The sequence below is a fragment of the Pavona decussata genome, unplaced genomic scaffold (genome assembly GCF_977016875.1).
Source record: "Pavona decussata unplaced genomic scaffold, jaPavDecu1.1 SCAFFOLD_302, whole genome shotgun sequence".
NCBI lineage: Eukaryota > Metazoa > Cnidaria > Anthozoa > Scleractinia > Agariciidae > Pavona > Pavona decussata.
In genome coordinates, this window is record NW_028145698.1 from 1,178,796 (window position 1) to 1,234,985 (window position 56,190).

General features: G+C 38.8%; 5 protein-coding genes across 6 annotated transcripts in view; 3 read left to right on the forward strand and 2 right to left on the reverse strand.

The window, feature by feature from the left end:
- Window positions 1–7,551, forward strand: part of LOC146454397 (uncharacterized) — a 25,740-nt gene extending 18,189 nt beyond the window's left edge. Inside the window, exons 12-14 of the mRNA XM_085095536.1 lie at window positions 759–3,262; window positions 3,915–3,975; window positions 5,016–7,551. Of these exons, the coding sequence (XP_084951662.1) occupies window positions 759–3,262; window positions 3,915–3,975; window positions 5,016–5,114 (2,664 nt within the window). The 3' untranslated portion in view covers window positions 5,115–7,551. The remainder of the gene's footprint in view (window positions 1–758; window positions 3,263–3,914; window positions 3,976–5,015) is intronic.
- Window positions 7,552–17,419: 9,868 nt separating this feature from the next.
- On the forward strand, window positions 17,420–19,045 carry LOC146454398 (octopamine receptor beta-2R-like). The gene has a single exon (XM_085095535.1). The coding sequence runs from the start codon at window positions 17,934–17,936 to the stop codon at window positions 18,957–18,959; it is 1,026 nt and encodes a 341-aa protein (XP_084951661.1). The 5' UTR covers window positions 17,420–17,933; the 3' UTR covers window positions 18,960–19,045.
- A 1,818-nt stretch (window positions 19,046–20,863) lies between these two features.
- Window positions 20,864–23,007, forward strand: LOC146454399 (octopamine receptor beta-1R-like). Its single transcript, XM_085095486.1, has one exon. It carries the CDS (start codon window positions 21,880–21,882, stop codon window positions 22,930–22,932), a length of 1,053 nt encoding a protein of 350 aa, XP_084951612.1. The 5' UTR covers window positions 20,864–21,879; the 3' UTR covers window positions 22,933–23,007.
- Window positions 23,008–24,620: 1,613 nt separating this feature from the next.
- Window positions 24,621–46,355, reverse strand: LOC146454400 (doublecortin domain-containing protein 2-like). 2 transcript variants are annotated; one of them, XM_085095457.1, is made up of 14 exons: window positions 45,951–46,355; window positions 45,761–45,815; window positions 45,109–45,206; window positions 38,192–38,261; window positions 37,645–37,703; window positions 35,073–35,162; window positions 34,787–34,846; window positions 33,609–33,657; window positions 31,840–31,899; window positions 31,428–31,725; window positions 29,425–29,493; window positions 28,620–28,801; window positions 26,948–27,017; window positions 24,621–25,895 (listed from the first exon to the last, which is right to left on the reverse strand). In XM_085095457.1, the coding sequence occupies exons 1-14, from the start codon at window positions 46,217–46,219 to the stop codon at window positions 25,867–25,869; spliced, it is 1,458 nt and encodes a 485-aa protein (XP_084951583.1). In that variant the 5' UTR covers window positions 46,220–46,355; the 3' UTR covers window positions 24,621–25,866. The 2 variants fall into 2 exon arrangements, with proteins under 2 accessions (XP_084951583.1, XP_084951584.1); XM_085095458.1 differs by lacking the exon at window positions 26,948–27,017 and having other exon boundaries at window positions 45,951–46,354.
- Window positions 46,356–51,205: 4,850 nt separating this feature from the next.
- LOC146454401 (octopamine receptor beta-2R-like) lies at window positions 51,206–52,365 on the reverse strand. The gene has a single exon (XM_085095440.1). It carries the CDS (start codon window positions 52,363–52,365, stop codon window positions 51,265–51,267), a length of 1,101 nt encoding a protein of 366 aa, XP_084951566.1. The 3' UTR covers window positions 51,206–51,264.
- Between the last annotated feature and the right edge of the window lie 3,825 nt (window positions 52,366–56,190).

Genomic DNA, 56,190 nt, shown 5'->3' on the forward strand with positions numbered 1-56,190 from the left:
CTGCGATTGCAACGTGCAACAACCAATTTGAAGGATTCATAAAAATCGCGAACATGAGACGTTATATTTTTTTCCTATTTGAATTCCAACGTCAGAAATTAAAGGAGTTGGGATGATCGTGAAGCACGTTTTCTTTTTTCGAATATACCTGTGTTACTGACTGCAAACCTTTTCACCAGGATTAAAACAAAACATCACATTTCGTTCACAATTGTGAATTACTTTAGAAGATCCCCAATACATTTTTCAAGTGGTGTTTTCCATTGTAGTTGCCGAAGATCTGTAAGGGGAACTGGTCATTACAAGTTTGTAAGAAGAGGACCCACCTTGTCTGGAGAACACACTACCTGTCTCATGAACATTACCAACAAACTTTTATTGGCTTTAAAATTTGAGTTTACAGAGAAATATGCAGCTAGCAAGAGTCAACATTGCTTGATAAATTCGAAAATGAGGTTTGAATCTCATTGCCATCTTTTACTGCTGGATAGGAGGGTGGCTATGCGGTGAAGACTCCATTATAGAGGTTGAGGAAGGGGAAATGCAGGCAGAGACTACCATCTATTTTGTGATTTGGAGGGTGCTGTTTGAGTATAGTTGTTTTGACCAAATCCCTAATTATATTGTAAATGTAGTGCAATGGGTTTAATCGTTTCATCACACAAGTCCTGGAGTCCTAAGATGAAGTCCTTATCTAATATACGGCTCGTCGGTGTCTTTAACTTATTTAGTTACTAAAAAACAATTTTATATTTCAGAAACTTCCAGAAAGCTTGCTGATTAAGGAAATGGCCCCGGCCCCCACTGATGGTATGTCAACATCGACATCTACGACGGACGGGGATGTTGCCAACAAGACAACGGAGAGCTTTCCAATTGCAGTTATCCCAGCTGATCATAACGCCAACTTTTTAGCAGTTAATGAGGAAGAGGCCTTTCCTCTTCCACCAACTGATGATCGTTCTTCCCAGGGACTTTACACGAGTGTTGACAAGCAGTTTCTCGAGCTAATGTTGGATGCAGTTCAGAAGGGGTTCATGCCTCCCGAACTTGCTTCAACGAAGACGTGGTTGAACAGCGATGGCACGACGGTGGATATGGACGGTTCTGTACAGTTGGTGAACGCGGATGTGCCTTCCGCTGTTACAGATATCGATGGAACAAATGATGAGGACTTGGCAAAAGACCAAATCGAGGAAATGGCAACCTCGGAAGATGCGGTGGACGATCACGTGTCGCCGTCGTTGGGTAGCACAGAGCCAATATCTGTTGCCGAGGGACCACCATTGGACAATGTTGGACCAACGAGTCTTACAAAAGAACCATTATCGGCCATCGATAGACCAGAGACTGTTGAAGATGAACCCTCGGAAGTTGTTGGACCATTATTGGCCAGCGAAGAACCATCATTGGCAAGTGTTGGACCATCACTGACCGACACCGAGCCGGTTTCTGATGCAGGGGAATCAGTAGCTTCAACTCCAAACAAAAAAGTCCAATTTCTTGGGCTCGATACTGTGTTTGGCGAGAAATCAAACGTTGCAAATGAACCCCTTGATATTTCGATGTCCCCCAGCCATCCAGCGAATGACACTGCCGAGACTGAGTTCCTTGACAGTGGGCAGCTGCCTCAATCGTCCCCCAAAACTGTTACTTGGGCGGCTTTGGATTCGCCAGCTCGAACGCCGAGATTAGCTCCAAGTAGCACTGAGAAGGGTCTTTCAAGCTTAAGTCCAGCAGAGGGACTCTGCAGGTTTGAGACAACACGTTCTGGCAGGGACTTTGATGTTGTATCTGAAGGCGAACAGGACGATCCATTCATGTTGTATTTGAACTCGATCGAGCAAACGGCTTTGAAGTTCAAGCTACAAGTGGAACAGGCCAAGGTGGATACCTTGGAAGCGCTGAAGGAGAAGTTGGAACGCGCTTACGAAGGAACACCGTTGGAAGAAATCCCACTAAAATTTCGAGAAAAGCTCCAAGAGACAATCGCCCAAATCGCTTCCGATGAAGTCTTAAAGAAATACCAAGCGTTAGTTTCGCAGGATGAGGAGATGAGTGAGGAGGAAAATGCGATTTTAGATTGCATGAGAAACGAGTTGGACTCGGTGGCGGGCGAAAACTTTGAGCTACATCAACAGATTGAATTGCTTAAAGATTACGAGAATAGGTATTTTGACCTCAAGGAGAACTTCGACAACCTTAACAGTGGAATGACGACGATCAGGAACGAGTATGAGAAGAAGAACGGAGAAAGCGAATTTCTCGCGGAACGAGTCGAGTCGCTGGAGAAAAGCATCGTAAACTTGCGAGTTGAGTACAACAACGAAATCAGGGATTTACAAAACGAGAATCTGCAGCTACAGACAACCTGTTTTGAATTAGAAAACAAGAACAAAATTTTGCAGGAGGAAATCGCACTCAACTCCAGCGACAGCCAGACAGAGGAAAACACGCGGAATCATGAGAGGAGCTCAAATAAAAAAATTGTCAACGATCGGGAATTTGAAATGTTGCAACTACGTCTGGAGGAATCCGAGAAACAAAATAATGCACTTAGAGCGGCGTCTCAGGCCGACCAAGCCATGATTCAGTGCGTTGAGGAAAAGAAGGAAGAGCTGGAGAAAGCTATTATTAAAGCACAGGACGACCACAGCAATGTGCTTCTAGAGCTTCACGAGGCCCAGCGACAGATCTCTTCGGATAGAGTAAAGCTGTCCAGTTATCAGGAAGAAGTGGATGCGCTGCGGCGCGAGAACAAGTTGCTAAAATCGAGTTTGGAGATCGCGCAGAGCGAGCTCGAGTACCACTTAGAGAAGAAAGACGCGAAGAGCGAGCCGTGGAAGAACAACAAGCGAATGATTTGGAGAGAAATCCGAGAGCTGGAAAAGATACTAAAAGACGTCCACCGCGAGAAGAGGAGCCTAGAAAAGAAATACGTGACTTTTAAGCAGGGAAACGATCAGTTAAATGGATCGCTGTCATTACATAGCTACTCCTCGGCTGAGAATTCTCCAGAGCGTGAAGTGGATAAAGATGACAAAGAGCAATTGAAAAGTAAATCTTGGCACAGTACAACGGAGATGGAAAACAAGAAAGCATCTCTTAATAATTCTATGAACGATGATGATGAGAACTACTCCTCACCACCACGCAAAGTGAAAAGCTGGTTGGACGGTCTTCACACCCCAAATGGTCTGGGAAAGAGCGAGGTTTCTTTTGACCATGAGAAGAATGAGAGGACGCCAGTTCTCTCTGAGAGGTGAATAATTTGTTTTGTTTCTTTGTACACGATTTTTATTTGTTTTTGTAGTTGTTGTGAATGGATAAGGGGGTTAGTTTCCAAGGAAACTATAGTGCTGCGTCGGTGGGGAGTAGAAACGAATGTTTGGTTTATCAACAGAGTTGATAACTGAAGATAAATTGGCCACCGTAAAGAGATTCGTTTCTGCTTGTACATTTAAAGAAGCAAAACCTTTAATATGGTATCTTGGAAGAGGAAAACGGGACGACATATGTGGTCGTGAACGACAATTAATTTTCTCTGAAAACTGTTTCATCAAGGGAACTGTTTTATCCTGGAACTAAGTGGAAAAATTACAATTAAAGCCTTGCATAAATTTGCATCAAACGACGTAGAGGTGGACCAAAAGAGAACTGCAGAAGAACAGTAAAGAGCCGGGAAAGGGCAGAAGTAGGTTTCAAAAGTTGTGGTGCGACATCTCTGCGGATACGGCCTAGCTACTGGTCTCAGAATATTTTTGCCGTCGCTGGTCACAATATAAACTGGATCAATTTCTGTACAAGCGCAAAATTGCTTCAGTGTAATGAATTGCACAGGAATACCATGAACCAAACTGAGTACGACACTAATGAGCTCCTTAAAAGTTATTAATTTTTTTTTCTATCCTCAGGTCTCCTTCTAGTATGAAAGTCGCAAGTCCTCGTAAGGAAGAGAATGGATTCCGTAACGAGGTGAGGGAGCAGTTTGTCTGTGTCCTTATCGATATGTGGAGGTGTGACGTGCTACGCCAAAGTCATGGCCAGTTTCAATCTCTACCCAGAGTCCTCAGGCTCTTTCGCCAGCGGTTGGTTGGCAGAAGAGACTCTGGGCGGTGAAACAATGCAGAGTCGTTACTGGGTGGCCAATCCAAAAATTGCAATTATTTTCGATTTCCCCAGAGTCTCTCCTGGCGACCACCGCTGGTTAAAGAGTCTGGGGACTCTGGGTACGAGATTGGACTAGTTTCGAGGTATGACACCACCATCAGCATGGGCGCATACAAAAGGTTTAGCAGAAGAAAGCTACATGTAAACTAAGGGCGATGCAAGGCTAATTGATTTGTGCTTGTGTCTGGGTTCATCCCTTCTTGAGTCATTCCGTCGCACGTGCAAATCGGCTTAACGCAAGAATAAGCACAAGTGCCAAAACAACAACAACAAAAACAAAGCAAAAGGCTTCCGTTCTGTTTTCAATTTAAGATAGCAGGGAGGAGTTTTATGAACGCCTTAGTGTCGGGGACAATTCGAAGTTTTCCTGTCTTGTATTCCCCATTCCCTCACCCACGCCCATCCCTTACATTATCGGTTTCTTGAATCATTTGGCTCTCTGGCATTGTTTTAAGGAGACTACGTTTGGATGAAAACAAATGTTTTGTTGTTGTTGTTGTTTTTTTAAACCAGATTATTTTGCTTACTTAAGAGACTTTAATTGTGCCAACACACTTCCATTTGGTTGTTTCTTGTCTGTAAAGATTGTGGTCGATAAAACAACGTGGCAATATTTTCAAAGGTTTTCTTTTTCTCTTATGTCAGCTTGAGGAACCAGAATGTTTGTTTTTGTTTTTGTTTTTTTGTTTTTGTCTTTTTTAACCAAATTAGTTTGCTTAATTAAGAGACTTTAATTGTGCCAACACACTTCCATTTGGTTCTTTCTTGTCTGTAAAGATTATGGTCGATAAACAACGTGGCAATATTGTGAATGTTTTTCTTTTTCTTTCTTTTTTTTATGTCAGCTTGAGGAACTACGGCACCACGTAGGAAGCTTGGAGGCCGAGAAAGCTGCAATTGTCAAAGAACTCAGTTCACTTCGATTCAGTCGAATCACCAGATAACAAGCAGAACTGTCCTTGTCTCCATTTATACTCCAATTGCAGCGTCACGCTCGCTTTTAAGTGGATCCTTTGGAACTCGAAAGTGACAGGAAAAGGATTATGGCGCTGTGTCTCTAAAACTGATGGGAAGAAAGTGAAAAGTTGTCTAAGGGAGCTGGTCAAAACAAGTATATTCGAAGAGGATCTACCTTGTCTGGGGTAGGGAAATTATCGAAGACACTACCTATCTCAAGAACATTACTGACAAAATTCTATTGGCTTTAAAATTTGAGTTGACACAGAAAGGGACAGTATCACGCTATTTTTAGTAACACATCGAAAATCGGAAAGACGCTATTCGGTTGATAGCAGCCAAGATATAATGACAAAATTCCATTAAAAGACTATCAGAATGCAAAGAAACTATCCAAGGATATTTTCGCCGGCAGATGACCAAGATAGAGAGGGGTTCAAATTTGAAAACGTCTGGCGGACGTTTTCAAATTTCGCTGTTGTAACGCACTAAAAATCGCCGGTTGTACTATATTTTGGTTCAGCCTTTCGTCTTAGAATCACTATTAATATTTCTTTAAATTAGCGATTGAAAAATTAATTAACACAGTGTTCAAAGTTTAAATTTAGTGAATTTTGGCCAAAAATCATGATATCTCCCATCGATCTCCCATGATACTGCCCCTTTAAGAACCTCCAGGCTGAAATTCGTCATTTTAGACACCTGTTATATAACAACCTTACAATAAATATATGAAGACTTGTTCAGGCTGACATTGAAAAAAGTAGGTTCTTAACTGTATTACAAAAGATGTAATAATTGTGTTGCTTTTTTTAACGTGGTCATACTTGAAATCGTTTTGCATTTTTTTAACTCAGTACAAATTTGAAAAATGTACACATCAAATTCAAGCCGCCACCGGAACAGATTATAAAAAGTTCGATATTTCAAAACAATATTCATTTTTATACCACCAATTTATCATCGATGAATGAAAAGCTGTGTATAAGAAATTCAAATATCTTGGGTTCCCTATTGTGACTAGGGGTCCTATAAAATCTCCATAGAGAAACTCGCTGAAACCTGGCAAACCAGTTTCTAGAAAAAAACCTAAGGGCCCGTTTTTTTAAACAGAGTCTAACTTAGGCCGCGGCTTAAGACAATAAGTGGGCCTCGAAACCTCTTCACAAGTGGTTGATTTTAAGTAGATAAATAGTTTTCTAGTCTGGCATGCAAGCCTTCTTGTTACCGTCAGCAACAGACAATGTTTAGATATGACTGTTGGCAAAATTGAAAATGGCTTAGAACGTGGTTTTGTTAAACACCGTCTAAACTGTCTTTTAGTAACTGAGCCTAAATATTCCAGGGATTTGAAGAAGATTGTCAACAGAAACACTACTAAAACAGATTTTTTTTTTCTTTTTTTTTTTTTTTAAGGCAATTTCGGAATTTATCCACGTTTAAACGGGAAGTTCCGTTCAGTATAAAAGGGGCCTGGCCTCGCCATTCTCACCTTCAGTTGTCAATCAACCATCAGAGCGTAAACAATTGACAAACAACAAACGTCTTTTTCTGCAGCCCTTACCGATAAAATTGGCTTTGTTTTCAGAATAAACCCTGTTAAACAAATTAGAACTCGATATCTCATACATTGCTGTGGTGTTATGAAATTTTAAGACATATTTTTCAGAGGACGCTTGAGTCAACAACTTTCCACGACTGAGCGAAGTCTAAATTTGCATCTCACGCCCACAAAGGTGTGACATGAAGGAGGGGCTTGCCCTTTTTATAGCGAAACTTCTTGTTTAAAACCTGCAAAGTGTTACGATGTAGGTTCATTGCAGGTAATATCCCTTCGTCGGTTGTTGCGGTAGACACCATACGACTTCTACGTTTGAGTAAGAGTACGAAATTGAGTTCTACTTTTTGAATTTAGTCCGCGTTTTTAAGATAATCATTTGTTAAACCAATCTCCTCCCTTACTGGCAAACTCGGATTTCTTTTTTCCGAGTCGAGGACTCGGAATGCAGACGCCATCCGGAACCTGAAACTGCACCCGAAGAGTCTCTCACACTCGGGGTAGAGTTCTAGGGACGTGACGGATTTGAAATGTGAAAGTCGTTCTCGCACTCAACTCTAAAGTTCCCAAATAGCGGCAAATTCTCCTGAAAGAACTTATTAACTGCTGTGACAGTTCCGGAAGAGTATCTTTTAAGATACCTTAAAAGGATTGCAAATTTAAACTCGACTTGCATGCCATATATCACAGATTGTATTAATAACATTCTGCTTAATAGTCTGGTGTAAAAAGTCGGTTATTTTTAATTCCTGCATCCATTTATTTTTTCAATACGAACTTTTTATTTATTGTGTGCAGTTAAAACTTTAACAGGGTAGATACAAACATGAATTTTATTTAATAAATGTAACATCTTGGAACAGCAATGGCAAATGTACAGTTTCGTTTTCTTTAACCCTCTTACCCTAATATCAAAGAACAAATTCTCCTATCTTGTCCCCGTACTTTTCTTACAAAAGTGCTGGGGAGAAGTTATTAAAATATCAAGAAAATGCACTTTAGGTGATCATATCCTTAATTCTCATGACCCGCTCAGGGGCTGGATGTAGTAATATTACAAGGAGAAAGTTGATGCTGATCACTGTTAGGGCCTAAAGGGTTAATGACGGCGATAACAAATTTTACGTTGAGTGACGGGTCCAATAGACCTCTTTCATAAATGGAGGGCTTAATTGTTATTCTTTTGTATGCATTTAAATTAGCCTTCCTGGCCTCGCTAGCATGTGTAAAAACAAAAGTATTTTCACTCAAAAGCGAGGTCAAGAAGGCTTATTTGCATGCACATAAAAGAATACTTATTATGCCCTCCATTATGAAAGAGGTCTATGACACTTTAGCACGCTGCTTCCGAGATGGCAGCCATTTGATCAAGTAATTCATGATAAGGTACCTCCATATAGTCACCCTTCCCTTACCATGAAGTATATGCCCAGTAGCCTGTACGTCTGTTCAGATAGTGAGAGGGTTGCGAAGAAAATTTCGCGCGTTAAAAAACGAGACAAAGAGTCCTATCCATTAAATAGAACTGGACGGCCAGACTCTTTGGGATTCACAAATTCCTAAAAGATTGACGAAGGTCTAACGCTCGAAACGTCAACACTGGAATCTCTCAGCGGTGGCAAAATTACCTTTTGAACTCTGTTAATAAATCCAAATATTTGCTTCTACTCTCCACCGACGCTATCCTTCGAACACAGACGTATTTCCGGCTGTCGCTTCTCTCCGCCGAAAAATAACGTCTACGAACCCAAGACGTCGGCGGAAAGAAGCAACGGCCGGAAATAAGTCTGCGCTCGCAGGCTACACCGACGCAGCACAACTGTTTCTTTAGAAAGAACCCCCTATCTTTTGTAAGAGGATTTGTTAAAGACGTTGGGCTGAAATCTCACTTCCCCTCCCCCAGCCGGGCTAAACCCACCAACCACCGAAGTCTGTGGTGTTATTTTTCCCAGTCGAAATTCGTTTTGAAGTTACAGGAACAAATTGACTTTGTGCTAGTAAGGTTACTTTTCAAGTTGAAGCGTTTGTTCGCGTTTGTAGCCATTCAAAAAGGTGACGACCTTGTGCGTGTCGTGTATCCTTTCTCCTTTAGAAGTTTCGGGGTCTACCACTTATGCTTTTCCCTTCGAAGCCGTTGAGGTAATAAACATGACCTATGAATAGATCGTGTAAACCAAGTAGCTCAACTCCAAGGAAACCGGCTGGCAAAGCCAACGGGCCAATGCTATTTCACTCCAACAAATCCAGGAAGGTAAAGGAAGATCTCATTCACCCTAAGGTGGAAACGCTAACTAAAAGTGGGAAAAACAATTTAAAAATTTCTATAAGCAGACATGACGGCACATAATAATAGTACAGTGTGTATAAGAATAAAAATGAGACTTAAATAATTCTCACCTTTGATGTCTCCGAAGTGGATAAACTTTACGAAAACGCCTCGTGTATTTAAAGTGCCCCTAACCCTTCAATTTGTTTTCTTTTGGTAGATTTCCATATCTTTCAAGAACTCATTTTCAAAAAAAATTTGAGAAATATTGAATCCTTTTTTTTTTACGAGCGGTAGAAGTGAAGGCAGTTTTGTCGATATTTTCACCTATCGTTCGCATTAGTCCCCCACTCGCCCAAATATGGAGCGTGATGTAAGAAAAAAACATCGTGCAAAAATATCCGAAGATTCGCGGTAATGCTTCAATTGTAAACAGAGAAAATGGTTGAAAAATGTGTGGTTTTTGGATGCAGCAACTCTCAAAATGTAGAGAAAGGAATCAACATGCATAAGATTCCTTCTGAATCCTTCTGGTGTCCTTTTCTTACGTCACTGCTAAGAAAGTGTCAAATATCGGACGCTTCTCATTGGCTCGTTCCTAATGAGCCCACGAGACAAAAATTTGCCCAGCGGGGCTTAAAGCGCGCAAAAAGTTAAAAATTTCAGTAACTTTTAGCGCTCGTAAAATAAAAAGGATTCAATATTTCTAAAAAATGTTTTCGAAAATGAGTTCTTCACAGATACGGAAATCTACCAAAAGAAAACAAATTGAAGGGTTGGGGGCACTTTTATTAACACTTGAGAAGCATCTGCGGCTGCTACTAGACGATTTAAATTTTCCAAATTCCTGTCTTCAGTGAAAGCCTTTAGAAAAGACAGCAAAGTTTCGATGCCCATTTCAGTGCGACTGAATAAAATCTTACGTTCGGGGAATGTTTAAGTCCACATTTTTACCCAGCACCCTTTGTGGGTGGTGACGTACACCGCCAGCCATCGATGCGAGAAATTCTGGGGCACGATGCATTGGGCCAAAATTTCCAATTAGGATTTCCGAAATTTCCGCTTGTCGTCCTCGACGGATGATTCTGTATCGATAGAATTTTAATTTTATTTTCATAGTATTAGGACACAGAATTCTCGAGCAACTAAATTTTAAGATTTAAAATACATGTGATAAATATTATCGATGCAATTGCTAATATTTGCGTACATTAAGCGTATTTCTAGGCTCGATTTCCGCCGCTCTCTCAGGTCCGGCTTTCCTCGCGGCTGGTTATCAAGCTTAGAGGATCTCTCGAGTCATTCTTCTTTGTTGTCGACTCCCCGGCAACTGATCAATGGGAGGTGCAATGTTTCTTTCGTTATCAATGCAAACAGCTTGAAGCAAGAGACTATGAGGTAAGAGAGCGAATCCCTGTGCCCCATGATAATTATTTTCAATCTTTTTTTAGTTTGCGCCATGCTATTTTGGGAAATTTGGGAAATTTGAGTTTAAAATTAAATGACGTCACTCTAACTGACCAATAAGATGTCGACATTAAAATAGCAACGCAAACAAAAATAGATTGAAAAAAATTTTCATAGGAAGAGGGGCATGTATGGGGGATTCTTTCTCTTACCTCATAGTCTCTTGCTTGAAGAAAGTATTCTAAATCATCTGTGGTGAAGAATAAAAGAGAAACGCACTGCATTTTGAAAACAACGCCGATTAATGTTGCAATAGCTAGTGCCAGGTTGCGTGAGTCTTTAATCGAAATGAAATCCCCAATGGAACCGAAAAATCCCGGAATTTCCAATTTTCCGTGAAAAAGGACAGCCTTCAGTATATGAAGACTGTGCTGCCGCCCGCGTTTGTTTGACGGGAAGTTGCATCAGGCTAACTGCGTTTTAGGAACTGTACGTGTTTGAGGGAGGAAGATCCTAGTAGGCGGATCAACCTAGCGCCATATGTTTTCTGTATTCAGTTTACATGCAAAAAGTTGTACTTGGCCCTAGCACTAGGATCTTCCTAGCGATAGGAACTTCCTACCTTAGAGATAGGAAGATCCTAGCACTAGGAAGATCCTAGCTCCATGTAAACTACCTTCGCTCGGAAGATCCTAGTACTAGGAACAAAAAAGAACAAACTTGGCGGCAGCCGGGTATACAACTGCTAAAGGGAGACAATTTTTCTTTTTTCCTTCTCCACTTGATCACCACCCCAACCGAAATTGCTGCATTGAAACTAAACGGAAAGTTGTTTCGCCTTCTAGGATCCTCCTAGTGCTAGGATCTTCCTCCCTCCATGAAAATAGCCCCTTAGAAAAACAAAAGGAAATTAATTGTGAAGACAACAAGATACAAAGTCAATTTATGTATTCATAGAATAAGTTTATGTCGAAAAACGTGGGAAGCGGCCAAATTGCACGCGTGAACTGACATTATCACGCGGAGCTACGCGGTAGCCAACTCGGTCAAGCCCTCTATACAAATTAAATGCTTTCTTTTGGACAACAATCCATACTTTTTTCCATATTCTAAATATTTCAAGCTTTACACAGATACATTAATCGTTTCCATAGGACAAATATTTGTGGAGAGCTTAATTTTTCATCCACGACTATTTCATAACCTCAAATCAAAGGTCACCAACGCGTAATATAAGAGTTTGTATGGCATTAGATTCAATCGAAAAATAAACAACAATATTCCTCCAAAAACCCACAAAAATAACAATTAAGTCTAAAACAGCTTACTTGGTTGGTTTTTCTGTGTCTTCATCGCTTTTCAAAGCTTCCAATGCCGTTTTGAGCGGTTTTATCTCTCTGTGGCTGGTCCACGTGCAGCTCTGTACTATGTAAATGAGAAGGTTGAAAAACTTGAATGAAATTCGAAAACCTCGCTAAATTCGCTTGAAACTCTAGCACATGGTTACCTTCCTAACCAAATGCCAAGAAGGATGATGTGCGGTCCTTCCGGAGCAACTCATTCTCGGAGAAGGTCATTTATTGAGACGGGGGCCTTCGTTGAAAACAAATAAAGTTGACTTCAAATCGGGCGCCATGGCCGTATCGCTTGAATGTCGTGACAAACTCACGGTCTAACCTAGGCACGAGTACTAAATTTTGCATGACCGGGGGAATCAACATGAAACCTTTGCTCCCCTCCAGGCTAAGCGTAGATTTGTACCAGCCAGCCTTGTCTGGTGTCACAGCCGGGAGGGGGTGTGTGTGCAGTTTGTTGCGAGCCAAAGGTTTCATGTGGATTCCTCCAGCAAGGCAAATTTTAATACTTTTAGTACTTTTTAAGATTGTTGTTCAGTCAAAAACCTGATAGTTTTGTTTTTTGCAACACTATTCCTCAGTTGAGTGTACATGTTCAAAAGGTATCCACGCTTTCTTTACTATGATCATTGGAATTAAGTCAGAATTCTTTTTTTGTTCAGTCAAAACAATCAGGCCCGTAGCAGGGGGAGGGGCAGGGGGGGCTTGAGCCCCCCCAGAATTTTTGGAAGTTAAAAAACAATCTGCCAAAAAATAAATAATTTAAACAAATTAATGGGCAGCAATCAGTCTTGAACTCTGACGCTGCAAGTCCCTTTTCACAACCTTTAAAAAGGTGTTTACTACCTGTCACTTTCCTTGGCTAACAGTTTGTTTTCATATGCAACAGCAACTCAAAGGCACTCCTACCTTGTGAATCGGAAATAAGAACCAAAATGGATCGAAATCAACCAATCTCAAGCCGTAAAAGCTATTGAAATAAACTACAGTCAACTCTCTCATAGCGACCACTTCTCGTAGGCGACCACCTCCCGTAAGCGACCACTTCGTAACCAACCGTTTTGCTTCCCAGTTAAATACTGTTTCAAGAGCTCTCTCGAGCGACCACCACTCAAATTTCTTAAAAGACTGCGACCACTTTTTAGGCCAGAAATTACACTATTCTTTTGTTTTCTGTTTCCGGTAAGCGACCACCCAACATAATCACGTATGATCGTTAGTAAATCATTACTTAGAAGTGACAAAAGTTCAATTTTTAATGACGCTACCCCGGACTGCCGCTGACAGATCCTGCGTATACTTGCAGCATTTTCGTTGTGCGGTTCCTTGCAGATTGTTTGCTTTTATGTTTTGGACCGTAGATCTTTTCAGATACGATATGCTGTAGTTCTTTTTAACATGGTTTGGCCAGGTACTTGTGAAGCAAAGTTTTGCTTTTCTGCTGATTCTGGGTTTGGTCTCTATCATGTCGCTGTCGTGTTAAGTTTTCTACGCAGTCCGATCAGCCTTGCAGAAATTTGTGACAGATAATAACAGTTTACAGACAGAGAAGATGGCTATAATTAGATCTGTAGGTAAACTAATCTCCCTCGCAGCCGTTTTTTGGGCTGTCACGCAACGCTCCCCCTTCTTTTGGGGCTGCGAGGGAGACTATAGGTAAACGGGACAGATCTGTTCCGAATTGTTATGCAAAGTTTCATCAGAAGAATGAATAGATGTGAAAAAATCAAATAAATTAGTTTCTATTTACCTAATTTTAGCTGCTAAGGTAAAATGTTTATGTAATTAACTAATCAATCCAGTATTACGCTTATTTTGTTGATCTTTCCCGTAAGCGACCACCTCCCGTAAGCGACCACTTTGTCGTACACCAAGGGTGGTTGCTTACGAGAGAGTTGACTTGTTTTCTAAGACATCCGATCATTTATAGCAATACAAATGTCCCACAATGCTCCCACAGTCCGATTCTTACTGCCCGGTTCGAGCCAAATTTTAAAAGAGAAAGAAAAATTTGTCATCATTTGGTTACGTCCTCCTTCAAATGTAAAACAAGACGCATATCTGCGTGAAATTGGGCTTCTTTCCTGGCATATCCAGCCGTAAACCCCAGAAAGTTGACATGATAAAATCTCAGTTGTCATTTGTCGATTGTTTTACAGCATAGTACAAGCAAGTATATTGTAAGCAATGTATATTCCTGGTCTAAATTGTACCCTCTGTCCGTTTTTTACGCCCGGTCTGTAGTCTGCGTTTTACACTGACCGATTAAGCAATAAATTTTAGAATCTAATAAAGGTTCTGACAGTAAAATCCGAGCTTTCAACCTATGTGTGCATCTATCTGGCCAACAGGATTGAGCAAAGTGGGCAGGGATATCTTGTGTTGGCTTCATCCCCCCCTCGCAAAAGTTTTTGTTTTTTGAAATAAGGGAATTCTGATTGAAATTGGTGTTTCGTGGAAATTTCTTTTTGTCAGTATCTTTCACCCATTAATCGATGAAATTTGTCCTCGCGTCACATAGGCGAAATTTGATCCGTCTCCAATGCATGCGTTTGTTTACGCAAGATTACGCAGTTGTCACGTTTTGGCAATTAAAATAGAGAGAAAAACAGACAGAATGCTTTCCTAAAGGAACAATTTATTTAGTCTTAAGTCTTAAGTCTTTGTTTACGCCTAAGAAAGAAACGCTTATAATTCTAATTATTAAAAACTGAATCATTGTATAATGCAATTCGAGGGATTTGATTGGCTTAGCGGCCATGGTATATGAGCCATTATACCATGACCGAGAAATGGCGACCATTAAATTGTCTTCTGGTTGTTCTTGCACAGCGAAATCAGTAAGATCTAGCAATATTTCTTGATTGTTTTTTAATAAAACAATTATTCCACTTGCGCTTGTTGGATATGAGATGATTATAGCCAACTCGGCGCTACGCGCCTCGTAGGCTATCTATCATCTCATATCCAACGCGCGCTCGTGGAATAATTGTTAAATGCGAGACGAGAGACGCGAAAGCGATTTGAAGGAACTATCAGTCCATTTCGAAGCGAATTTATCAACCCGTTTTTCAAATTTTCGCTAAAACTGTTCAGAATATAAAGAATCGGTCAATTAGAATAGTATTTCAGTACAAATTCACGATCAAACCTGTAATTTTTCAGCCGTTGAATTCCTAGAAGTACTAAAAAAATTTGTAGAAAGTCCGTGGCCTGAATAAGGATTTGAGATGTCCGCGCTCCGCTAACTCGTCGCCTGGATAAAACAACAATTTGTACTCGAAGCACAGTTTCTTCGCCGTTATTTCTCGGATTTCCGCTATCGAAACTGTTGAGTATTCCTAAGTAGTTCTTCTTTCGATGTACCATTTCGAAAAGTTGTGTTTTCTTTCGGAAAACGCGAAAATTGTCGACTAAAAAATGGCACACCCATGCAAACCCATTCAGCGACAAGATTACCTGCGCATGCGTTTTAAGGCCCAGACGGCGATTTGTGACTGAATGAGGAAAACAAAAAAAACAACCAAAAAAAAAAAAAACCGAAGGCCAATTTTCAACTTGGTCTCCCTTTGGGAAGCCCAAGTAATTAGGAAATTTCACGTGGTAGTCCACGTAAAAGAAACGGCAAAAAAATGTACCAAAAAGTGTGATGTAGGTGCAAAGTTATTGTTTTACTTACTAAATCTTCCAGGGTTTTTTTATGTTCTTGTTGCATCTTAAACTCCCAAATCAGTCTGTTTGTGAGTGACGGGGGTAGTTTTGTTTCACCATTTTGCTAAGCCCCCTCAGTTGTTTTAGCCTTGCTACGGGCCTGACAACTGATAGTTTTTTATTATTATTATTATTATTATTATTATTATTATTATTATTATTATTATTATTATTATTATTATTATTATTATTACTATTAGTCTTTACAACAACAGGCGGCACGGGAGAGGAGTGCAAGAGATATCATGACAGAGGCTGGCAGAGCTAGTGGCAGCAAAGAAAGGAGAGAACTATGCCACCACTGTCTCTTGGCAGGTCTCTTGGATACGTTCTTGTCTGGTCTCTTGGCCAGTACGTTCTAAAGTATCCTTTGCCATCCTTAGGTCGGCTTTGCTCTGTCTTAGAGGGTCAAGAACAGTTAGAAGAGAAAATAGAAGCAATGTTCGAGAAGCGGACTTTGAATTGGATAGATGCCTCACCAAAATCTTTATACATACTTTTCCTTGTTCCTTTTGATATAGCTTGATGGGGTTTTTTCTTAGGTAAAAATCAATGAACGCATAATATTGTTGTAACTTGATGAGATTTTTTTTCCCTTTCCTTAAAAAAAATCGTTTAAAAATAGTCTTTTTTATCGAAAAGAATTGTAAATAAGTTTTAATAGCTACTTTTAACCTGTAAATAACATTTTAACTTTATTTTTTATTATTATTATCATTATTATTATTTGTTGCAAGACTATTCCTCAGTTGGGTGCGCATGTGCAAAAGGGGTCCATGGCTTCTTTACAGTGATCATTGAAATTAATTGAGTCTGAGTTGCAACAATAGTTCAACTTATAATACGCCTGGAAATGCCTCAATTGACTAAGACAACAGAATTGTTTAACACAAACTTGTCGCATATGTTCTTTCTAAGTTTGTTCCCAGAAAAATCGGAGTTGCAACGTATTTTCAACAAGTGAAGCCCTCCGTTTTGAAATATTACGTAATTAAATGTAGCAACGAAGGACTAAAACATGTCAGAATACTTGGACGACACCTTGGGCAGACGTGGTGTTGACAGAACATTTCAAATTGAGATATTATAGATAAAAATAAGAGTCAGAATACTTAGACATACCTAGAGGATCACCTCGCTGAAAACAAGAAGAGACCAGGCAGAAATTTCTGAACTTAAAGCAGAAACAATTATTCTGTGATTATTATTATTATTGTTATTATTATTATTATTATTATTATTATTATTATTATTATTATTATTATTATTATTATTATTATTATTATTATTATTATTATTAGTATTATTATCATTACTATTAATTCTTTCTTTTTTTTTCAAGAAACCCAGAAAATCTATTTTCTCGACCATAAAGTGCAGGCAGTAATTGGAAACAAAGATATAAACACAGGAAGAACCTAGCTTCTGTTCTTTCAAGAAACGGTGCCATTTTTTAACTTAAATTACGTTGTTTTTATGAAAGTAAGTCTCAATCGGTCGGGTTTGCAAATACGGAAATGATCCGCCTTTTCTTAACTGTTTTCTTTAAAATAAACTCAAAGTTGCAATTAGCTTATTTTACAATGTCCCTGAGAACACCACAGGTGGCTAAAATCACAGAATTAATTTATAGCAAAAAACGTACATATGTTTTTTCTTAGTTTCCGTTCACTGCCAAGTATACACAGAAGCCCTTCAATGTAATCCCAAAACAAACAATACGAATTTCAAGCTACACTGATAGTAGTTTTAATGAGCCAATGGTTTTTTGTTTTGTTTTTTTCGTGCAAGCTGATATTTGGGGGGCTTTGAAAAGTTTTCTTTAAGTACGCTTCAACGAGTATTGGTATCAGTAAAATTTATATTTTAAGTAGAGAAAAGATTTCGATATTTTTTTTTGACCTTTGTACCGAATAAGGGTGATATCTGTGCGCATTCGTGGTCATCACATTTTGTTGACGCTTCGGTTAGTCTCAGGGTTAGTCTCTGGGTTAGTCTCGATCGATTAGATTACATTACATCATACGAGCACGGCTTCTCTTTTTTTAAAATTAAAATTAAACCCAAAATTGTAATTCCAAAGAGCCAAAAAATATCTGCGTCACAAGCAAAACAAGATCTCCCGATGGATTCAAGATAAATGAAATAGAAGGTAAAAGAAACTGAAATGCTCTATTTCTCTTCGATGTTTTGTTTTATCCTCTGAAAATATGTTACGTTTTGCAGTCTTCAAAACTAAAATTGGTATTCATAACGCTCATACAATATCGTACCAGAAATACGCGTTTTTAGTATTGGAGCTAATATGTTTTGTTTGTTTGCTTGCTTTTTCTCCTAAATGCCAACTGAAATACATTGCCAAACAACTGAACAGCTGTAAGAGCTATTGACGTAAGGCATACAAATGTTCAGAAAAACAGAAAATTTGAAAGTCACTTCCTTTACGTAGCAAAGTATTCAAAGTATTCAAAGCGACCAACTTCTTTCGTCGAAACCCTATCAATTGAAAATGGTTTTCCATCAAGCCATTGCCACGTTTCTAGCAATTTTGGAGGCCATCGGTCTTCCTGGTAATTTGATGGTGATAGTGGTCATCACCTTGGAAACAAGATTTCATGTGATGCGGTACATTTTCCTTGCCAGCCTCGCAGTGTCAGATTTGCTGTTTTTAATCCTGGTTAACTCATTTCGCATTGCAAGCATAGCACAAGAAAGATGGCTGTACGGCGAAACCATGTGTTATCTCAATCATTGTTTCTTACGATACTTCTATTTCAACACGGTCCTTCATCTGTTAGCGGTGTCTTATGAGCGATACTGCGCTATAGTGAAATCGCCGTTGACCTACGATGGGACAATTACCAAATCTAAAGTGGCATTTATAACTCTCATCTGGATAATCCCGATTCCACTGGCCATTTCTCCTTTTCTTGGGAGTTGGGGAAATTATGTTTACAACCCAAAATTGTTCTTCTGTGAGCAACGGTGGTCGGTACAGATTTCTAGTGCGTCTGTTAGATTGGTTTCGTTTCTTTTCGCCAGCTCCAGCTCTGTTGTCCCATTTGTGGTGGTGATATTCCTCAACTGGTCAGTCAACAAGACGACGAGAAGTCAGATAAACGCCGTGCAAGTACAACTAGGAAGCTTTACCGGTTCTGAAAGCCAGCAACAAGTGATGGAAACACGGAGAAGGGAGTATAAGGCAGCTGCTGATGTCAGCATTGTCATCGCTGCTTTTCTCGCGTGCTACCTTCCCGCCTGGATCGTTGTCATTTGCCGTCAGTTTGTTGAGATTCCAGCAAATGCCATACTGCTCGTAAACGCTATCTTTTTTCTCAGCTCGGTTTTGAACCCGATCATCTATTCCTTCCGCAAAAGAGAATTTCGAAACGCCGTTTACACTCGATGGCGGTGGCTGAAACTTTGTGGAAGTCCTAACTACCCACAAAACAATACCATCCCCACGGACAATTCAAGATTCGGCGCCACCTTGGGTACAAAGGCAACTGGCGTGGCTACACCCAACAGCAGCTAAAATAGAAAATTGGAAGGGCCAACCTTGGCGTCCTTGACTTTTTCCAATTCCTGAAATCGCTGAAAAGGAAACTCCGAAAGAAAAAGGTCAAACATTGAGTCCGCTTTATATAGACTTTCACCCAATCTAGAAATCTAGACTGGGATGTTTTTGCCTTCTGGGATCGTGTAGGGGAAGGGATGGGGTGGGGGGGCTGGGGAGGGATTCTGTCCTCCCCTCCATAACTTCGCAAGCATATAAACTATGACAATGACACTTAAAGGAGAGATGGTAAATCGAGATGTTTGCTTTGCAGTGCCCAATGAAAAGTGATGACGTCATATGACGTTGTAGTGACATCCTGATTGTCAAATGGCGGCCATCTTTGATCTGTCATCTTGGATTTCTGGATTTCCCCAAAACTTCAGGAAAGCGCCGAAATTGAACGAAACGTAATCAGAACCAACAAAGAAACACTAATATAGGCTAAAAAAAATAAAAACTGCAGAAAGAAAAGTAGTGTTTTCTTAATTCATTTTAAAAAGAGATTTTCCATTCTCTGAAAGAATGGTCTAGATGGCCACCAATTTGGGTGAGTTATACTCAAACTTTATATTTATCTAAAAAGGGTGAAAATTGAATTTTTTCCCTGCAGGAAATCTAGAATACCATTTACTTAAAAGCTTTGTTGATTTCTGTCAGTATTTGGTGTTGCTTTTCCCAAAAAAGATAAAAAAAACAACATTTTTTTGGTTTAAAAACAATTTCTTCACTTCTGGCTCATAATCATGTCACATCTCGTAGTCCCTTCAGATGATTCTCACCAATTGTTGCCAAAATGTTTGGAATGGCAGGAAAACCCTGCTTAGAGGCTTCCCATCCCCTTCCCTTTTACACCCCCACCCCCAAAGCTCCACACCACTCCCCCTCCCCCTTTTCGTGCGAAGCTTAACTTATAAAATAAAAGGATGTATGATTGGTTCAAAATGACACCGTAAATTTATTTCCATTATTACTATTATTATTATTATTATTATTATTATTATTATTATTATTATTATTACTATTATTATTATTATTATTATTATTATTGTTATTATTATTTCGAGGGCTAAAAGCGGTCGAATTTCTCTCAGTAGAACATAACAAAATTACCAAAGGAAACACGTAAAATTTCTTGCGTTTGTTTAAATCGGGGAACCTTTCCATTATTTCCAGACTAGTCTAAGAATGCAATTTGTTGTTAGTTTAGGATTCGGTTTTTGTTTACTGAAGGCCAGTTGAAACGGTTTCGACATTTGACCAACATTCGTCCAACAAACGTTGAACGGATGTTGGGAAAACGTTGGACAAATGTTGAACAGAGTGTTCGAACGGCTTCAATGCCGCTAAACATTTTTATGAGCAAAGGGAATATTGAATCGATGTTGAACCAATTCAAATTTGATTCAACACGCTTTTAACAAGCTTTCAACACTGTTAAAAATGTTGATCGACCTGTTAAAAAGCCCCCAATATTTGCTCATTCGAAGATGTTTTTAAGCAAGTTTTTACAATAACTGTCCAAATTCCCGCGCGCTGATTGGCTCGTAGCTATTGTCTATAAGAGTACAGACAATAAAAATGACGTCAGATGTAACGCGCGCGCTTTCTCAACGGAAAAAATAGCCAATTCCGCTCGTACGTTTTCCATGTTATTGTAAAAAACAAATCGATGGCAGTTTTCTATGGCCTATACTCTTATAGACCATAAAATGACGCCATAAAATGTCCAAAACTTGGCAGTGAAACCACTCGCCTGCGGCTCGTGGTTCCACTTGAGTTTTGAACATTTTCTGACGTCATTTTAAGGTCTATAAGAGTATAGACCATAGAAAACTGCCGTCGATTTGTAAAGTTGAAACCGTTTAAACAGAGATTTAAGATACATTTTAGCTCTCGGCGGTATTTTTCATTTCGGCCTGCATGACCTGAAAGGACACCTGTCCTCTTTAAAATTAACACAACTATAAATAGTTCCTTGAAAAACCGAAACAACAAACAATACTCATGCAAGCAGCAAGTAAGATGAGAGCATTATTTGACCAAAACATGGACATATGCGCTCTATCAGTTCTTTCCCATGAAAGGCTCTCCAAATTAAACTCAAGAATGAAATAGTATAAATTATAAGATCGTTTCAAAGAGACATAGCGCTGGTTATGTCATGGCAAAATATGCCGAATGGGTCCCGCAAAAATACCACCTCGTAAAACCTAAATTTCATCTTAAAAGTTTGGTCTACTATTAAAATTATCAGTTTAAATAAGCAACAAATAATTATTATTACGAACAATGATGGGGATTAGAAGGCAGCCTAAAACAACTGGAATTTTATGCTCAATTCCCAGGAATTTCAAAGAGTATTATTTTTATCTTGATTTTTTTGCTACCCTTTTGAAGTTAGCTTTCTTTAATTTAGAACAATACATTTGATAGAAAAAATGCGAAATTAACTACAAATATCGATCTTTTGCAAATTGCTATTAACTTCCCAATGGGTTTTTCAAAGTTTCCAATAGTCATAAAAAGCGTCAAAAATATCAAAATCAAGCGATGGATTAGCAATAAAAAGACTAGTAAATTTTGGTCTAAAAGTCAAATTATACCTCTGGGAACTAATTGCTATATCTCACATGGAAGACTTTTCGAGCTTTGTTATTTCTTGTCACGTAGTAAAGAAATCTTCTGTGTAATTGGAGTTCATTTTTGCGAACCAATACTTCCCGTCCAGCTTTCTGTTTTTCTTTTTCTTTTCAATGACAACTGACGTATATTGCCTCACGTACGCTCTAAAAGCTATTGATATAAGACCCAAAGCAACTGAAAGAAAATAAAAGTCATTACAATTAACACAAAATATTTGTCGAGCTACATTTGTCGTCCGCCGTTTTCCTTCAACATGGTTTTTTATCAAGTCATTGCAGCTTTCCACGCTCTTTTCGACGTGATCGGTATTCCTGGTAATTTGGTGGTGATAGTGGTGATCGTCCTAAAGAGCAGATTTCATGTGATGCGGTATATTCTCCTGGCCAGCCTCGCAGTGTCAGATTTGCTGTGTTTGATCCTGGTCAACTCATTCCGCATTGCAAGCATAGCACAAGAAAGATGGCTGTACGGTGAAACAATGTGTTATCTCAATCCCTGCTTCGTACGATACTTCTATTTGAACACGGTGCTTCATCTGTTAGCGGTGTCTTTTGACAGATACTGCGCTATAGTGAAATCACCTTTGACTTACGATGGGACAATTACCCAATCTAAAGTGATTTTTATAGCTCTAATTTGGATAATTCCTATTCCACTTTCCATCGGTCCATTTCTTGGCTGGGGAAAGTATGTTTACAACCCAGAGGTGTTCTTCTGTGAACAAGGATGGGCAGTGCAAAGTGGTTCAAGTAGAGGGAACATGATCGTCTTCCCCATCGCATCCTTTCTGGTCCCTTTTATGATCATCGCCTTTCTCAACTGGTCAGTGTACAAGGCGGCAAGAAGTCAGATAAACGCCATGCAAGTTCAACTAGGAAGCTTTCAGGGAAGTTGTGATTTTCAGCAACAAGAGATATCAAGGCGAAGCCGTGAACAGAAGGCAGCTGTTGATGTCAGTATTATCATCGCCGCGTTTTTGCTGTGCTACCTCCCCAGCTGGGTAATGGGTGTTTGCCGTCAGTTCGTCAACCTCTTCAAGGTTCCGTCCGTGGTTATATTGCTTTGCACGGGTATCTCCTTTCTCAGCTCACTGTGCAACCCAATCATCTACTCAATCCGTAAAGAAGAATTTCAGGCCGCAGTTAAGACTTTGTTTCGACGAACGAGGCTTATCGGAAACAATTACATCAACGCCGTAGACAACGTGATCGAGAACCTCACCACAGAAGCCTTCACTTCAATACCTATAGAGGAACATGCCGTGCAACACCAGAATGAAGCACCGATCCAAGCATGGCAAAAATGAACTGATCTTTGAATGGAAATGACATCGCTGAAATCTACTTAACTTGAACAACTTAGCCAAAATGGAGTTGAAATTACATATGCATCGTGAGAAGTTGACATTGCTAAAAGTAAAAGAGCTTATAGATGCTTTCGGTTAACCGACTTTTCGAGTTCATTAAATGATACTCCCTGCCAGCTTAGTTCAAAACTTGAAAAGTCCGGTGTAGAATGTACGGGCCTTAATATTGTGTTCGTTTCAGTAACTGTTTAGTAGCACTTAGTGTCCTTCCCACTTGTTGGGAAAAAGGATATCTTTAAACGATTCGTACTTTGGCAGAAGTCAGACACCAGAGCTTACTTTTGATCATTGAAGCTCTGTCTTATCCATTGTATTTTCATCAGAGAGGAGAAATTATTTGAAGTTTTTTTCGCAAGCACTTGCCAGTATTAGGAGAAAGCTGAATCTCTATTGAAATCATGAAATCCTCAAGGCATATAACACTATGGTTAAATTGAGCTACTTCCCCCCAGCTATTTTCCCAAATTTTTAAGGAGACTGTGAGCTATATATTAAAAGAAAAGTTCTTTCACAAGAAGAGCAACGGAAACGGCCTGAAATCATGACGCAAGCTGAAAAAATTACTTTTAAAACAATCATTAAAAAGAAAGAAAACGTTTTCACTGGTAAACGATTAAGAAACTCTTTCAATGGTCTCTGGTAATTTTTCAATTCGGTTGCCCTTGCTTTAAAGCTGTTTTCAATTGAGCGTTTGTAAAACAATTGTAAAACCAAAACCAAAGTAATGTTTCTGCTCAATCACAAGATGCAAACAGCACAATCAGCCAATCAGAACTCGAAGCAAATACATGTAACCTGCGTCAAGCGCGGGAAAACGCGTGCGACCAATTAGCACGATTGGTTTTGGTTTGGCTTGCCATTGGTTGAGAAAATGGCGCGAACTTTACCAACCAATTGTCACCGTCTTGGGATGACCTTTCCTAACAAATAGGAATGCCTACCTTCGGTCACCATGGAATGATTGCGAAATCCAATACGGCTTTTTTTTTTTTGAGAAAATTTGACGCATTACTTTGCTCTTAATTTCACTCCAAGAAAACTTTGTTCCAATAAGAAATTCAACGAAAATTAGTTGGTAAATACGTAACCATGCCATTTTGGTACTTTGGAAGCAAATCAGCCGAGTTTTATAGGGCTTCAGTTTTGAGGGAGCTTATATTTTATGCAACGACGACGGAAACGAAAACGTTACTTGAAAATATAACCTCATTTTATTTGTGCTACTTCGCGATTATTTAAACTAATCCAACTTGTACAAACACTACGAACTACGTAGGAACTAAATCGGCGGGCGTGGCGTTCAAGTTAAGAAAGAGAATGAAAAATTCACCGTCGTGTGTTCACATTCTCCACAAAACCTTGAATTTGGTCATATCACGTCGTTGTTTTGCAGAGGACGGAAAAGAAATGTACCGAAATTCAAAACGCATGCGCAGAGCGATTGTTTTTCCTCATTAAATCTTTGTTTTGCGACGTTGTCGTTGCCGTCGTCGTTGTTTAAGTTCTCTGGTCATTAGTTTGTTCGGACGCTTTCGAGTCAATTTACCCATGACGCTAAATATGGCAAATGTCGGTAAGTACTTCAAAAATAAAAAGTCAAAAGACGTAGACTACCACAGCCGTTAATATAGAATGTTCACCGAAACACTTTATTATACGCCCATAATATGTACAATGCGTGTGTGTGTTTATAACGCGTCATGTATTTGAGAATAGTTAAAAATATAGGCACTACAATTCTCATTAACAAGGTAACTCATATTTATGTACAGTATAAAATAATTTCTTCAAGGAAAATCCTGCAAATCACAAGTACAATAGGAGAATTCTAACACTAAATACTTGTACAGCCAAAAGAAAAGCGCCGTTTTGACGTATCACAACAGACTGAGATAAAATAATTCTGAAACCCTTAACTCACTTATATTCTTAAACTTCCATTTATTTTGTTATCTCATTTATGCCAAGCATAGTTCTAACAAAGTTGGGCAACCTTGTCACGCCTGAATTCCAAAGTTGCCAACCCGTGAGGTTTACCACGCGAGCTTTTAGAATGGCTCGCAGGCGTGGCTGACAAAACAACAGCGAAACAATGAACTAACAAAACAAACAATGGACTCCAGCCCTCAAACATAAGAGCTTTGTGATTTTCAGGTCCAACGAAAGTAGAGCATCAAAAGAGCCGCGAGCTAACAGAATCCTGGGAACGTTTCTTTCTAAGCTCTTTCAAATCGTAGTAAACTTAACACGATTTTACGTTGAAATGGGTACTGAGACACGAAATCAGTTCAAGAGCAAAGAGGAAAGTGCATCAAGCCGATGCACTTCGCGGAACCATACTGTTTGTCATAAGAACGAAAAATGTGTACTTGAGCGATTTTGAATGTGTGAACTCGTGTAGACAATAGAAAACGCAGGAAACTCGGAAACTCATGCGAAATGGTTCCAGTTTTGAGGCCGATTTGATGAAAGGACAGCAAAAAAGTATTGCTCGCCTGTTATTCAGAAGACTGAACAACGATTTACGCAGTTGCCATGGATACATAGAAGAAATGGGCATTTGAGTTGAGACGGAACTAACTGATTCAAAGAAGGAGAGCGGATATTTCGCTCTCATCAATTCACCTTTCATACATGCTACGATTATCACAATAACTTTACAAATATACAGAGGGATTTCGAGGTTATTAGCAAATCAACTGAACAAAAAATACCGTTGTTGTTACTTCTATCTTATCTAACGTACTATGTGTCGCAGACGACACATTCTGTCCTTCACAAGAACCATATTTCATTTAAACTACGATCATAATTTCAATAAATATATATTTTCACTGTTGATCTTCACTGTCGGCTGCTGGCTGCTGGGCAGCTTCACTTGGCTCGTTTTCTTCGGGAGGTGTCTGTAAATCAAACAAAACAAAAGTTTATTATATGCATTGAATACAGTATTACCTCAGTTATCAGACTCACTGGGACTCCAGAAAAGAGGCGACTCCGGTACCGTTTGCAACGTCTTGCATTGCTAGTCGAGAGAACAAAAGAACGAACAACAGAACAACGCCCTAGTAAAATTGGAGCGTTAGAACCGGTACAGGCCTTCTACAAGAAAAGAGTCTGGAAAATCAAGAGTATAGGGAAAAAACGGATTTTTGTAAGACAAATAGGTTATTTCCGAGTTCCTGTGAACCTCATTTCGAAAGCGAGGCTAAGTGAAAAACTTTTCATATGAAAATTAGTTTTCATTCATATGCAAATAAAACTAATTTTCATAACAAAATCTTTGCACTTAGCCTCGCTTTCATAATGAGGTTCAAAGCAACTCGGAAATGGTCTATTCAACTGGACCTCTCGTCAGACAACATAAACGTGAGCATATGTACTTGGGGGGGGGGGGGGGGGGGGAGGCGAGGAACCTGCAACACCAAATTGTTTTTGAGGAAAATAAGGCCCAAGGGGCCGAAATATTTTCTAAAATTCTAGCTGACAAGTTTTCTCACCGAACTTTGTTTAACCTGTGCAGCATAACATTTATGTGAAGTATCAAGATAGCGTGGCTCATGTAAACGTGCGCATATGAAAGGAATCAAGCAATTTTCATTAATCAATCAGACCAACAGATACGATGGATTTCGCAAGAAGTTGCCTTAACTAAAAAGAAATTATCAAATGGTCATTCATGTTTTGTCTTTTCAAAAGGAATTACCTGGTGTTTACAACTACACTTGGACATTGAATGGAGTGCGTGCAACAGCAAATTCACATTCCTGGGAATTTTACACCACGAAAGCATATTTGAATATCTGAATATCACATTATCCTCAATTATCCTCACTGCTGTGTAAAGTAATTTAAAACTCTGTGCTCCCTAAGTCCTCCTGTACTAAATAGGTTTTGATTTATTTCTTTATTTGAAAGGTAAACTGTACAGGTTGTCGATTTCTATCGGACGCACCTTTTTCCTGACGCCATACTCTTTGAACTGATGACTGTGACTTGACAAAAGTACCTTCTTTCTGAGCTACCTGTCACACCAACTCTCACAATTAATACTAAACTACTACCTACTATAACTAACTATCTGCGACATAACTCTCATTAGCTCCTGTGCTGGAGGGGAGCTACATTTCAGAAACTCTCCAAGTATGTAGGACCCTGTAAACGCTATCTGCTCAAGGCGACCAGGGATTCTTAATCCGCCCCTACTCAGTCTCTCACAGTTAAATCCTATACTACCTTTTAACTAATTGCCTATGACATAACTTTTATCAGCTCCAGGGCTGGAGAGGGCCCAATTTTTTTTAACCTCTCAAAGTATGTGGGACCCCACAATAGAAAGCTCCCCACGGGCCCCAGAGATTCTTAATCCACCAATACTCTCACACAGTTAAATACTAGCTTAACTCTCGACTAGCTACACTTGCTAAGCTAACTTTCCACTATGACATAACTCTCATCGGCTTCAGAGCTGAAAGGAGGAGTTCGGGGGCTTTATTGTAGACACTCTCCACGTATTGCATGAAATACGACTTTGTTAAAATTTCACCTAGATACTTTTTCCCTAGTACAAATGTTTGCTTAAAAAATTGAACCAAAAAAGAGTCGGTTCTACGAAATGGAACGTTGGTACTTGGTACAATGTAATTTGCGTACCTATGAAGAAAAATGACCACGAGATTGCCTTTGCCAAAAACAGCAATTACTTACTTAACAAATAGTTATCCGACCACACACACTCACATTAGAAAACTTAAGCAGCGAACAAGGCAGCGCCAACGAAAACGTCATTTGAAAATATACCTATATTTCATTTGTGTTACTTCACGATCATTTTCACTTGTTCAACTTCTACAGAAAAGGCGAACTACCCAGCAACTATATTAGTTAAGAAACAAAACGAAAAAAATCACCGTCGTGTGTTCACCTTCCCTACGAAACCTTGAATTTGACCATTTCTCGTTGTTGTTTTGCAGAGGACGACAAAGAAATGTACCAACATTCAAAATGCACGTGCAGGGCGATTGTTTTTACTCAGTAAAGCTGTTGTTTTGCGGCGTTGTCGTTGCCGTCGCTGTCGTCGTCGCTTAAGTTCCCTACTGCTGCAGGGCTGAGTTGCTCGAAGCATGGTTAACGCTAACCATTGGTTAAGAGGTATTAAAACCTATAGGTTGTCATAGCATTTAACCCGGGTTAGCGCTAACCATGCTTCGAGAAACTGGGCCCACGGAGTTTAAGCAGATACGACGACCACGGCAACGAGAACGTCACAAAACAATAGACTTAATGAGCAAAACAATGCCCCGCACTTGTGCTATAAATTTTGGTACGTTTCTTCGCCGTCCTCGGCAAAACAACAACGAGAAATGACTAAATTTATGTCACGGCTTTGTGGAGAACGTGAGCATATGACAGCAAATTTTTCATTCTTTGTCTTAACTTGAATGCCGTTCCCTACCATATCTTTTTCAGGATAGTTCGGCTTCACTGTACGAGTTGAACGAATTGTAGTAACCACGAGGTACTACAAGTAACGAGAAGACTTATTTTAAATTGACGTTTTCGTTGGCGTTGTCGCCGTGATTTCTTTAAGTCCCTACTGTTAAAGAACACAAAGTGATTTTCCTTACGGGCTCGCTGTCTTTTTCCTTAGACTCCCTGTTTTCTTCAGTTTCATCTTCTGGTACTTCTTCTGCCTCCCTGTTGCTTGCTTGATCCTCCGCACCCTCTCTGTTTTCACTATTTTCATCAATTTCCTCGTCAGCCACTTCTTCAGCCGGAATTTCATCAATGGGCTTATCTTCAACAGTTTCTGTAAAGAGACAAGGGAACACTGTAAAACGAATGTTTGGTTTGCCAACAGAGTTGACAACTAAAGGATAATTGGCCACCGTAAAGAGATTCGAGTGACGTTTCGAGCGTTGACCCTTCGTCAGCGAATCAAAGAATCGTGGGTTGTTTGTGTCTATTTAGTGAGCAATGGAGCTACCCTATTGGTGGGAGCGTGCTAACGTGGAAAACAAGAATAAGTTATTCGAATGATAAGTGTCGTTGATTCCGTGGGGATTAAGGGTGCCGATTGGAGAAGTGAACTTTTGTTCTAAAGTTTTGCAGGTTTCTGTGTTACCATGATGAAGAGAAGTGCCACAGACTGTCATGTGTCGAATCAGGCTTGACGTGATTCGAACCCGTGAGCTCTACAATATTGATGCAGTGTTTTATCAAGCCAACTGGAAGATGAAAAGATGGAAATAAGCTCGAATTGAACTGAACCTCAACTATGAACTTTTTCGGGTTTTATTCTCGCAAACGCCAAAAAAAAAAAAAAAAAAAAAAAAATAATAATAATAATAATAATAATAATAATAATAAATAAATAAATAAATAAAGTTGCTAATTTAGCAGCTCAACTGCTATAACGTAGAATTTATTTACCTTTGTCATCTTGGATTTCTCCTGCATCTATCTTGTCATCACCGCTGGCTTCATACACGGGTGGTTTCACTGGTAAATTACATCAAAACAAGTAAGGATAAATTTCACTGTCATTCATAACGCTAAAATCATGCAACAAACGCTTCAGACTCCCGTCTTTCGCGGAAAATTCTATAACTTGAGGTACGATATTTGCTGTTGACATTTCACGACCGGGCTCGGAGACTACTTTACATGAATGCGACCATCGTTTTTCTGAGAAATTTGCTATTTCATTGATTTAAAGACGATACTGAAAAGCAGAAGGAAAGCAATGAGACTCTGCATGTTCTTTAAGTTGCACCATGGCCTAGTGGCAGCAGAATGCCCAATGCGACGGGCCAGCAGGCATCTGAATTCAAATGCCTACGATCTAACTTTTTACCCGATTTATGACTATGCGGGAAAAGAAGATCTTAGTAACTGTTATTGAAATCCAAAAAGAAATTGGGGGTAACCACGCATTTTTCAGATATTCTTTCGATTCTCTTTTTTTTTTTTTGTTACCGCAATCGTTGCGAAAAGAAGAACTCGATAGTACTTAAAGAGGAAGTATCATGGGGTTTTTGATATCTTCTGTTAAAAATGTTGAAATAAGACCTTCAATCAGCTGTCAAATAATTCTAGAATAACTAGAGGAACAAAATCAACTCAATTCTTGAAAGAAACAACTCGTGATCTGTTCTAGCGCATTTTGGAAACAAAAATGAGAGAACTTGAAAAACATTAGCCTAGCATTTTTCAAGTTTCAATCTAAATCGGCCTACTCTGTCTCTAGCCAGAAGCACTAATCGACAGTTTTATTGCACTGGGGTGATAATTTTTAACAACCTTGACAATTATTTCGTTGTTTCTGCTGACAGTCAAACATTTTTGGGTTTTGAAATGACAGCATTTTCGTGATACTTCCCCTTTAATGTACCGCTTTAACACCGCAACAAAAATGTTTTGAGACGACACGCGTTCATTAATGTGCCTGTTACACTTAGCCCCGGGGGGGTTACTTCCTTATAAGAGGCTAATGGGGATGTGCCGCTGGATGGAGTCGCATTTTCACGACTGGATTGACTAGAATGGGGTCGCATTTTCAATAGAGTTACTAGAATGGGGTCGAAAATTTTCGGATTTTTGGGGTGAGAAAATTCTATTAAGTAGGGATTCAAAATGGTCTCGGTTAAAATGTTCAGAAAGTTGTTGTTTATTAAATGTAACAATCACCTCGCATTACATTCCGTTCTTGAGAGTAGACGCATAAATAGAAAGTGACTTAGTTGGGATCGCGAAAATTACATTTTCCCAAAAAGTGACTAAGATGGGGTCTATAACTGGCCCAGCGGCACATACCCAGCAAAACTTAACCCAAGTACCCCCCCCCCCCCCGGGCACTAAGCAAAATTGCGAAACAAGTTGCAAGAAAAAATTCCCAGTATAGCATACACCTTACTTCACACGTAATTCACATTCTAATGTCATGACAAGCCTACACAGAGCAGGTACAAGTATGCCAAGAAAGAAACTTAGACATACTCCGTTAAACGCAAGTGTGAGCCATAATTTTTCAGCGATCGAGAAAAGCTGTTGTAGTCTGAGACTAATCAAGACTCCCACATTCCTGGCCCCAGTTGTTCAAAGAGTGGATAACTGGATACGTCACTATCCAGCGGAGCAAATGTACTCCAACCAATGCTTTTGGCAAGTTTTCTACACAATCCCATTCTTAAATTTGACATATGCTTCTACTCTATTCACAAATTATGGGACTATCATGAAAATCTTGCACACATTTTATCTGCCGGATAGCGAACTATCCAGTGGATAAAATTATCTGCCCTTTGAACAACTGGGACCTGGCCAGTTAAAACAATGTCACCAAAGTTTTCAAAAATTTCTGGTGCTCTGCCAAATAGCATGGTAGCATCCACAACGTTATAACTTGTGCTCCCTGATAGCTTAAGTCCACATACCCTCCACTGAATTGTCTTCTTGTTCGTCCATGAGTTCCTCAAGTGGAACGCCATTGTCTCCTAGAACATCAGCTACCTTCTGTTTGATATTTTCTTCTAAGGGAATGTCTTCAACTTCTTCTTCTTCTTGTACTGAGTCTTGTCTCAATTGTGCAGCAAAAGACTGCAAGGGTTCTTCGATGCGGTCTGGAATGAAGCCTTCGTCTTCTTTAAATGATTCTGGAGTAGCATTGCCATTGTCATCTCTTGAAGCAACGTCTTCTCGTACTGTTTTATTCTGGAGAAATGGTATACTTGCCTTCGCCAAACACAAAAAGAAAGGAAATGCAAAGTTTGAATGAGTGTACATGTATTTCAGAACAGCAGTAAGAAAGCAACTTAATGCCTGATAATTTGAACACAGTTCACTCACAGGTGCATTGTCATCTGGTATAAGGGACTTCTTTTTCGTTGTTCTTTTGGCAACACCTCTCTGAAATAAAGAAATGTCCTCTTTAATAGGGCTGTTACGTCAGGAAGGATTGTTTAGGTGGACGGTCCAGAAAACAGTAAACAGAAAATTACGAACAAAATTACAATATCTTCACTTTAGCAACGGTATCACCTTCATGAGGTTAAGACTGCACAGTGGCATTTTTTTACCCTGACAACAATGGCAATAATACAGAAATTTCAGTTATATAGGCTCAGAGCAGGAAGGCTATTTTAATAAAAATTAATTATTTTTGTTATATACATTGAGTTTCACTCAAGAAAACGAGCACTGTGAATGGTTGATTCTTGGTCACGTGCCCCTGATCAAATACAAAATAATGTATCCCAACCGGGATACAATTCTGCAGTTGTTGTCCTCTCGTTTATTCGTTTGTTTTGCTGTGATTGTTGAAGGGAAACTCTAAGTATATAACAAAGCACTTAATGTATGATCCCTCGTGAAGCTAGTTTGTTTTGTTTTCCCTCGAGTCCTGATGTTTCCCCCGACTTCGTCTCAGGAAACATCAGGACTCTTGGGAAAACAAAACCAACTGTTTCCCTCGGGACCATACATTAAGCGTATATTATTTCACAGTCAAGTAAATTGTTTCCCTACTATTTAAAGAAACAGGAGCCTTGAGCTAGCCTTTACTTGTGCTGCTGGATTTCAAGCTACCAGCATCCCAAGGTATCAAAGAAAGAAAGAAACATTCCACCCCCCCCCCCCCCCATCCCACCCCTAATACAAAGTCTATTTACAACGAGTTATGACTCATAAGAGCTTGTAGTAACAGTGTGGAGTTTGGGGTGTCTGACTGGAAATTCACGACGCAAAAAATTCGAAGTTTAGCCATGTTCAGTTGAAGCCTCATGGTACAAAGTAAAAATGGTTAAGATGCTCAAAGCGCTAGCAGCTGCGGGGTAAAAAGCAGGCCACTGGGCAAATTGACTGGCTGTGACGGAGCACACTGCATTTCATGGAACCCCTGGTGATGAATTTAATACTGACGATAAATGATCTGGTTATTATTCATAATGATGATGCCAACAAAACTGTCAATGTCAGCGGCAATGGTAACAACAATAACACTGATGATGATGATAAACACAAAGAAGACAGTGACAATGATATTGCCAACAAATAAATATTATATGGTTGATGATTAAACGACACTTGTCTGATGAGATATCCATTGCCATGACGGCACTTGAAAACACTGACGAAGGACAGTCAAAGTTATAATGCCTTAATGGTGACAGTAACTTGTATGATTAATGAAGAAAAGTGACTTTTTGAGCTGTTATTTAATGTGCGCTGTTATGCATTACAAGTAGAATTTACATGATTTTGTGCTCTTTGTCGAGAATTAAATGCATAAGTATGTTTCCCTTTTCAAGTTTGAAATGTATACTCTTAATTTTCAAGTTTTCTTGCAATAAAAAGGAAAGTTTGGATGAAAACCGTGCTACAAGTCTTAACATGTACCAGTAGTACACTGCAAAAGGACAAATTTGGTGTTACCGGTATTTACTGATCCTGCAGGTTTAAACTAAAATGGCAATGATAACCACGTTCAAATGAATTGCAATAATTTTCAGGTGAATTTAATAATTTTAATTTTAATAAAGGTGAAGTCTAAAACCAACATGTAGTAAAACGTGGACAGATAAATGTAACACAGACTTGGAAGTAAATTTCATACTCACAGGTTTTCTAGCTGGTTTTATTTCTGCCATCTTTGGTTTCGTGGAAGCTCTGTTGGAAGACAAGTATGGTGATAAAAATCTATTTTTGTGTCCCAATGACATAATTCATAAACATATTTTCAAGCTAGAAATTGGTGAGAATAAGAAAATTTATTAACCGGATGCTTTATGTAAGTGCCTTGAGATGTACCACTAAAATGACTGCAATATTCAATGACTATCACATTTTGTACTTAAGACCAAAGAATCCACATGTTGCTCAAGTTGAACCTTGTTACACACTGTACATGACTGATCACTATGCAATGAGGTTTTTAATTTTTTGTGGGAGTGAGATATCCCCCATGTACACTGTACTGCCTTTTGGATTGTAACTTTCCAAATGAAAGCTACACTGTATACATGCATTACTCTATCTCCTAAAATGCTTATTAGGAGATGTACTGTTCAGAAGGGATCAAACAATACTTTTTTTTACACAATACAGTCGACTCCCAATAACTCGAATCCTCGTTATCTCGAACCTTGCGCTAACTCGAACCAATTTTCCTTTCCTTTCCGGTCATTTTCTTATTACCCTCGATAACTCGAACTCCCGAAAACTCGAACCCTTGACAATTTTCCTTGAAAGTTCAAGTTATCAGGAGTCGACTGTAATAACAGGGTGCCTGACAAACTTCACAAACATGGCCACGACATAAAGTACATACTAAAGTGACGAGGTAACAAAAACTATATTTCCAAAATAATGGGATTTGTTGAGATATTTTGCATTAGAGCATGATGAAAAATGCCTACTTGCCAAAACTCAGCATCTTATTGAAATTTGGCGGTGAGATAGTAGTATTGTTATGCTCCAATGACTCCATACAAATCCTTGTAATTTTGTCTCTAAATGTTCTACACGTAAATGTTTGGAACAGAGACAAAATTAGAAGGATTTGTATGGAGTTGCTGGAGCATAAAAGTCCCAATATCTCACTCCTTAATTGCCGTAAGATGCTGATTTTTGGCAACTAGGCATTAATTTTTTCATCATGCTCTTTGCGGACATCTAAATTAATCCCATAACTTCAAAATTCAATTATTTGCAACATCAAACTTTAGTACTCTTATAGAGCTTGGGGTCAAGTTTAAAGGTGGCTCTACAACACCGTTACTTTCTAACTTGAACTCACCTTCTTGGAGTTAGTTGAGAAGCTACTCCTTGATCATCGTAATTCACAGTTTTATCAAAACTGAAAAAGAAGTGAGAACGTGTTTTTTCAGTTTACAAAATGGAGATTCAATCTGTAAAGTTGACCCCCATCATAAACCCACTTTTGACTTTTTCAAAAGTCAGAGAATATTTTCATAACTCCTAGTGCACCATTCAAACAAAAGATTAGAAATTAAGCTAGTATAATTTTCCTTTGACAAAGTGCTTATTTCACTGTACAAGTTATACATGTAGTTCTAACTTACTAGCGTTCTCTCCCTACTGCAACATATCTCCCATTATCATCCAGCTGTGAAGGTTCTGATATCTTCTGACGCCCATCAATTGAGAACAAACTGAAATGGTAAACAACACGAGCATGCAATTATTAAGGACGGTGTCTACTTTTGTTTCTGCGCATCTCAAGATACTCAGGTTTCCTATGGGTGGTGCCTTCTAATAGAGGGATATTTTTGCATGGCTTAAAACTATGCTGAGAAAGCAGACCAGTTAGCAAGTGCTCTTGGTATCCAAAAAGAAAATTGGGGGTCAAACCATGCATTTTTCAGAGATAATAAAGCTTCAAAATGGAAAAAAGGCCAAACATTGTTTTTTTTTTTTTAATTATGGTAGCTTACATGTACATTGTAAATATCTCTGAAAAATGTGTGGTTACCCCAAAAGTTACTCCCATCTGGATGGGGTGCTCCACAGGATTTGAACCCAAATTGACCTCTGTGATACTGGTATCGCAAAAGTCATGGGTTCGAATCCCGTTCAAGCGTGAATTTTTTCAGGCTTTCTTTTTGCAACTGCTTAAGTTGCGTATATATAACCGCGATGATCATTCACTTATTCATTCTTCCTTCCGCAGTCCAAATGTATGAATTTTAATATAACCACTTTCAAGCTTAACTTTATTGAGGTGAATATCATGCTACCAGGTTTTCTCCTTATGTATGGCAGTTTTTGATATATCTCCGAAATGTTTAGAGAAAACTGATTTTTGGGGCATTCTTTAGATAGAAAATGTTTTGATGGGTGGTGGGAAATGACCCGGGTGTATTTTATTTTGAGGAATTTCCAGAGGGGTGCATTGGGAGGTTAAAAAAAATCCTCAAAAATCGAAAAGTCCCAAGGGTGGGGTCCTTAATCAACTCTGGTGATTAAGATTGAAACACCAGTTGAAAACTGACATTTCTTGGCTGTGTTGCTACAAAAATTCAGTCTTATTTATGAAAAATACATGTGCATGAACCAGTGACATGTGAGAGTACTGTATTCAGGCCATCTGATATTATACGATGGTGCGATTTCGCACAATTGACCTCAAATCACATCCGATCGCACAATTCATAAAAAATCGCACAATTCACAAAAAATCGCACAATTCTTAAATAAAAACCATAAATAAATGCCTTATCTGAAAAAATTACGCGTCTGCACTTAGTTTCAAGACGATTAAATTTCGAAAAAGCCCAAGAAACGTTCTGAAACCATCGATTTCACAAACAATCGAAGTTCAAGGCGTCATTTTCGTTTTTGGCAGTTTCGGGGCCTGGTGCTAGTTTTTTCATTCTTAAAGAATTGCCTATTACGCAAACGATTCTTCTCTTTGAGTTAGCCTATCAGGATTGCTGATACAAATCCATCACATATATTATCCTTCTGCAAAAGAAACAACAAAAAACTTTGAGCCAAGGTGGTGCATAATACCTCGGTGGAATTCGGCAAGGAACTGGGGAAACTTCAACGTGGCCGTTCGCCTCTTTTTTTAGCAGACTTTGAAAGCCGCCGCGAATGTTTACATCTTCGGCGTAGTGTTACAAATTTGCATAATTGTTATCGAGATCATCTCAAAAGGCAATGTCATGTTTTCTTCAATTTCGGATTGTAACAGTGTCTTCCTCTGACAGATGACTGGATTACTTGTTCACTAACCCAGTTTTAACAGTGAAGGAAGCGAAACTAAAAGATTGCGGCTTTTTCGGCCGCTGTTTCACAAGCTGAGAATGGAAAAACGCGCGATCGCTTTTAGCCCCGGCCCGCTAAACCAGTACGCTGCATGCACAAAATTATGCTTGATATTAGCTTAATCTTTCCAATCAAAACTTCAAAAACAGCATTTTCTTGATAAAAAACGTTCAACACTTTTGGTTGTAATCGGCAAGGAACCGAGAAAACGCTTAAAGAGCGAACTCTTTCCATCTAGATCATACACGTGCACACATGTGCGCACTTCGCTCCAACAAAAACGCAAACACAGTTGGCTGTGTCGCAAAGTTGGTTCCTGTAGAAAGGAACCGAACTGTGGCCTGGGATGAGACGTGTGAAAAACATATCACGCAAAAAGTTCTTTGTTTCCCTGCCTTGAAAGTTGATGCACTCGACTCGCGCCTGGATACTCGAACCTTTCGAGTTTTGAGGATCTAGTCACGAAGTTCGAGTTCCAAGGGACTGTCAACTTACATTTGTACGGTACTGTAGGTGTCATAATTAAATTTTTACATCCCAATTCACTCATAATTGCTTATTTTTTGTCCCTTTATGAAAAAATCGTCGCTAGAGCAGCATAAAAGTGGTTTACTTTCTCAGAATCCTGGGAAAACAAGCTTAAAATAGTTTAGGGAAAAATCGCATAATTTGCATAATTTACCGCATAATAGTCCTTTCTTATCGCACAATCTACCCTGAAAATATCGCACAATTTCAGATCTTTTATTGCACCCTATCAGATGGCCTGTGTATTTCAAGATAATTACTAAAATAATAAATTATAAAAAAATCAAACAATAAAACTAAATTTACCAGTAAAAAAAAAGAAATCTGATTACTTACTCAAACACGGCACCATTCTTGCTAACCTCTTTCACTTTGTCATTCACAGCCTCCAGAACCTTCGATTGGAAAGAAATTATAATTGAAGAAGGCTGACTACAACAGATTTGTAAACAGTCTACACTTGACTACATTAACACAATTCACTGACAGTGCCGCCATGAAAGAAATGATTAGGTCATTAATTTTTAAGTCTCGTTACAGTATGTAAGTACAGTCAACTCCCGATAACTCAAACCTTCAAGGGAATTTGAAAAAGGTTCGAGTTATCGAGAGTAAGCTTATATAGAAAATGACCTGAAAGGAAAGGAAAATTGGTTCGAGTTAGCGGGAGGTTCAAGTTAGCAAAAGTTCGAGTTATCGGGAGTCGACCGTATATAATAAAATATTATTGGGAAAGCTAGTTACATGTACTGAGTCACATAGCTTGCTTTTATTTACCAGCAATTATACCATGACTACATCACTGACCAGTGGTGTTAAATGCATCCTGTAGGGTTTAATAATTTACAATGTATTAGCTGATTATCCTGACAGCAATACTCACTTGGTACATCTTGAAGTCAGTCTTTAATTGGACTCTTTTTGGTTTGTCGACTTTTCCATTACAAAAGACACTGAAACAAAAAAATAATTATTATCAAGCGTGACTTGAGTTTCATGTATAAGCCAGGAGGCATGCACATATAAGTAGTTGTTGGTGAACACCACTGATTAATAGTGGTAATACATGTAGGATTTACTAGAGTCCTTTTCGGCAGATACAGTACTCATAGGAGTAATAATTGAAGGGCTGGGAGCATAACCGACTTATGTCGAATTTCAGCCCGTTTTTCGAGTTTGCTCGGATTTGTCCGAATTTTTGCATGTGAACTTCAATTCGATTGAAAAACATTGTTCAGTATTTTATTCCGCCGATTTGTGTTTCACACTTTCATTTGATTGTTACAAACTACTACGTGCGTGACAGGAATGTAAGAAACGCAACTCAGATACAATACGTCATCAAAATGTCCGCACATTTCTCGGCCACAGTTCTCACCACTAAAAAGTCATTTATATATGTTCGTTGGCAATGTTTTACCTTTGGCAGCGTGTAAATGCTTTGTTTATCATTAGATCGCCATGTTGAAATGCTTTCCTAAAGGTGTTTCACAGGGGAAATCTATTTTCCAACAGTTCTCACCCCATTACGTAAAAATAATTCAAAATTCAATTAGTTTCTTTATTGCGACATGGGCGAGAACTGTTGCCAAATTACTAACACGCACTTTTGCTGTGATCAAAAGGAGTAGAATAGAAGGGCAACAAATCGGTTTTTCATTGAGAGAAAAGTTTATCTCGAAACAAGCCATTTCCTTTCCTGCAACACGATTTGAATAAGCGAGAACTGAGGGCGAGAACTGTTACGCATTGAAAGAAAACAAGTTCTATGTCACGCACTGCGTGACTTACGGCCTTACTGGCTTTCAAGAGACCGGTCTTTGTATGAAATGCAGTTATTTTCCCTTACGGTTAACTGAAAAGTTACAACCATGTTAATGAAATAATGTGACAGTGTTGCTTGAAGTTCGTTATGCTACTAGTTGGTTTTATCGGCCCGAAAGGAAAACACAAAATTGGAACTAGCATTTTGCTGAAATCACGCGAAAGCTATTTGCGCCACACTTAACCTACGGCTAAAAAGAGTAACTTTCTTGACTTCGTTATATTTGCACAAAGCGAAAATATGCACCATAGGACTTGGCTGACCGAAAGTCGTAACTTACATTCCAATGTTTCCACTTCCCAAATACGCACGGTTACCTTACAACAAGAACACGCGGTCCGAGTCTTCTTAACCGACGAGTACGACGTGGACAACATCTCTAACAACATTACCCTTCCAAGCACGTTCACTAGTAAACAAGGAAACCACCACATTCCCCTCCCCCCCCCCCAACTGAATGTTGTTTGCTGGGTCACGAACAGTCTCCTGGCAAGCATCACCTTCCAAATCAACATTGCATAAGGGGGAGGGGGGGAGGGAGAAATAACTGTGGTAGAATTAAGAAGAGAGAAACAGTGAGTGAGTGGTTTCTACATCTGTTTTCGGTTGTCATTGTATAGGGGGAGGGAGTGGGAGAGAGAAGTAAAGTTCTGTGGTAGAATTAACAAGAGAGAAATAGTAAGCAAGTGGTTTTTGCGCTGTTGGTGTTTGGTTTTCTCAAGGAGTTTTGTACACGATTGTAAAACCGCGAAATGTTTTCAAAACCAGGGAGAGCAAAAATTGGGACAAATCTGAGCGAAATCGAAAACTCAGGGCTAAAATTCGACATAAGGCGGTTATGCTCTCAGCTCTTCAATTATCATTAAAACAAAATTGGACAATATGAAAAGGGGGAGCAGAAGTCATAAGAGAGTATAATTAGACTGAAATTGATGACATGAATTCCAATTATTAACTATTGTATTAATCAAATCATATAAATCTATAACAGCAAATTTTGAAAAAGAAATAAGAGAAATACTTTTTGGAGAATGCGTAGACAACAGTAATGTTTAATTGCTAGAGAGTCGGCACCACACGATGTACTGTACCTGCCAACTTTTGTGACTCAAAGGCATAAGATTTTTATTCTGGAAGTGCCAGGATTTTTTAAGATGATGCTACATGTATCTGACGATTTCCGAAGACTTTCAAAGACGCCCAAAGTTTTCCCAAGACCCTCCAAATTAATTCTGAACTTCTCAAGAAAGTACCATCAAAAATCAGAAATTTCAGGGAAAGTCTCGGCATTTACTTAAATACACATGGACTTTTGTTCCTCGCATTGGTTTGAGATTACATATTTTTGGAAAGCGTGTCAGTTAAGACTGTAATAACTCAATTTTCAATCAGGCATTATAAATTGGTCCTTAAAGGGACAGTATCATGCTATTTTTAGTAACACATTGAAAATCGGAAAGACACGATTCGGTTGATAGCAGTCAAGATATAATGACAAAATTCCATTAAAAGACTATCAGAATGCAAAGAAACTATCCACGGATATTTTCGCCGGCAGATGATCAAGATAGAGAGGGGTTCAAATTTGAAAACGTCTGCCGGACGTTTTCAAATTTTGCTGTTGTAACGCATTAAAAGTCGCCGGTTGTACTATATTTTGGTTCAACTTTTCGTCTTAGAATGTGTGGTTCCAGAAAATATCCATACCCCTCCCACGGAAGACATTTTTATTTTAACCCTCCCACCCCCTCGGAATTTCCGTTCCAGAGGGTTTATGATGACCCCCCCACCCCTCCGGAATTTCCCGGTTTTTAGAACCCTCTTCCATGAAACCCTCGAAAGTTCAAAATCCATTTAGACTAAGAAAATTGACTACTCACACTATTACGATCAATTTTTTTATTATTGAAGCAACGTCGACAACTCTAGTTCAGCTATTTACAACACTGCGCTATTTTACTTGTTTATCCTTTTGCTTAAACTATATCCGGAAAAAATTGGATAGAACTCTAAAATGGTCAATTTTTTTTTCGTCAAAAAACACGGTCGTATTCTTTGTTGTTGCGTAGTTTACGTCTATAACTTTCTCGAGCGCTTAAGAAATTATCTCTATCACGTTTAACAACTTTTCTTTTTCACCTAAAATTACGACGGCCTTGCAAATTCTATTTTCGTAATGACCTCGGCAGGAAAACGTTTGCTTATTAAATACCGCGAAGAAACCGCTATGAATATAAGTTGCACATTGAATATACGATGCTGGGTTTTTTATTTATCAAGTAGAATTTGAAGAACTTTGAAAACCCAGTCGAAAACTGGCTGCATGCACAAGAATTAATATTATAAGCCGCCTTTGAGAACAGTTTCAAAAGGTTCTCCCTTCAAAACTTCAAAATTAATTAGTCCGGCCGTGGCAATTGCGTCTCGGCACTTAATACAAATAGTTATCTCTGCACCGAGTTCGTGAATGAAATGAATTCGAGAAAGAAAAAAGTTTGTGTTTTTGACGTTTTATGTCACGTTTTTATCAAGTTTCACGTCCCATGGGATTCAATCTTGAACAAAATTTGCATACATCGAAAACGTTGTGCATTTGATTCAGTGACTGCAATGTACATCAATATTCACTGGATGGAAAGATCTCTGCAGAATCTTTTCTCTTTCTTCCAGAAATCTTTTTTGTGAAAGATTGCATTGAAGAAATTACACGTTTTGTCGCCGCAGAAAAATAATTTTCCGTGGGAAATAAATAAATAAGCGCGCCTGCAGGCCCGTTGTACATTTCGCCGTGTCAAAAATAGATTTCAACGGCAAACTAACCTGTGGCCATGCTCATCAAAAAAGTCGCTTTGTTCAGAAACCTTTTAATCTCACTCATTTGATGCTACAATACAAGTAAAGAGGGCTTTTATTTATTTCAAACCTCAATTTTCAAACGATTGTGAAGTCACAGCCATGCTCGGCATGATATGAGGCTGACTGATCGCGCCGCGAAGTCGAACTTCAAAGAAAAAAAACCTGTCACGCCGCCGTTACTTTCGCTTATCAGAAGGATTAACCAGACAACACTTCTACCAAAATGACTTTTTCCAGAACGATTCATCGTTTTCACTGCTTTTGTTTCAAAACAACGCACGTAAATTTGTTTTTGTGCTTCAGATCGATCGTGTGTTGCTTTCAATGTTTTGTACATGGTTCGTGACCCTTTGGAAAACTAGTTCCCCACGAAACCCCCCTACCTCTCGGAAATTACTGCCCTTTAACCCCCCCTCCCCCTCGGAATTTCCAATGGTCTTCCGTGGGGGGGGGTATGGATATTTTCTGGAACCACACAATCACTATAAATACTTCTTTAAACATTAAGAAGCTGTTTCCAGCTTATACTCGGGCCATATTTGACTGTGTGGTGCGTAAAGCCTACAATCTCTTAACAGTGATAACCTCCAGCATCGCCAATTCCCCCAAATAGATAGCCTGCGAGCAAGCTCTATTGGGAGTGGATCCTCTTTCCCCCTCCCGCCCCCCACCCCCAAGAGAGCTTGCTTGCAGGCTACCAAATAGATAGCTACAGAGATATAGTGAGGCAATAAGTAACCACTAGATAGAATTGCATTTCTTGCAGTCAGAATGAAACACAGGGGAAAACGACATTTGTCATACAAATGCTTTTTATAATCCCCGGGCTTTCATCCTTACGTTTTCACCTTTCGTTTAGAGACAGAAACCATTTGTACGGTCCTAATATGTATGTGACGCCGGGTCAATGATGGATCGTAATTTTCGGTATGATCTAGACCCGGGGGGGTACTCCCTTATGTGACCTTAACAGGGACGTGCGGCCCGATAGGGTATGGTTTTCAGAGTGTTTTGTCTTGAACGGGGTATCTATTTCATCACTTTCTGTCTTAAACAGGGTATCCCTACTTGACGTAATGGCTTGAACAGATTGTGATTTCCATTAAAATACAGTAAGAAACTGTTGAGTACCCCCTCCCCTCCCCCGGGATCTAGAGTAACGTTACGCATCACGCGTACGTTTAGATCCTTGTACGTTTTTCAATGTTTCGCTGTTTATACTTTTAAATGAAATTCAGGGGAAAGCATTTGTTATTCACCTTTCATTTGAAGACAGAAACCGTTTCTACATTGATTGTTTTTCTATAGTAAACGTGAGACATCTTTATCTGACGATGTTGGCCCGCGAGGTCATAGGCTGATTTAGTTGCCAAATTTTCGGTTAAACAAAACTAGCCTTGAGGCACTCAGGTTAGCCTAAAAAACACTCCGGTTAGCCTAAATAGCACTTAGGTTAGCTTAAATAGCTCCCCGGTTAGCTTAACGGTTAGCAGTTTACGTTGGGGTTGTTCATGCCTCGCATTCCTCGCACGTGTGGCTCGCATGTTGTAAACATTCCTCACGGCCCGAAAACAAAGAACGCGACCGAGAATTTAAAGAATTTGATAACATGACAGAAAACGTAACTCGTACCAGCCGAATACAAAAAACGAGACCGAGAACAATAACTCGTGGCCCGAACTCTTATCTCTTGGCCCATCGCAACCCGAAAAAGAAAAAAGAATTTGATAATGCTACCGAAACCTTAACTCAGTCCGCCTTACGGCCCGAGTAATTAGCGATTGAGAAATTAATTTAAACAGTGTTCAAAGTTTAAATTTAGTGAATTTTGGCCAAAAATCATGATATCTCCCATTGATCTCCCATGATACTGTCCCTTTAAGTGTGAGCTGCGTGAGATCGAAGTTTGCAATCCACAGGGGTCAGAGCCTTTTGCCTAAGGCATGAGAGTAATAGCAGGTATAACACATTGTTGTAAATTATCCCCGAAAAACCCAGAGTGGAGGATAATATTGATATTTGATACGCTGTATGATTTGACATGTACCAGTATTACATGTACATGTACAGTGTATCAGAGAAAAGATTTTTAAATAACGAAAATAACCAAGGGATACACAGCTTGCATCACTTTGGAGATGAAGACATAAAATAATAATTATTGTCACCCCTTGAGGACCATATGCCAGTAACAACAAAACGTGAACACTTTTTATGTAATTGAAGTGCTACAGCCTACTGTGCTAAAGCACTGAAATTCAAAGGCCCTCAGGGCACTCTACAAATTTTTCATTAGATTCCATTTACTAATTTACTTAAATTAAAATCATTAGGCAGGGTATATGCAGCATGTAATGACCATTTGAACAGCCTCACACAAATGATAGGTGCTAACCATGCAATCAGAATTTGAACAAAAAATTAATAATCTCACAAGAATTTAATAAAAATCAATTAGCCAGGACAATTTATTTTGCTTCACGTCAAGACAATATGCCCAAAGATTTGCCATCATAAATTACACACTGACTTACTGTAATACAAGTTCCTAAAAGCCATGTTAAAAAATATGCTAGAAATTATTGTTATCTTTCAAACACTAGCTACACATAGTACATATATGTACCTCAAATAGAAACCTGCTTCTAACATGGTATGAATTTTCCTGAATATTTGTCAAATAATGCTTTTGTGTTTTCATTTGAGCATCCCAGATTACAAAAGCTCATATATGACTTGTACATTTAAAATACCAGTAAAATGATCCAATTTTGGGGTTGACAACAGGAGTTGGAGGGGGGGGGGGATCATTGAAGTGGATTACTAAAATTTCACTGAACATAAAACAGTCGCACTTTTATGCCATTTTGTATGGGGACTACGAAATCCACTTCACAACAAATTAAAAACTCAACTCTCATTTCCCAGCCTGAAGTAACAATACAATAAACTTCAAAAGCAGTAGATTGGTAAATCTTGTACTTAGCAAGGAAGAAAAAACCCATTTCAGATTCCACCAAAATTGAGGTCAAATCCGTTCTGGGCAAATAACCTGATATCCCCTTGATTAGAAAAAAAGAAAAGATACAAGCTTAATTTAAGATCACTTAACCCCTTACATGATAGTCTTGATCTCTTCCTTCTTCCTCTGACCGCTAATACGAGCTCTGCCTGGGATATTCCCAAATTTGCGATGATTAATTTCCACAAAATTTATCTGCACCAGAAAAGAAAGCAGTTAGCTGGCAGATAGAAGATGTTACACAAAGGGATAAGGCCAACACACCTTACACTTTTTAAAAGATGCAATTGCAGTATATGTGAATAAGGTTAAAAGCATTTTACTGTAAGTTTAACAAACGATAGTGAGTTTATTAAATTACAACTACATGTATATATTTCGTTTCAAACGTTTCTTTACCTATTTTGGAGGAAAATATTCAAATGTACGTCGAAGCTTATGTTTTCTTTGCAATTAATGTTCGAGCTTAAATATTAGTTTAAGTTTAAAACTCTGTAATTAATTATTCAGCCTTGTTTAACGTAGCTACGGCTATTGTTATTCACAACTTCAGTCACTAGGAATCTCATGGGAATCCTTAAATTGATTTTAAACACAAGTCAGCAGGCATTAATAAATAAAATAACCTAAGAAAATCGTGGCCGCTGTATGTCATTATTTAGCACCATTTCACAAACTATCGCGACAAGAAAGATTGCGCGCCGATTCAGCTATTTAATTGACGATTAAAAAGGTTTTAACACATATACCTCTGGAAGCTTTACAGTTCCATGGCGAGCAGGTTTGATCTCTTTTCCTTCGTATCTAAATAAAATAAAAATCAGAAAGCTGTTGAGTGAGGCAAAAATTGCATGCGATCAAAAAGCACTCTTTATCTAAAGTGCTAAGTCCAAGAACAACATTTTGATGGCGTGATCACAAACAAATCGATTAGCTTACTCTATTTTCTTGAACGGCCCTTTTCCAACTACGACGTAACTACAGTCTCTTTGAAGATCTTCAAGTTTCCTTATACGATGTCTGCCTCCAGGAGTCCGTATTTCTCGAGGTTGCATGCGAAATCTCCTTCCAGCAGCGTCGAGAAAAGATTCAAAACTTTTCGTCTCTCGCTGGTTCACCACAACGCGCTTTCTCATAAAACTGTCTCCGTTTAAATGAAGATAAACCGGCTTTCCCATCATATTCAACCCTCTCTCGTGGGCAGCCATGCTCTTTAGTTCTTTTTCTTCTACTTAGAAATTCTAATTCGGGTTATGATGATAAAACGAACGTTCTTCGTGTTGATGATCGCTACAAAGATTTTTCATCCCTCACTTTGCGCTCTGTGACCTCATTAATCGCAAGAGCATTATGGGATGTACGTTTCTGATTTGTTTACCATAGTGACGTACATAGTTACTATACTAATGACTTGAACAGATTTTTATTGCAACTTACCAGCAATTAGTTACCAAACAAAGCCGCTTTGATCTCTTTCGCTGGTCTTTTGAAATCAAATAAAAGAAAACACAAACCATCTCAAGGATTTTTCTTACTTGGCCTGTACATGACTTGCGATCGCGCTCTGATTTCAGGTAAGGGCAGTTTGAAAGAAACTAGCTAATGCAACGGTTGGGAGTGGAAATGAATGTTAGGTCTGGCTGAGGATAAAATATTTCCACCATGCCGACCACCACTTGAATCTCGTCTTTACAGTGGTCAAACTTCCTTAGTCTGTTGATAAAACCTAACGAAGTCAATTGGACGTCCTATAAACGCATGAAAAATAAAGTTAATTACGAAATTAAAAATGCTAAATTGAATTATTGCAATGCATTTTTTAAAGTAAACTGCCGAAACATAAAGAATACATGGAGAGGAATTAATAGACTAATTGGTAACGAATCGAAATCTACTGAGATTACTCAGCTGGAAACAGAGGATACTACAAGTACTGACCCCATCGAAATTAGGGATAATGAACATTGGGGATAAAAAAAATAATAATTAATTTTAATAAATTTTTTGTTTGCCAGTTTGTTTTATTGCCTTATGCAATGCCGCGATAATGGCGTTAACTGTACGTAATTAATGTTGCACGAACAGCTATATGTGGGTGTCCGCCTACGGGAGCTCAAAAACAAAGGAAAAGTTAGCCCCTGAAAGTGTCCGCGGCCGCTTACGGGAATTGTAAATACAGAGCTGGTATGGTAGTTCAAACGGGTTTTTGTGAAGGCGGTAGCTAGTAAGCAGAGTTGTGCGCTTACGAGAGCGCCATTAAGAGAGCTTCCGCTGTAACTGCAAGTTGTTTTTAGTTGATCAGTAGATCCTGGGGACTGTCAGCCTATTTCCCTAGTTACTAGCCCTCTTTCTCTTTCCGTACGCGGAGTCAACAACTGCCAGACCCTGAAACCAAAATGGCGTCAACCGAGCAACGACGTAGACTGAGATATTCAGAGGAAGAAAGAAATCAAACCGTTCAACGGCCACAGAAGGCTTCAATTTCATGGGAACGGTCTCTGAAAAGCAATAGTAAATCACATGTCTATTTTCCTATATTGTATCGTACAATCTTCTTTTCCAATGTTATATATATTGTATTGTAATTTTTCTTTCCCTTTGTCCGATTTTGAAATTCTTGGTGTATTTATCTTTTTGCTGTCCCCCGACTCCATTAGCTTCGCTACTTTCGGGTGAGAACTGTACTTTACTTCAACGTTTTTAAATATAATAACAAATGATTCAAAATGAATCCGTCCCTGAAAGGGGAAAGAGCGCGGACGTGAACAAGTTCAGTTTGCTCTATCAAATGCAGATATTTAATTTACCGGTGAACGCATTTCTCCACAAAGCTCTAAGAGGATTTTAAAGAACCTTTTCGTTCAGTAGCATAATTTTGCCAATCTAGGGGCGTAATTTGGGAAATTTTGGCACAAGTTTTGGCACAGTTCGACAAAATTGGGAGCAGTGCTACCCGGAATAATATGTCACTTTCAAGAGCACAATGGCCAAAGGGGTAGATGAAGGACAGCTCTTCATTGCATGAATTTCGAAATCTGTAAAGCGTTTTTGTTTCGTCTGCAAAAGGGGAGGGGGTCAGTGAAATAACCATCTTGTATCCATAAAAAGAAATATATATTGCTTAAATATCAGGCCTAGGAGTACCCAATGGCTCTTAAGTACTAAACATCCGGGCCCAGTTGCTCGAAGCATGGTTAGCGCTAACCCGGGTTAAATACCATGACAACCTATAGGTTTTAATACCTCTTAACCAATGGTTAGCACTAACCATGCTTCGAGCAACTCAGCTCTGTTTGGAAAGACATTACCGCCTCAAAAATTGGGATTAAATTGGAAAAAAAACTACCGTTTTCAGTTAACTGAGGGTCACCTCAAACGCTAAAAAGCTATTCACCTTTTTTTTTAGAGGGAAAATACGCTATTTAAAGTGCGAAAAAAATAAAGGCCAGCTGCAATTTCGGAAGACCAACAACAGCTCGTAAATTTGGAGAACCTGATCCCTAAAAATTTGAGGCAATTTAAATTTTCAGCTAATGAATCCGAACAGATCAAGATGTTAGCTTACACAAACTTGCCTTTTTAAAAGCCAGAAAATGATATCAAAATGCAGGAAATAACATTTTAACAATTTTGTGTTAACTACATGTTCTTACTGGGTGTCTCTGTGATACTGCAAGGAGCTAATGGCATTAACGGTTTACAGTGTCACGCGCCTTACCCTGGCCAGCAAACGTTTTTTACAAGTTAGCCAATTAGGATATCTTCCTCCTTGGTCATAAAATACAAAACGACATGTTTTCAATAATTCGTTGTTGCGTCACTTGCCTGTTGGACTTTGCAAGGAGGCGTGACCGTTAATCAAATTCGCGTATCAAGATTGGCTAACTTGTAAAAAAAAGGTTTCTTGGGTGGCCACGGTAAGGCGCGTCGCACTGTAAAGGCGGGTTTGAGAGGCAACTTGGCTGATCAGGTCGGCGTCTGGCACACACGGTTACGTTCTTTCTTTTCCTAAAGCTAATTTTATAACAGTTTCCACTGCACAAATTAAAACTATGCATGTATCTGCTCTCCCAATCAGTTCTTTTTTTAACACCAGGCCCTGGTTGTAAAAAGAGCGGATGAACTCTATCCAGTGGATAAATCGCTATCCAGCAGATAATTAAAATGTTCTCCAACCAATACATTTTATCCGCTGGATAGCGACTCCTCCACTGGATAAAGTGGTCCGCTCTTTAAACGACTAGGGCCAGATCTATAATTATAATTAATACGTCACCGCATTTGACACTGACAATTGAACTTGACACTGCTGTATTTTATGAGGACGGCGAAACATTGTCAGTTCCTTACTAATTTCGTTAATTTTTTATTTTTAATCTTGAAAAGTATCCTTTATTGCATACATACACTGTACCTGATATATTGGTGACTTCAACAAACCATTTTCTCTTTTATGCGGTCTGGTGCCTTCGTTTCAACCCTATGACATTCATACCTACTACGGCCACAGAGTAGAATGACAGAAACTGCCACCGCCGTCTCTACAAAAATGTTTCAGTTAATAAAATAAACACCTAGTAAATGATGGGAAGAAAGTACAAATGCTCAGTTTTACACTAAACTGGCCTTTTAATTGGTTTTGGCTACTTTCGGAAGTTTTAAAGGAATGGAGAAGTCCAAGATGGCGGCTGTTCAGATACAATGGCGTATTCCATATCATGTGACGTCATAATTCCGTAAACCCTGTTTTCTTAAACGAAGTCACTCGAAATAGCATTGGATAGCAATGTATCTTAGTTGGGATACAAATTGAATTGACGTCGTTCTGTTTGATTAATTTTTAGTTCGTTTATTAAATAAGAAGACAATTAAATTACTAATACATTCTTCTTCTCTTACTTGACCATCAATATTTTTGCCACTTCGGCACAAATTGAAGCCATTAAACTTTGTGATTTATGCTAAAATTTATCTGGCAAAAATTATGTAGGAATGATCATTATTCAATTACTTTATGTTTCCATGGCAACAACTCTGACAGGCAAGTTTTTTAAAATGCTCGTTTTTGTCTCTGAATAGAAAATGTAAGTTTATCGCTGTGACTTATGTCTAGCGTTGCTTTACTGTTGGTTTTCATTAAACTTTAGCGTTAGCCAATTTTGACGATGTCCGAGGTTCTTGATATTGTCGGTTAAATCCAAGATGAAGGCATCTCATTTTGTGGACCTTGAAGGAAACAATTTTGGACTTGCTCAAAACGCTCCAACATTTATTACCATTATTGTCATAGCCAGAACAACCTTTGAATAACAGTGGAGGATCTGGGAGCTCCCTTAAAGGCAAATGGAGTTAAAGGGGAAGTGTCGTGGTTTTTTTTACCAATTTTGTTAAAAATGGTGAAATAAGACCTTCGCGTAGCTAGAAACAACGAAAGGAAAGAAATCGACTCGATTCTTGAAAGAAACAACTCGTGATCTGTTCTAGCGCATTTTGGGGACAAACATACGAGAACTTGAAAAACGTTATAATTAACAAAACATCTTTTATGTTTCAATCCATTCCGACCTAGTTTGTCTCTGGCCAGAGGGACTAATCGACAGTTTTATTGCACTGGGGTTATAATTTATAAGAAAACTAGACAATCATTTTTTTGTTTTTGTTGAAGACAAACATTTTGGGGTTTTGAAATGACATCAAATTCGCTTGATACTTTTCCTTTAAAAACTGCGGGAGAAAGCGTATTCTAACATCAATGTCATTTTATTTAATTGAGGGGAGTCTCTTGTTTTAATGGAAGCTAGCTGGCAAACTAGTTCACTGTTCTCTCAGGAACTGAACAGTTCAGGTCTGATATTTGCCAGCTCTTCCGTCCCAGTATTACGTTGAATGGAAAACCTAATGACCATGAGAAAAGCTACCGTGAGTGACTGTTAGTGAAAGCCTGGTTTTCCAGAAAAGATCCTTACGCGGGTCATCGCATTCGAAGACGTTTATAGATAAATGACTTCTATAAACAGATAAATGACGACATATATAGTAGTCGGAAAAGTTTATAGATAAATGGCAAGAGCATGCCCCTCGTGGAGCGTTTTCTCAAATGTTGCGTACGACTTTCAAAATCTATTAATCCATAGAAGAGTCGATATCAAAAACTCTTTCATAAAATCTTCATTACGACGTACTTAAGTGTTTTTAACACGAAGATGGAAAGTCAAAACTTTATCTTTTTAGTTGAGTGTGTTGTTCAACCAAATTAGTTCGTCTGGGCAATCTCAGGAATCGGAGAGAGACGTGTCTTAAAGTTCATTCGAGCACGTCCTACGTTTCCACATAACTTTCCATCTTGGTTTCGGGTGGCGAGTGCTGGCCGCGACCTGAGGTTAGAGGTTAAGACGGAATTGTTCATGGGGATCACGTCAAAAACGGCATTGTCTCCACAAATTCCCATTCTCCGCAATACATTCTTAACAGCCTTTCGGAACTCTCTTTTACGGATGGAATAAATGATTGGGTTGCAGAGTGAGCTGAGAAAGGAGATACCCGTGGAAACCAAAACTGCCTCCGCTGGAATCTTAAAACGGTTGACAAACTGACGCAATACACCCACCATCCAGCTTGGGAGGTAGCACAGCAAAAACGCGGCGATGATAATACTGACATCGACAGCCGCTTTATGTTCCATTTTTCGCTGTGATATTTCTTGCTGTTGGCTTTCAGAACTGGCACAACTTCCCAGTTGAATGTTGATGACGTCTAACTGACGTCTTGCCGTCTTGTAGACCGCAAAGTTCAGGAACATGATGACCATAAAAGGAACAAGGAAGGACGCGATGGGGAAGACGATCATGTTCCATCTACTTGAACCACTTTGCACTGCCCATCCTTGTTCACAGAAGAACACCTCTGGGTTGTAAACATACTTTCCCCATCCAAGAAATGGACCGATGGAAAGTGGAATGGGAATTATCCATATCAGAGCTATAGTTGTCACTCGATATTTGGTAATCGCGCCACTGTATGTCAAAGGCGATTTCACTATAGCGCAGTATCGCTCGAAAGACACCGCCATCAGATGAAGCACCGTGTTCAAATAGAAGTATCGTACGAAGCATGGATTAAGGTAACACATTGTTTCGCTGTACAGCCATCTTTCTTGTGCTATGCTTGCAATGCGGAATGAGTTTACCAGGATCAAACACAGAAAGTCTGACACTGCGAGGCTGGCGAGGAGAATGTACCGCATCACATGAAATCTTGTTTCGAGGACGGTCACCGCTATCACCAGTAAATTACCAGGGAGACCGATTACGTCGAAAAGCGCATGGAACGATGCAACGACTTGAAGAAGAACCATGTTATATTGAAACTGCTTCGACGCGAAATCGTTTTCTTTCTATTATTTTGAGGCAAACGCAACTGACTTGGTATACGTGTTCTGGTAAATGATTTGCATCTAGCTTGAATAGCACTTATCATTCGTGGGAGATGTATATATATGACGTTTTAGTCTTTCAAAAACAATGGGGTAAATCAGTCAGTTTTCTGAGAAGAATCAAAGCGCGTTTCCTATTTTTGAGAAATCAAAACACTTAGTTCCGTACGAACCGAGATTAAACTTCATCCTCCGAAAAGAGTTTTTGTTCACTTCGACAAGAAAAAAACACACATTTGAGGTCCATAAAAAATAATAGAGATGTAGTGGTGGCAGGAAAATAAATTTGGAAAATAGCTTTGATCTAGCATTTGTCCTTTTACTGGATTTCGAATGTAAATCTATTTCGCAGATGAATGATCTTTTCACACCTTAGTCGTTTCGGAAGTTCCTCAAAGTTTGCGAAAATAAAAATTAAAGGCCATTGCGAATTGTTGACAAAGCGCATTAGCACTATTAACAGCTGTTTGGAAACCGAACTCCATTTTTCCCGGCCTCCACACGCCGCTTTTGAAATTCTGTCAGCTATTCCTTCCTGGAAAAAATATGCCATTGACAATAAAATCCCAACGAATCAAAAAGAATAAAAAGGTGGTGCGGAATTGAAAGCCCGTTTTGAAATAAATCTGTGCTCAGTCTTTGAGAGTCCGCAGTTTATAGGGCTTGTCAGGAATGGCCATGAACGCTATACCGTATACGTTTACAATCTAGCTAAGTCCAAGGAAGTGCACCCCACTCCCCTCTGTTCCTTGGAAACAATTACTACGCAAAATAGCATAATTAATGACTTCGCAAATCCAACTTTGATATCTAATTCTTCATCCCACGCCAATCTCCTTAAATATTATTTTTTTTGTTCTAGCAATAACTTTGAAACTTGTTATTGGCCGACCAGTCCTGCCAATTTTTTCGAACCAAACCATGCAATTGTCGTTTTGAACGAAGCTGGATGCAATTTTTATTATTAATCTTAAACCTTAAACTTTTCGAGGATGAATCAGCTTTTCAGGACTTGCACCAAAACAGGATAAATGCAATCCGTCAAAAGAAAACAGATGTTTCCTCCCAAACGATTATCCTCTTTAACAATCAACATCATTAAGTTTTTGTTCACCAATGTTATTTTCAGTTTTAATTGAATCGACCGGGATCTTCATGGCAATGGACTTGTCTCCGGACGACAAAACATTCGAAGGTTAGCATGGAATGATTTCAGAGTTAAGCAAAACGTAATACAGAAGAAATAACACGGAACGGAATGAAAACACAAAATACAACAATTGTTTGAGGGCTTCTTGGGGAATAGAACCACTCCAATACTCTTTACCGTGATCGTCCTTTATTCTGTACAGTTCATCTTTCAACAACCTCTGACTCTTTGTCTCTGACTGAAAAACTGTTGAACACCTCTTTTTATTCTGACCAGAAAAAGAAACACCTATCATTCATCATCTAACACCTGTCAAGCGAAGGACGCTTGCGCCGTTCCGTCATTAACATATTTGTGTTTATAACGTTAATTCTAACGAAATAACTTTTACTTAGATTCTTATACAATTACGGTTCTGATCTGGTCAAATTAAATGAGATAATGAATATAAAAATTGTAAGGAACACTTTTACAGAGTTTAAGCTATAGTTAATGACAAACATTCACAAGAAAGTAACGTTAAAAGATTATTACATAACAGCAAAGGTAAAAATTATCCTGGTACCGCCCTATTCCATAATTGCTGTTGTGTAAACGGTGCTTGTAATTACTCATTCAATATGGAGGTTGCGTAAAAAACTCAGTTTCTCTTAAAGCCACCTTAGTACAAAGGTGTTACACCCATGATGATTAAAACACTTTGTCGAATCAAAAGAAACTACTTACTATCATGAATTCGGTTTAAAACTCGCGGAAATAGACCAAGAATGATTTAAAATACGAGAGAAAGGGCATTTCACTCCAGGAAATCCCGTAGAGCAACGAAGTTGTTCCAGGAAAATCATTTAAAACATACTCAATTTTAAAAAGGATCTGTTTGTGGTGATAAACACATGTCTTACGCCAAAAACAAACCATTGTTATTTGCGAAAACACGCTTTATTGAAAAGGCCGAGTTGCCATGGAGATAATCCGCCTGTTTCCCACCGAATTCATGACAGGAGAAAGTATACGTTAGTCATAGCTATAACCAGTAAAGTAGAACTAATAAGAAGCAAACTATGAACTTAATTAGAGTTGTTTTCTCACAGTAGGGGACGTCTGAACAGAAAATGGAAGGTCCACTTATTTTTCAATATTTCCAATACATGTTATAAAATTGCGGGACACTTTTTAATTCCCAACACCAAAAAACAGTTTCTAAAACATTTACGTAAACAATTTTCACTGCTAGTAATTTTATCTTCTAACACAATAAATAAATTGGAAATAAACGAAAATGGATGGTTTGGGAACGGTAGGTACCACACCATACCTTATCTACCACAACGTTTACTGTCGTAGGTTTTAAATAAAGCGTGGTACAATAATTCTTTTAAGAGCCGTTCTCCTTGGCACACACGGGAAATATACAAATAAAACAGACGTAAACGTTTTATCAAACCTGCAAGAATGAACTGTTATAAACATTCTTTTTTTCAGTGGGATAATTAAGCTGTGGAATGACCTACCTAAAGATATAGTTGAAGCTGGTAGCTTTCACTCGTTCAAAGCCAAACTAAAACTCTACCTCAATACTTAATTGATGAGTTTAACCATTGTTATTCTTAAAATTTTCTTAATTCTTAATTCTTGATATGTTATTTCTTAAATACTTTCTGCATGTTTTAGTGTTGGGGAGTATTAACATAGGACGGGATAACCTCCTTACTTCCCTTTCAAGATGTGCATGTCTTTTTCTTTGTAACTTAGGTTTGCATCTTGCATGAAATAAACTATGTATGCAAACTATGTATGTATTTACAAGTAAGGATCCACCAAAATCTACAAAGGGGACGTTTTAAAAACTTAGAACCGGTCACGTACCAGGATTCGTTCTTCTGATTGTAAAGACCTTTTTGCAAGAAGACTGAATAGGTTAATTCATCACATTACCGGTATGCATTGTCAACGATGAACACCTTGGCTTTTAGTTCTCTTTTTACATTTAGTTATTCAAAACAACTTTAGAAATTCATAAAATAAGTCCTGATGCAAGAGACAGTGAACCTTTCCGGGAAAACATGAGCGCCTGACATCTAAATGGAAGTACACTCAGATAGAATCTCAACTAATAAAAGGCTTTAGCAGCTATGGCCAATTTATGTACTTAGTTTTTTACTGTATGAGTTTTGATCTTTTAAAAGTTATCGTAATTAGTTGCGTATTCAGTTTGAGGGCCACAAGTTTATTAGATTACGTAATTGGCATGAAGAGATTTACAATCACGTTTACGGCAAACGACAAACGTGGGGTTCGCGTTTATGTTTTCTTGAAAAAACAAAACAGTACACAGAGATGAGAATAGTGCATAATAATTCTGACCTTTGATGCTAACGCAAAACTGCTCAATTTTACTGAGAAACTGAAAACACCGAGCGGCAAGTAAAGGGTAAACTTGGTCCCGTGGTCATTTATATCGTTTACAGTAAACGTAATTTTAAATGTGTTACCCTTGTCAAACACTACTAATTCTAGGCTTGTTGTAGGGGCCCAACGCAACGCAAAGCAATATTTACATAAATTCGTAAAATGTTCGATATACGCAATGTCCCTTA

Coding starts and splice junctions, on each gene's coding strand:
- LOC146454398 (XM_085095535.1), top strand. CDS start 17,934: ATGGTTTTCCATCAAGCCATTGCCACGTTTCTAGCAATTTTGGAGGCC.
- LOC146454400 (XM_085095457.1), bottom strand. CDS start 46,219: ATGGCTGCCCACGAGAGAGGGTTGAATATGATGGGAAAGCCGGTTTAT. Junction 29,494..31,427: donor AGAAGACAATTCAGTGGAGG/GTATGTGGACTT, acceptor GTAATTTACCAG/TGAAACCACCCGTGTATGAA. Junction 28,802..29,424: donor AGAAATCCAAGATGACAAAG/GTAAATAAATTC, acceptor GTCTCTTTACAG/AAACTGTTGAAGATAAGCCC.
- LOC146454399 (XM_085095486.1), top strand. CDS start 21,880: ATGGTTTTTTATCAAGTCATTGCAGCTTTCCACGCTCTTTTCGACGTG.
- LOC146454401 (XM_085095440.1), bottom strand. CDS start 52,365: ATGGTTCTTCTTCAAGTCGTTGCATCGTTCCATGCGCTTTTCGACGTA.